Source organism: Vulpes vulpes, chromosome 13 (genome assembly GCF_048418805.1).
Source record: "Vulpes vulpes isolate BD-2025 chromosome 13, VulVul3, whole genome shotgun sequence".
Classification (NCBI taxonomy): Eukaryota; Metazoa; Chordata; class Mammalia; order Carnivora; family Canidae; genus Vulpes; species Vulpes vulpes.
The window spans coordinates 71,055,933-71,128,021 of record NC_132792.1 but is presented as its reverse complement, the minus strand read 5'-3'; the positions used below and the strand labels follow the sequence as shown (position 1 = coordinate 71,128,021).

The 72,089-nt window shown below is 39.3% G+C and overlaps 1 protein-coding gene across 1 annotated transcript; it reads right to left on the bottom strand.

The window, feature by feature from the left end:
- Positions 1–25,633: 25,633 nt before the first annotated feature.
- Positions 25,634–63,523, bottom strand: BPNT2 (3'(2'), 5'-bisphosphate nucleotidase 2). The gene is made up of 5 exons (XM_072734699.1): positions 62,905–63,523; positions 45,105–45,267; positions 43,684–43,779; positions 33,413–33,574; positions 25,634–31,678 (listed from the first exon to the last, which is right to left on the bottom strand). The coding sequence occupies exons 1-5, from the start codon at positions 63,292–63,294 to the stop codon at positions 31,407–31,409; spliced, it is 1,083 nt and encodes a 360-aa protein (XP_072590800.1). The 5' UTR covers positions 63,295–63,523; the 3' UTR covers positions 25,634–31,406.
- Positions 63,524–72,089: the final 8,566 nt, after the last annotated feature.

Below are 72,089 nucleotides of genomic sequence, written 5' to 3'. Positions count from 1 at the left end.
TTTACCATGCCCTGTGCACAGATATATAACTCTTGAGACCTTTAGCAACTTCCATATCTTCTGATTTTTCCTGATGATAACCTAATATTTCATATGTTTTTTTATCCAGTTTTTCATGGTCTACAACATGAGAATTTTGTTTGCATTTTTATCCCTAGCTTCATACCTTAATTTCAAGAGCTTTTGAAATCTATCAGCCACTGATAGGAGACTATTATTGAGAAGCATCAATGTGCCCAGAACTATATTAAGTGTTTTAAGAATGTCATTCTTAATCTTTACTTCAACCTTACCAAACAGCTATTAGTAAACAGCTATTAGTATTGTTATTAGTATACATATATACTAATATATATATATATATGTTATATAAAAAACAGACTCAGGTTAAATAGCATACTCCAATCAGTGTAGCTATCGAGTAAAAGAACATACCAGAATTAGATCTCAGTGCTACCAAAGTTGTATTTCTTCTTCTAATACCATACTTTCCACCTGGCTGATTGGTTAGATGCTCAGCATTATTTTAGGGCCCTTTCAGATGTCATAATCTTCTTAGCGTGACTATGCAAGTGAACAAAACTAGAATGAACATCCGCTGGTTCTGCAAGGGGATATTTCCATTGTGATTAAAGGTATGGTGACTCTTTAAATACTACACTATTTTGGGAAAACCATGGCTGCCAACAGTGACACCAATGGTGGCCTCAAGGACAGAATGCATAGTTATACCCTTTATCTTTATCATGGCAGACAGAGGGAAAAGATAAAAAAGCAGGAGGCTGCTCACCCATCCTCCTCCATACCCCCAGCAAGAGGGTAGGAGTGAATGATTCACTCCTCTCTTTACTATTTTGATCTGGCCTGGACTATAGTTGCAGGGCTGTTGGCACCAAGAATAGTCTCGGACCACTGCTCAAGCATGCAAGAAAGACATGATTTATTTTGATATAATTCAACCTAATTATTATTTTGACCTCCTAGTCTGCTGGCGTGACAAAAACTGAATTGTAGTTATTTTAAGAATTCTGATCTCACTTCTGATCTTCCCTTCTCTTGGGGTTGTGTCTAAGTTTCTGCAACATACATAGAACTGAGGTTGGGTTTGGACAGTACTGTGCTCTATCTCTTCCTCCTGATCTTTTGACCACATCACCCCTCTGAGGACACGTCTGTCATTCACCTGGTCCCTTGTCATCAGTCTGCACTAGTGATGACACAAATGCATTTTTTCTCACTTTTATTCAACTAGCATTCATTGAGTGCCTCTTATGTACAAGGCAAAACATGAATTCAGTCCTTCACATATGGATGTAAACGAGACAGGTGGGGCAGAGGAAAGCTGCCTTCTCCCCGGTGCATGCCAGGCTCATGGGTGGGGAGGTTAAAAGCCAGTGTTGCTATGAGAATGCAAAGTGAGGAAGAGAGGGGCCCAGGCTGAGTCCAACATGTGTAGAGTCAGAGCGGGTAAACCACGAGAAAGTTTACCACCTTTACCCTAAAGATAATGCAAGCCACTGAATGGTTTTAAGCCTAGGCTAGTTCGATTGCCAAAAACATCTCTCTGGCTGCATGTACAGCCATGGTTCAGGGGAAGATGAAGATGGGTCAGGAAGTCATTACAATTATCTCTGCAGGAAGTAATGGTCTGTTAAAGAGAATGGAGAGAGTCACAGATACTTCAGGATAAAATATGTGGGATGGTATTGAGGGTTATGGAAGAGGTGGAGGAGGGAGGGGGAGGAGTCTTTTTGGGAATCATTCTTTTGTGATGTGCTTTTGTTTTCTGTAAGTCATGCCCAGGGCTGCGTATAACCAAACAAAAAAGCACAGCGAGTTAATGGCTTACAGTCTAGGAAGGAAATATGACAGACATTAAAAACAATAGCCAACATTTATTGACATTTAATAAATTCTAAGAGCTTTGCATATATTAATTCATTTGACTCTTAAATGATCCTAAAATGATGATTCAGGGATAATAATACTCATTTTATAGATGAGGAAGACACAAAAGGAAGCGAGGTAATCTAGGCAGGTCTCACTCCAGAACTTAGACACTTTAACCATCATGATGGAAGTATGGTCAGATTAGGGTGGCATAAAAAAGGAAAGCATTGATTCCAGTCTGAACAAGGGGCTGAGGAGCAGTGAGAAAGGCTTGCACAGGATGAGAAACCTCAGAGTCTGCTCTTGAAAGATGAGTTGAGTGCACATTCCACAGGCAAAAACAATGACATCTGAGCTAAGTAAAGTACCCTGTTCGTTCACAAAACTATTGGTCTAAGCAACATCTTTGACCAATACAACTGGAACAAATGAAGGGCAAAGTGGCAGGAGACAGAGACTCACAATTCAATTTACCTTGGATTGCTTTGTGTGTTTGGGTGAGTCACAAAGTTCTCGGTAAGTGAAAAGTTCTTGAGGATTAATGAGGCTGACTACAGTAACAATGAACCAGGAGCTAGATGTCTAAACAATCTTCTTCATTATATTTAAATAATATCAGAGGAAAGATGAGAAGAGGGAAATATTAGATAAATGTCACTTTTTGAGATAATAAGTGTCACATTAGGTTATTTTTTTTTTAATTATGTTATATTAATTTACCATTCTAAGGACTGGAAAAGTCCAGAAGAGTAGAGAATGGTTTTAAAATTCACTTCATTTCAAATTTGAATTCAAGCTCAGATTCACATTAGACCGTATTTGTCTACTATTTCCTGAACATTAACAGGTATTAGCTTTTGCTCTTTGCATTAGAGCGCTTTTGTTCATCGCATTAGAGTGCAATGAACATTGTAGTACCATTTGGACAGGATTCAATTATTTATTAAGTTCCAAAATTTCTCCCCTGACAATGTAAACAGCATGTAGTGATGTGGAATCAAGGTGCATACAAGAAGTTAATTGGAAGGAATGAAAGACTGAGTAAATCTGCTTCCCTCTCCCACTAATGATCCCACCCTCCTCTCCCAACACTGTGGTTTTAAGGAAGACTTTTCTAGCCTTTCCTCCCCTTCCCTCCAAATCCACTGCAGTTTAGTTCTGAACACATTCCTGTTATCTGTTATTGAAGGATACCAGGGCCTTGCAAACTGCCAGGTAGGAGGACCTCTCTCAGTCAGGGTTCAATAGGTTTGACTTGACCTCCACACATCATTCCCTCCTTCCAACCTCCTCAAACTCTACTCAGCTCCTCAGTGGATCATCCTTGACCTTCCCTCGAAACTAGCAGCCCCTGGGCTCTGTCTTCAAAGCTTCATATCATGGCTTTCAGGGGCCCTGGGCACTTTGGCCTTTGGGGCCCCTTCGTCCATAAAACCATATTTAAAAGTTATATTTTACAACTGCGTTGGTATAAAGTAAATATCACCTTTTACCTTAAAGTTTATGTTTTTCTTCTGACTTTAAATAAATTAAAGGGGATCCCTGGGTGGCTCAGCGGTTTAGCACCTGCCTTTGGCCTAGGGTGTGATCCTGGAGTCCCGGGATCAAGTCCCATGTTGGGCTCCCTGCATGGAGCCTGCTTCTGTCTCTGCCTCCCTCTCTCTCCCTCTCTCTTTCTCTGTCTCTCATTAATAAATAAATAAAATCTTTAAAAATTAATTAATTAATTAATTAAAGCACTAGGTGGTCAGTGCCATGATGTCAGGGAATCTGTTACCACAGTCACTGTTCTATTCTCCACACTTAGAAGAATGTCTAACATATTTAGTCTTTTTTTTTTTAAGTTTTTAGGACTTTTTATAAATTGTAGTGTTTTTTTTTTCCAAAGATTTTATTTATTCATGAGAGACACAGAGAGAGTGAGAGAGACACAGGCAGAGAGAAGCAGGCTCCCTGTGGAGAGCCTGATGTGGGACTCGATTCCAGGACCTGGGGAACATGACCTGAGTCAAAGGCAGATGCTCAACCACCGAGCAACCCAGGGTGTCACTAAATTGTAGTTTTAATAAGTGCTTATTGGATGAATCGATGAATGGATGACTTTCTCTATGTTTTTGAGTTTCTTCTGTTGGCTTCTGGCACTACTCTTACTCAGCCTTGTCTTTTTCTTCCTGTTTGTGTCCTCTTCCTCCAATGTTCCTTTGAATATAGTCTTGACTCTCTCCAGAGTTCCAGGCTCACACTTTTGCTGGCTATTTTATATGGTTCTCTCCACAGTATCATCCTATAGGAAACAAACTCACCAGCTCCTCTGGCTCTCATTAATGTTATCATTAATATCATCATCATCATTATCATTATTCCTATTAGTGGCATCTCCATAATGGTAAGGCCTTCACTGTCTTTTGAGTTTCTCATGCCTGGTAGATAGAAGTCATCTTCCGATTCCCCTTCTACTTTATACCAGGTCCAATTTGTGCCCAGATTTTTGCTAATCCTATCCTTACCATGTCAAGTACATCCATTTCACCTTCACATTGACACTGTCTTTGCTCTAGACCTTTGGTAAACCTTACTAGTACAAGCACAGTAGCCTCCCAATCAGTCTCTGGGTCTCCTGCCTTTCCCTTCCCTTTTCTAGTGTAGTCTCACTTCTTTCTAGAAAATTCTCTTGGTTAAAATATTTGGTTGAGTGCTCGCTTCGGCAGCACATATACTAAAATATTTGGTTGATATCCATTGCACACAAAGTGAATTCTAAACCCCTTAATTCAATATTCAATTCAATTCTAAGCCCCTTAATTTGAAATAAATTCAATTCAATATTCTTGGCCCCAATTTATACACGTAGCTTTAATTCTACCACCCAAACAGATCCTATGGTCCTGCCACACCATGCTGCTTGATAGTTCCTAAAAATGGATACTATAATTTTCTGAATTCTTTTTTCAAACGATTCCTTCTGCTCCAAAGGCTACTCCTCTCCCTCAACATACATGCACTATCTGAATATTCCCTGATAGCACAGAACACTAGCAAGTAGCAATTAGATCTTAATTCTGTGCCCCTCCCTGGTACTAACACAGGGCTTTATAGAGAGGAGGAAATTCGTAGATGTTTATTCAGTTAAACTTAAAATGAATGAATGGAAAGTAAACATAAATAGCATTAGTTTCTACCATGGTATCATACTTTATGCCAAAAGATGACAATTTTAACTTTTTAAGAAAGAATAAAGCAATAACCAAATAGCAATAGTCCACGCAGGTAAATCTACTTACATCAGTATCATTCTGTATCAGTATAATCTAAGCTGTATAACCATTTAGCATGACAAACTCAGGCAAAGCTAATTTCAACATGGATGAATATTTCCATTTCAGAGTTTAATCTAATCAACCTGAGTAAATTAATCAGAAACATCTGCCTTGTCTCAAGAAATGCCTCAATCACTAAAACAGCTTCAATGAGACAAGCAACTAATTATATTATACTTCTAATACAAGACAAGGAAAGGTTAGGGTACAGGAGGAATAATGGGCTTTTATGTAAGAAACACAGATGATGTGAAATGATAATTCAACTATCTAAGGATTTGGAAATGAACTTTGTAATAAGATATAAGACAATTCCATCCTTGGTAAACCGGAAATTTTCTTATTTTATTTAAAAAAAAACAAACAAAAATAAGTGAGTTTTTTGTGAAAGTTTTGGATAGCACAGACAGGTAAAACTAAGAAAATGAGAAGAATAATAATCCCACTACCCAGAGAAAAATCACTGTTTATATTTTGTCGTAGAAATTTCTAGTCATTGTTTTGCTTTGCCCTTTGTATGTATGTGTGCACGTGTGTGTGTGAAGTATATGTGTGCTGTGCGTGTTGTGTATTTTTAACAGCTGAATAATAATCCATTTCATTACTGTGCTATTTTCAAAATGTTTTCAATCTTTTATGTAAACAGTGTTTTGAAAAGAATCTTATACTTTATTATATATATATACTATCTTTTTAAATCACTTTAAGATAAATTCCTATGCAGGACCAGAGATACAAAATATTGTCTTTTATAAGTAGAGTCAAACTCTTCACAGGTCTCTTATATCAAATCACATCAACATTAGCATTCTCACAATCTTTTTTTTAAGATTTTATTTATTTATTTATTTATTTGTTTATTTACTTGAGAAAGAGAGAGAGCACAAGCAGTGGGGAGGGGCAGAGAGAGACAGAGGGAGAAGCAGACTCCCCATTGAACAAGGAGCCTGATGCAGGGCTCAATCCCAGGACTCTGGGATCATGACCTGAGCCAAAGTCAGGCACTTAATCAACTGAGCCACCTAGGTGCCCCCATTCTCACAATCCTTTAAATAACGGTAGTAAACTGTTATACAGATAAGACTGAGTTATTTAATATGCTTATTCATCATTTGTATTTCTTCTTCTGTGAGCTTCTTTGCATATCACTTGAACATTTGTCAACTGGAAACATTTTTCTTTTTCTTTTTCATTTTGAAGGGCTCTTCATATTCTTTTTATTATGAAATATTTCAAATAAAGTATAAGGACTAATATAAAATGCATCAAACATACCTCTAGCTTTATTAGTCTCAAGAATTTTCCATACTTACTCCAGTCTTTTTTTTTAAGCTAAAATAAATTATGTATCAAGTACAAGCCCTTGTTAATCTCCACTCTGAGACAATCACCTTCTTCCCACCTGAAGGGAGTCCCATTACTTTCTTTGCTCCCTTTGATATTATCGCGGTTGTAGGTATTTATATACTTATAAATTACAAAGTTTAGGTTGATAATATATATAATCACTGATGGATTTGACCCACTGGTGTGGAGTTTAAGATTTTGCATTCATATTTAAAAATGAAATTGGTTTATACCAACTTTTTCTTATGCTTTCATTTTTTGGTTTTAGTATTAAGCTTATATTAACCTCATAGTCAAGTTGGCTATGTTTCTTACCCTTTTTGATATAAAATATTTTAAGACATTGATTTTTTGTTCTTTGAAGTTTAGACAAAAATTTACCTACAATATTAAGTCTCTGTTTCATCTATAGTTATATTTGTCAATCACTGGAAATATTATTTATTTATCCATTTTCTCTCTTTTCCTTGCTAATATTTGCTATAAGTCCTTTAAGTTTATTTGGGATATTACTTTTTTATCTGTCCTGTATGCTGCAAATATTTTTTTCTAATTGGTATCTCAAGGATCAATTTTGGTTTTGGTGCATATTCGTGTAAGAGAAATTATAAATTTGTACCTTTGTTTATATTTTTTCATGTAAAAATACTTACATATATCTTTGTACTATTTATTTTTAAAATTTAAACACTTAACATACTTAGAGATTTTTGAATTTTTAATTTATATTAGAAACTGGAGCTCTCAAAATAACTGCCAGTCTTCTAACATTATTGTATTTTTACTTCACTAAGCTGAAAAGCCAGTTTATAATTTCCTAAATTCTATTTATGTTTGGCTCTATATCTATTTGAATTCATAGATCTGCCCCATTGTTCTATTATTTAATATTTTATTAAATGTTCTTAAATGAAAGGAAAAAGGTTTCCTCCTCCATTTTCTCCTTTCTTTAAAATTACATGGTCTTTTCTTTCAGACTCACTTAAATTATTTTTATATTTTAACCAAATTTTGTTTTAGAATATAATCCAATTTGCATTAAATATATTGACTAAGATGGATTCCAGTCACATTTTTATGGTATTAAGTTTTAACATCCAGGAAAGCAGTACGTCTTTTTTTTTCATTCAAATTTCTGCCTTCACGTTTGTTGGTAAAGTTTTGTTGTTTTTCATAAATATCATTTAAGTTTTTTCTAAAGTTCATCCATATACTTGATATTTTCCCAACTATTGGGAATGGAATTGTTTCATTCAGTTTTTCATTTGTTTGTTTTCACCAATTTTCATACATATTCTAGGTGTTTGTTTTCTTTCCAGAAAATTTTAAACCAATTGCAAATAATTATTGACATACATTCTCCAGCCTGAAAACACTATTTGAAATCTACCTTTTAGCACATGTGGCTGAAATTCAGCCATGGGAACTTTTCCATTTTCAGGTGGCTTGTGATGTTATTAAAGATCCCACCCAACTGGGTCTTGGGGCACCTCGTGAGCTTGTCCCTTGCTTTGGGGAGGTTCCTAGCCTTTCCCAGCCACTCATTTCAAACAGCTCTATATTCAATTTTACTCTGTTCCTAGGACTGTGCTAAATGACTCCACTTGCCTTACCTCATCTTCTCCCAACAATAGTCTTGTGAGGCTAGAAACATTTTTATCACTCTGAGAACAGTCTATGGTTCAGGAGACATGTCAGGGTCAGGCCACTCTTCTTGTCATGTAAGATGTTTTGGCAATTTCATCCATTGCTTCCAAGAGTTGAGAGAAAATAAAAATAATATTTTGAGTTCTTTCACGGAGTTTAGACTAGCTTTATGCAGCTAATTTACTACCACAAGAAACTTGGGAATTAGAGAATCTAACCCTAGTGTGCATGCTCATAGAAACTATGCAGCCTAAATATTGCCACTAAACATGGCATGTTGCTCCAGCCCATATGAGGAGGTCTCTTAGTCCATTCTGAACAATTGGTATTCTGTTCCCAATTATACTATTTGCTTATTGAATAAACAAGTATTAAGGTCTGTTGATCTTCAATAAGAACTATTCTTATATTCCTAAGTGGCAAATTATATTCGTATATTCTCTTTTTTTTCTCATAATTGCTGACTGAATGTGATCCATTTTTTTTAAAGATCTCTGTTTTATGCGTATTGTATTTTAATGAGAATCACCAGGGCCTGACCTTTAAAGGCTTGAAGAACTAATCATTAGTTTAGAAATAGAAAAGCTTAAAATGACATAAATCCATGAGTATATAGCAGAAGAAATTGAGTTAGGGTGGGCTTGGTTTTTTTTTATTTTTTTATTTTTAGCAGTATTCTCATCTAAAGATATTATTAATGAAAATTTGAAACTCTTAAAAAACTGGACCACAGAGAAGAATGGGGTCAGCCTATATGATTTATTTTCAGCAAGACAGATAGCTTTTCAATTTTAAAAAGAAAATGTTGCTACTCAACTGTTAATACCTATCGTTTCGGTCACTATGATGAAGTAAATTAACATAACTGAACACCTCTGTGTACCAGATGCTTCCACCATAAATTGTCCCACCAAAACTTTAGGATCTAAGCCTCACATATTCTGCTCTTGGGAGCGGAGAAGGAGAGAGGAAAGGATTCCTCTCTGGCCTTGACAACAAATCAATCTCAAATGGAAGATTGGACAGTACATGGGGAGAAATTATACTTTCTGTCCCAGAGTCAGGCCCCTTTCCCGACCCTTTTGGAACAGTGTAAGATCTTTGTTCGAACCCCAGAAACACTGGAAGTGACACAGAGAATCCAAGTCCTGAAAGATAAATTCTGAAATTTAAGCAAGGGACAGGCTTAGATCTCCCCTGGAGCTTAAAAGCCTGCCCCACACAAAGTTCAAAGCATGAGGACTCACATGCTTACCTGAGGTGAGAGATTCCCAAGGCCTCCCAGCCCTGCCCGCCAGCAGGTCTTTCTCTAAGAGACCTTTTGAAGGGAACTAAGGTGAAAGGGGAAGAGTGGGGCAGGGAGTTTGAGCCTGAGAGAACTATCATACCTCCCTGGGTTTCCCTGGGCCCCCCTGGGATGAGGGGATGTTCTAAGTGGTACCCACAAGCCTAGGTCAGCAGAGAAGATGGTTAAGAAGTGACAGCTAGAGAACTAACCAAAAGGATATTTAAGTATAAGCCAAAGAGCCCCGAAGCAGAAGCTACAGAGTTGGGAGTCCCAGTCAGGGTCCAGAGAGATGACAAGGCTGAGCCTTACAAAATCAGCATGCACGACATTCTGAGATGGGGCCAAGTCCTGAGAGAGACCAGCAAGCTCCCTGGAGAGCTCCCCACTATTGCCTGTGTGGAGAGAATTGGCAAGGGTTTACTTTTGTTGCATGCACTAGATTAACCCAGAAGCCAGAGATTCCTCCCTCAACCCTGGGGCCACACTCAAAGCGGAGAGAGACAATCATCATATGGTTCCACTCATATGGGAAATATAAGAAATAGCGAAAGGCAGGAGTCTTTTGCAAATAGACCTTGCTTTTTTCTGCAAACAGCCTTTTTTAAGGAACCCTTAGCTAATTACAAGTTATGCTGAGAAATTATGCAGGGTTTTGTGTGTGTGTTTTATTTGTTTTTGTATGTTTCTGTTTGTTTGTTCGTTTTCCTAGTGTTCAGCTTTAAGAGGTTTCAACCTACTTCTTAGCCTTTGCGTGGTTTTGAGACTCTAATATTTTGGCTTCTTATTTTCTATGGAGTAGGGAAGAGATCCCCCAAATTAGGAACACAGTAGATAGAAAGGTCTAGTTTCTAAAAGAGAGACCAATTGGAAAATTGTCAAAAATGCGAGTGGAAAGTTGTCCCGTTCTCATACCTCAGAAACAAACATTTACTTACTATGGTTTGTGAGCTACAAGGTGCTTGAAGCCTCTTAGAATGTTTGGAGTTTTTTCTTCCCATCTCTTTCCTTGAGAAATACGTAATTTTAGCTAAAAGGAAGGCAGACTAGAACAGATGAAGGTTAAATAGAAAAATAAATTTTCTCAATGCACCCAAAGGAGGGAGGAAGTGGTTGAGAGAGACAAAGGAGTTGTCTTCTCTGGTGTGGTACAAATCCAAATCAAGTGCAACTTGCTTTCTCTTAAGTCCGGCCGAAAACTTCATTTGTTTCTCTAATTTAGAGTTTGAAAATAACTGGCTAACAAGCTTAAAGTGTACCTTTGTACTTTCTCTGGGAAAACAGCTTACAAAGCAATCTAAAACTGTAAGCAAAGGAAATGCTAAAAGCTCAAAAGTATTTTAGGGCAATTTAGAAAGCCACTTTATATGTAAATTTTGTTCCCAAACACTGAATATACTCATAAATTATCCATTTTTTGAAGTATCCACTTACTTAGGAGTTTTTTTGTTACTACCCATCAGCATTCGCAGTGTACTTAATGTATTTCAAAAAAAATTAAATAAGATTTCTTAATGTTTTAAAGTCAAAATTTTTACCTTATCATATCAATGATTATCAAATTTTGCCCTGCAATGGATTTGCAGACAAGGCAGTAGAATGATAAGTGAAATCCCGTGAGTAAGTGAGAGAGGATACAGCTCATTGAAGGACTCTCCTGCATGTGTGGGTCACAGACAAACCAACCACAGTAAGACATGTGGCAGTCTTGAGGAAAAACTGCAACCCATACATAAGCTATTCTTGTTGAAAATAAATTCTCCTTTAGTCTGTCAATTATTTTGAGCTCATGCTAAATGACAGCAGGGTTTCCCATGTTATCAGTCTAGGGCCGAATCACATTTGATCTGAGTGTCTACCAGTTGATTGGTCATGAATTGAATGGTGCCCCCCAAAGGGATGTGCCCTCGCCCTCAGAAATTGTGAATATGGTTTTTAAAAAGGTGAATATTACCTTATATGGCCAAAAGATGTGATTAAGTCAAGGATTTTGGGAGGGATCTAACCTGGATTTTCACCATGGTCCCTAAATCCAGTGACAAGGGTCCTCATTAGAGTGAGGCAGAGCGGCATTACACAGAAAAAGAGGAGCCAATGGGACCGCATGGCAGGGATTGGAGTGAGGCAGACACAAGCCAGGGAATGCTGGCAGCTGCCAGAGCTGGAAGAAGCAAGAAGAGATTCTCCTCTAGAACTTCCAGAAGGTGGAGGCCTCAGCAGCACCGTCATCCTGGACTTCTGACCTTCAGAACTGGGAGAAAGTAAATCTATGTTGCTTTCAGCCGTGCAGCGTGTCGTAATTTGTTAGAGAAACCCAAGGAAATGAATGCAGGGTCTCACTTTACAGGTGAGGAAACCAAGACCCAGGGAGGTCTCTGCCTCCAGTCACACAACTACTTGTGACAGAGGCAGAGCTGCAAAGCAGACCACCTTTTCCCATAGAGCTCAGGTCAGCACCGGAAGCCGTCCAGCCCTACCTGACCTGTCTACTACCACGTTGAACCCAACTGATTTTTAGCTCCCGTGAGTCCAAGCTTTACAGATTGCCTCCTTTTTCTGACCTTGTTTTGTCTCTCTTTGTTTCTTTTCACTTCTGTCTCTGGTTGTTTCCACATCCACCTTGTATGGCTCACCCCAAAGATTGTGCCCTCTACCACCGCGCCCCCAGGTGCCCCCACTCCATGCCAAAGTGGCAGGGCCCTCCTATAATGCTGTCCTGTGGTGACAGTCTTGACTTCCCTGAGCTCTTAACCCATGTTTGCAACTGGTTACCCCATGGCTGGCTCTAGTTGGAGGGCCCCTGGCATCTCGATTGCAATATCGGAACCGGAACCCGTTCTCACCCCATACACTGCTCCTTCCTCCCCCCTTCCTTGCTCAGTTACCTGTACCAACCTGGCAATCCTGCAACCATTCACGTGCCTCTGTCTCCCTGGGCATCTGCAGACAGCATTTTCATCTCTTCCCGCCATTTGCATTTCTTCCCTAAGCTAAGCACTTCTCTAACAAATCTCACTAACTGATTCAACCAAAGACTAAAAAGTAGCTAGAAAATAACCAGCTTCCCCTTCAAGTCTGCCTTCGTATGTCTCCCACATCACCCCTTGCATGAATTAGCAGATTGCTGCTGTAACAAATTACCACAAACTCAGTAGCTTAAATGACCCATATTTGTTATCTCACAGTTGCAGAGTGCAAAATTCTGACAAATCTCACTGAGTTAAAATCTGAATGACATTAGGGCTGTGCTCCCTTCTGAAGTTTCCAGGGGAGCACCTACTTCCTTGGCTAGTCCAATTTCTACAAGGCGCATGTGCTCCTGGCTTTCTGGTCTCCATTCCTCTATCTCCAAAGCCAGCAGGGACATTAGGCTGAGTCCTTCTCCTGCTGCCACCTCTCTCATTCTCTCTTCTGTCCCCCCACCTTACTGTTTTTAAGGATGCCTGGGATTGCATTGGGTCCTCCCTCCAATAACCCAAGAGAAACTCCCCATCTCAAAGTCAGTAGGCGAGAAACCTTAATTCCATCAGCAAACTTAATTCCCTTTTGGCATGTGGGGTAACTGGAAGGTTCTGGGATGCCAGACACGGACATCTTTGGCCTGCCCACCCTTCCCCAGTTCCTCCCACAGGCCCTGCTCCTACAGTCCCTCAGACCACACAGGCCTAATTGCAGTTGCTCAGGCCTGTGGTTGACAGAACTTTCTCTCATGTTGTGCCCCCTCCTGGCTCACCCAGCCCTCCATCCCTCCCAGTTCACAAACCCTTTCATCCCCAAACTCACCTCTTTGCGGGATTTCCCAAAGCCTCCCCCAAACCCAGCACAACTAATTGCTTCTCTCTATAACACTTACTCCACTCCGTAGTACTGTGGCTGCTGGGTTGTGTGTTTTTCTCTCTAAGCTTGACAGTGAGCACGACGTTCACCCACTCATCCATCCAGTCTACACGTTTGTGGAGCACTCGCCGTTTGCTAGAAGTAGGAACCATATGAATGGATACAGTGGGATCCTGGCCTTCAAGGAGAATATAGTCTCTTGGAGGAGGTAGACCAATGATGAGACAAAATTCATGGTTCCTGTCTTAAAATATGAAAACGTGTTGTTGGTAGCACAGAATACAGAGCAAGTAATCCTGTGAGGGGACTTAAGGAAGGCGTCATAAATGGTGCTATTTAATCTGGTTCCTAGGTTAAGAAAAAAAGAAAAAGAAATACTAGACATAATTGCAGTAAAAGGATATGTCTCTCCCCTTTAGAGTCCCAATGACTAGGAGGTATTTGCTAAAGTGAATGTTGAACGGACAGAGTTTGGAGACTCGAATGGCATGCCCGGGGTGGCTAGTAAGTGGAAAATAAGCCTGGAATGGAAAAGCAGGTGCAGAAGGGGGCTTTTCAAAAGGCAGGACTCAATACCACTCAAAATGCAGCCTGCGGCCTGCAGACCACCCCAGGGGCGTGCACGGTGGGCTCGGCCGGCTGCTCACCTGCAGATCAGAATCCTTGCAGGTGGGGCACATGAACAGGGCTGTGCAAACTTCAGCACGTGTCGGCTCCATAGCCACCGAACCAAGCCAAGAAGACAAGGCCAAGAATGTAGAGTGAAATGAAAAGGAGGCTTAATTAGGCTTAACGGAAAGACACGTGAGGTGCTGTTTGTAAGATTCCTTCAGCAAATATTTGCCGAGCAGGGATTCTGTCTTGGGCACTATCCCAGGGGAATAAAGAGCAAAAAGGCTCTGATTTCAAGAAGCGGACCTTCCAACGGGGCATTGCGTACAACAGGCACACATAGTAAGATCACCTTGTTTGGCGGGGGGTTCCGGGAAGGACCGTGGTGATGACAAAGCCAGCGTGTGAAGGCTGGGGGAGAAGTGCCACCCAAGAAAGAGCAGGGACACTACCTGAGGTCAAGAGGAGCTCAGCCTACTGCAGGGGCCGTGTGGAGGGCAGCGTGGCCCGAACCTGGAGAGGACGTAGCCAAGTGAAGTGGGATGCGCCTGGAGAAGTAGGCAGAGAAGGAGTCATCAGAGGTTTAGATGACTGGCCAGCTGGCCTGATCTGTGGGGGTCAGGAGTATCCTGGGACAAAGGACTTCACTAAAACCCAGAAAGTCCCGGGAAACCAGGACAGGACTTAGGGACTTCCGAGAGAGGCCATTGGAAGACATCTGCATGACATAGCAATGGGCTTAACCTAAGGGCTTTCAGTAGGTCCAGAATATGCTATGATTTATGTTTCCCAGGACCACGCAGAACTTCGGGTGGAAGATGGGCTGGGAAGGGGGCAGCCAGAGAGGACGGTCTTCCTGGATTTGCACTCGATCGTTCTGGGGTGTAGTCGTGGTAAAGGAGATGGAGTGAGGTAGACAGGCCTGACGTGCGTTTTGAAAGTAGAAAGAAAAGTTGTCAGTCACACACAGGGGAGAACGAGGAACAGGGGAAGAATCCAGAATTAGGCAGCCCTCAGGAAGCCACGCGGTTAACTGGGAAGCGACAGCTTCAGGGGGTGTCTCAGGTAGGCAGCTGCATTTATGGGTTTATGGGTCATCTGCAGCTCAGAAGCTAAGTCCCACCTGGTCTGATGAAATGTCACGGAACTGACGAATTTCCTGGATTTACCAGCTGGCAACCCCCACACTGGAGCACCCTCCGGCTGCAGGTCACCTCGGAACCCTGTGTCTGTGATAGGTCTGGGGAACTGTAGCCACATTTTCTGCCAGGTGACAGGGCTGTGGTTGACGGAGAGCCGGGCCCAGCCCCACATCCCGACTCCACCCTGAGTTACCCCAGGAACCCCCGAGGGAGGCTGCTATCACAGCCACTGGGCGGCCGGCACTGCTTAAAGACCCTCCTTGTCTTCAACCTTCCAGCCTTGAAAGTCAGGAAGGGGATGCCCTGAGAATTTACACCTCCCTTAAAAAAAAAAAAAAAAAAAAGATTTTATTTATTTATTCATGAGAGACACAGAGAGAGGCAGAGACACAGGCAGAGGGAGAGGCAGGCTCCATGCAAAGGAACCTGATGCGGGACTCGATCCCAGGACCCCGGGTCACACCCTGGGCCGAAGGCAGATGCCCAACTGCTGAGCCCCCTGGACGCCCCGAGTTCCTGCCTTCCTGCAGAATGTAGCTTTCCCTGCATGACGCCAGGCCGCAGCCGAGTGACAACGCAGAATGAACCTGCATGCATGTGTTTTCTGGAACCTCAACCATCCCTCTTCTGCCTGATTCTCTACCTGAGAACACAGATGAGTAAGACGGTGTCAGTTTGCATAGAGACAAAATACAAGTACGTCCAGAGCTGACTGCCGCTGAAGGCCAGCCTCATAGCATCAAATAAAAAAATACAAATAGACGCCATCCCCTTCTGGAACAGCCGGCACTCTAGATAGCGCTGCAAATGATCCAAACGTTTCCAAACTGATTCTAACAGGCAAAATTGTTTTTCTGTTTAAAATGATTCTTTAAGATCGCCTTTTGCTTTTGCTCCTTAGACCCAGTAGTCATCCAAATCCGTTTTCTTTCCTCAAAGGCTTCATGTCTCTTTTTCTTCTCCTGAATTGAGATATCCTCTTGTATTTTGCTAGAAACCTCTGTGGGGGCATCCTGATGTCCTGGGCTGGAACTAAATTCATCGGTTCCCCACTCTTTCTGCACCACCTCCACCATCCTACGGGCCCCGTCAAGACAGGTAGGCCCAGACATAGTCACAAAGAGACACCAGCTGCTCCCCCTAAAAACAGAGTTTACTTTAAACATGAGTCTTCAAGTAAACTTATAAGTTAGAAAGTTATACCTGGGAATTTCAACCAGCCGAAGAAGGTTATGACCAGCAAGATCGTTTCTGTTATTTTCAATACTGACTTCAAGATTTTGAAATTCAGATCCAAACTCAAAACACGGCTTTTTTGTTTTTTTCCCTAGTCGGTGTAGAAAGAGTGATGCTCTGCTTCCCCTTTGTGGCAGAGCTTGATACTTCACTCTCTAGAAGCCAGATTTCTAGCCAAGACAAAAGGAGGAAGCGGGCGCTGTCAGGAGGTTTATTTATTTTTATTTTAAATTACCCATATCATTATTTCCTTTTTTGAACAAAAGAAGGCAATAGCTATTTCATAATATCCTTAGAGGAATTTCCTTTTTATTTTTCTTCTAAATTTTGAAAGTCAGCGAGTAGCCCTCTACAACTATAAAGGTGGAGGGTGTTATTCAAGGTTTCTTTTTAGCTCATGGGACACTCAGGGGAAAGCCAAGGTGAGGTCATATATCTCTCCAGATTCTCTACTTTGTAAAGTAACAACAACAATATCTATATCAATGAAATAAAGTTCCTATTGAAAAAATGGCATATATGGCAAGCGGAAAATGGAAGTTTAGAAGTTCTGGGAGCTGGGACAGTATCACTTGCTTCAGGAACTTTTCTCTGGAACCCCTGAAGCTGAGGGCAGGCAGCAGGCTCTCTTGGGTGGTGTAGCCTAAGATTCGGGCCCTGTGGCAAGAGTGACACCTATTGTGTGGGATCCAGGGAGAACCACCCAGAGATACCCCATTTTCTTGAGCCTCCTGTCTCTGAGTGTGCTTCCTATACAGGCAGCACAGCAGTCCCCTGGGAGCATTTGGGAATGAGGCCTCTCCATCCACCCCAGCAATCCAGAGTCTGAACTCTAGCGAGATTCCCAGGTGATTCCCAGCGACTTTAATGTATGGGAACCACTGGCTAGAACAATTGGAAGAACCAAGACCCACCAGCTGGGAATGTGGTGGGAGAAAACTTCCATGGTTAGAATGTGAGCCCCAGACTAAAAGGAGCATTTGGGTAAGGCATCCAAACCAGCAGGGATGATTTGCAATCGAGGCTAGTGTGGAAACTTCCAGGGAGACTAGAGGCAGGAATTTATTTAGTGGTGATGATTAATTCTCCTGAGCTCTCCCACCCAGGTCAACGCCATAGAAGTCCTGATAAGAACAGGTGTGGTTGGGACGCCTGGGTGGTTCAGTGATTGAGCATCTGCCTTTGGCTCAGGGCGTGATCCCAGGGCCCTGGGATCCAGTCCTGCATCAGGCTCCCTGCAGGTAACCTGCTTCTCCCTCTACCTATGTCTCTGCCTCTCGCTCATGAATAAATAAATAAAATCTTTAACAACAACAACAACAAAAAAAAAACAACAATAGGCATGGTAGTGATAAGGATGATGGTGGAATTAACAGTGATAATAAATACATAGTGAGCACTCAGCAGCACTGAGCTCTGTGCTAAAGGCTTAAAGTGCATTGTTTAGCAGGACACTTGGAACAATCTTTGAGGTAGTGGACCTGGGGTACACTGGTATTGTGCCCAGATCAGGAACTATGAAGTAGATGAAGCAGGGTTCAAACTCAGATTCTTAGTTTAACATGGATTAAGCCAAATATGTGCCAGAACATATATTAAGCTAAAGAAAGAAGCAACTCTCAAACTTTAGTGCATATATGAAAAATCCTTGGAAGTGTGTTCAGATGCAGACTCCTGGGCCCCAAGAAAAAAACCACAGAATCAGGGAGTCTACCTAGGCCCACGAATCAACCACTTCAGGGATCTCCAGGTAATGCTGAGGGTAAGTATACAAGGACAAGACTCAACAAAACACTGCTCTGGTGACCATGGAGAATGTGGGCTGCAGTCTCCTTTATAGACTAAGTTTACATATTACTTTCGCACAAAAATTCTGCAGTTAAAAGGTGTTGGAAAAACGATCTCAGCTAAGCATTCAAAGCCCTCACAACCCACCTCTCAGATCCAGCTCCTGCCCACCCAACCTAGGATATGGCATCCCAGAGCATGACTCTTGTCTTTACTGAGAGGATGGGAAATGGACAGAGACATTTGTTTCAGGATACTCCATACCAGATTCTTTGCTGCAGCCTCCTACTAGCAGATTCATGAATATCTTTGGGACTCTCTCTCCTGGAGAGGAACACTCTATACTATTTTTCTAATATTCACTTTCACATTTTGAGTAAATTATATTCATCTAAATATGCTCATACAACTTATATGAAAAATACACCAAGTATTTGAATTTAATAAATTGAGTAGCTCAAAGCACTGAAACATTAATTGAAGCTTAAACTTTTCAAAAGCCAAAGATGTCAGATGCTTTGAAATAGTTTTAATTCCTTAAAAAGCAAACAAAAAACTCATAAAGTATTAAGATCATGGAAAACTGGCACTAAATGCTACTGCCATGGATTTAGAGTACTTCTACATAATCTCCATTTCATTTTTATCCTTATCCTATTTCTTCCTAGGTGTATTATTAGGAGGTACCTTGTTTCCCCATCAAAATTCTTCATATCTTATAATGTTGACCTTATTTGGAAACAAGGTCTTTGCAGATGTAATTAGTTATGATGAGGTGATACTGAAGCAGGGGGAGCCTCTAATCCAATATGGCCGGTGTCCTTCTAAAGAGGAGGAATTTGGGCACACACAGGAGAACACCATGTGAAGATGAAGGTGGAGATCAGAGTGATGTTCTACAAGCCTAGGAATGCCAAAGATTGAGACCAGATAATAGAGGAGCTGAGGAACAAACTTCCCTTCACATCTCTCAGGAGGCACCAAACTTGCTGACTCATTGATTTTGGACTTCTGGCCTCCAAAACTATAAGACAATATACTTTCTGTGATTGAAGACACCCAGTCTGCGGAACTTTGTCATGGCAACCCAAAGCAAACTAATGCAGGTGTAATTTTATTCCCCATAACCAGAAGAGTCGGGGCAAGGACTCCAGTTAATAAGGACTGTGGGTTCAGGTTGGCATAAAATAACTGAATTCGTGGACCTGAACAAAATATTTATTTCTAAGGATAAGGAGTACCTCCCTGGGATGTTTACAATCTTAGAAATTGCTAACAGAAGTCAAGAATATTAAATAAATAAATTTATAACCAAGTTTTTTAAAATGCCTTTTTATTTGCCCATTGTAATAAAGAATTCTTAGGATGTAGGCCATTAAAAAAAATCACTTCAAAGTGTTAGTGTTTTGAAAGCACAGAACTTTTAAATGTCTTAACCCTTAAAGGACTGTTTTCTGGTGCCCTCTCAATTCTTGTGGTTGGCTCTTATCAGAAATATCATCTCTGTTCCCACAGTGCTTCACTGTGCACTCAAGTCCTCCCAAAGGAGGGCTGATGTCGACTCTAGGGCATTCCTGCCCTAGCTGTTATCCATTTCACAGGGCTCTCTCATGCTTCCTCTTTGCCTGTTAGATTAAGAATTATTAGATCTGACAAATCTGGAGTATTTCATTTTTTTAAAACCTCTATCTTTCCTAATACTTCATCTGAGTTCATCTGCCATAACGAAAGCCCACAAGAGGACTTGGGACCTCGCATTCTCCTCTTGCCAGGATGAGACCAACCCTTTATGCCAACACGAGAGAAAAGCAAGAAAGACGGACTCTGGCCTCTGGCCACCCAGTACTCAGCACACTCAAACCTTCAGTGCTCACTGTTTTCCACTTGCCTTCTTCCCTGTCCACCGACTTCCACACAGTCTCCACATGCCAGCAGGGAGCACAACCACCTGCTACTCAGACCAACATAGTACTAATAACTTTTGCTTTGATTCCTAGAAATCGTTAGAAGAAGGATGAGGGATCTTGAGAGGAATACAAATTCTGAGCATTAATACAAGGGTGTAGGCCAACCTCGGCATCTTCTGCCTCTCTCCAGCCCAATACCTCACAGAACAGCAAGGTACCAAAAAGTGGCCTGTCGGGCTTTAGGCAATGGAGGCCATAGCCTGCTGCTGCAGAGCTGTGGTGTTGTTGAGACCTGGGCCTCCAATCAGAAAAGCACAAGTGAGAAACCTGATGGGACGACAGTTGCCAGCTGCTCTTCACAGGCAGGCACTGGCTAAGGATGACTGGAGTTCCTTCACCTCATCCTCACAAATAAATCCTTGACTTGATTTTAGTAGCCACTGTTTCCTCTGTCAGACTTTCTTCCTTTTCTTAACAGATCCTGGCTTGTCCCTTGGACAGAGAGCTTGGGATGGGCAAGGGTATGCGTCCCAACCAAACCAATCACTGTCCTTTCCAGGACTTCCCTGTAAAGTTAGTATAGAAGACTGTTGTGTGCATGTGGGGACTGCTGGAATAATGTAGATCTGGACTCAGTGACAGCCATGGTCCCTGTTTTGTGGAGCAAGACAGTCTATAGGAGCAGATGAGCATGACACACCAGCAGATAGAGCCAAGGGAGAGACAGAGAGAGAAATGACCACATCATCTAAACGGTGCATCTTCTCACCCCTGACTTCATCTTTCTCAGACACTTGAGCCAATAAATCATTTTCTGCTTAGGTTAATTTGAGCTAATTTTTGTTTTGAGAGAGCAAGAGAGCCTGCCAAATAAATACAGCATGGAACAGAAGCCTTCAGAGCAATTATTAAAAATAGCTCAGGGGGCCCAGCGGGGGGGAGTGTGCATCCTTCAGGGCTTGCATAACTGTCCTAAGGTTGTTCCCTTATTTTACCTCTTTTCATCTCACAGCACCCCTGTGCGTGGTACTGCTGTTATGCCCCTTCACATCTGAGTGCCTCTGTCAAGATGGTTACAGCTAGTAAGAGACAGAAGGGGGTTCAGATGCAGGCACTGCTGCACCGGATTCCCAGTGGTGAACGTCCCTACGCAACACTGTCTCTGGACGTTCCCAACTCCTGTCTCTCATCCTGCTCAAGAAACATGGGCCACAAGTTTAGGAGATCTCCCCTGTCCCTTTCCAGGGGTCAGAGCTGAGGGTGACCTATCTCTACTGGAAATTCAGCTCTTACTGTTAGTACAGTATTATTTTGTCGTCTGACATACTTTACGATTTTAAATATTTCCTTTTGTTGAGATTTTTAATCCACTGAGGTTTCCAGGACGTATTTGGCTTGCAGTCCAAAACAACCGTTTGACACGCTGAAGAATGTTTTATCACTTCCCCAGAGAATAAAAACTGTATTCGAGAAAGATCATTTTCCTCCTGCCCCATGACACAACACTGCTTACCTACCAACAGCTGCTTTAGGCAAAATTACATCCACTTTTAAAAATATTTTCCATGACAATGTTCTCTTTGAAAAATTAGGTCTGGTCTTCTGCCAATTGGAGATTTGATGTAACCAAAGATCTTAATCCAGCTAGAGGACTAAATTCACTGAAAACAGAAAGAAAACTTTCACAAATGTGCTGTTTGCATTCCTACCGTGAAATAAGATCTGACCTAGTACTTATCTGGGAAGAACTCCCACCAGAGCTGTGGAAATCTTGTTTCATGATCGGAAATCTTGTTTGAGAAAGAAACCACTCTGCTCTCTGTCCAACAACACGGACTCCTTCGTTTCCTGATGTTCTCATGTTAATCCCCAAAGCACGATTGGCTGGTAAACAGCACTGGCTGGGAGGAAGGGATAGAAGTTCTAGAGAGTAAATGGAGACCATGTGAGGTGCTGGACTCCACCAGTGATTTATTTCACCGTGAATCATGTGTTTTTTTGTTTTTGTTTTTTTCTTCATGGTCTGAGCTCCAAAATGAGCAAGACAAGTTAAAATTTCTCAGAAATTGTAAAGAATAAAAAAACGGTTATAATCTCTGAAATATCAGGTGGCATTTGGCATTCACAAGGTCACCCTTTTCTGGGAAAACTTGAATCCATGTTGAAGTGCTTTGGAAACTCTGAAATGATATTCCTAAGAGCCACCCAAAGGGATGTCTGGGTGGCTCAGTCGGTTAAGCATCTGCCTTCAGCTCAGATCATGATCTCAGGGTCCCAGGATCAAGCTCCATGTTAGGATCACTGCTTAGTGGGAATTCTGCTTCTCCCTTTCCCCCTGCTTGTGCACTCTTTCTCTCTCAAATCAATAAATAAAATCTTTAAAAAAAAAAAAAAAGAGCCACCCAAAAGAGTTAAAGGGGAGAAAGGAAATAATCCTTGAAGTTATTAAAGAGCTGAGACATTTAAAAATGTTTCTTTGCTAGTCTCATATTTCAAGATATACTACGAAGCTATAATAATCAAAACAATATGGTACTGGCACAAAAACAGACATGTAGATCAATGGAACAGAATAGAGTCCAGAAAGAAACCCATACTATACACCAATTAATCTATGACAAAGAAGGCAAGAATATACAATGTATATTGTATACACAATACACAATTAGGTCTGGTTTTCTTCCAATTGAAGATTTGATGTAACCAAAGACCTTAGTGCAGCTAGAGAACTAAATTCATGCTGTCCCTTCAGCAAAAGGTGCTGCATAAACTAGATAGCCACATGCAAAAGAATGAATCTGGACTGCTTTCTTATACCATACACAAAAATAAACTCAGAATGGACAAAAGACCTAAATGTGAGACCTGAAACCATATAACTCCTAGAAGGAAACACAGGCAATCATCTTTCAGACACTGGCTTTAACAACATTTTTCTACATATGTCTTCTCTGGCAAGGGAAGCAAAGCAAAAATAAACTATTGGAACTACACCAAACTAAAAAGCTGTTGTGCAAAGAAAGAAACCAACAAAACAAAAAGACAACCCATGGAATGGAAGATGATGTTTCCAAATGGCATATCCAATAAGGGGTTAATATCCAAAATATATGAAGAAATTATATAACTCAACTCCAAGAAAAGAAATAATCCTATTTAAAAAAAAATGGGCAGAAGACATGAACAGACATTTCTCCAAAGAATACATTCGGTCAGCCAACAAACACATGAAAAGATGCTCAACATCACTTATTAGGCAAATGCAAATCAAAACTACACTGAGTTATCACCTCACACCTGTCAGAATGGCAAAAATCAAAAACCCAAGAAACAAGTGTTGATGAGGATGTGGAGAAGGAACCCTCTTGCACTATTGGTGGGAATGCAAACTGGAATAGCCACTGGGGAAAACAGGATGGAGCTTCCTCAAGAAGTTAAAAATAGAACTATCCTAACATCCAGTAATTGCACTGCTGGGTATTTACCCCAAAATACAAACATTAATTTGAAGGGATACATGCATCCCTATGCTTATAGCAGCATTATTTACAATACCCAAATTATGGAAGCAGTCCAAGTGTCTATCAATAGATGAATGAAGAAAAAAGTGGTATATATACACAATGGAATATTATTCAGTCATAAAAAAGAATGAAATCTTACCATCTGCAATGACACAGAGCTGGAGAGTATTATGCTAAGCAAAATATGTCAATCAGAGAAAGACAAATACCACGTGACTTCACTCCTATGTGGAATTTAAGACAAATGAACAAAGAAAAGACACAAACCAAAAAACAGATTCTTAACTCTAGAGAACAAACAGATGGTTACCAGAAGGAAGGTGGGTGGAGGGATGGGTGAAATAGGCGATGGGGATTAAGGAGGGCACCGGGTGTTATATGGAAGTGTTGAGTCACTATACTGTACACCTGAAACTAATATAACATTTTATGTTAATTATACTGGAATTTTAAATTGAAAAAGGATCCTTCCAGCTCTAGTGTTCAGTGTTTCTTAGAAAAAAAAAATGGGCAGAGGAACTTAAAAAAGCATTATTACGAAGAAGACATACAGATGGCCACCAGACACATGAAAAACTGCTCAACATCACTACTGATCAGGGAAAATGCAAATCAAAACCTTGGGATATCACTTTATACCTGTCAGAATGGCTAATATCAAAAGGACGAGAAGTAACAGCTATTTGTGAGGATATGGAGAAAAAGGAACCCTCGTGCACTGTTGGTAGGAATGTAAATTGGTGCAACAAGGTTGGAAAAAGGTATGAAGATTCCTCAGATTTAAAAACAGAAATACCATGTAAGACAATAACTCCACTACTGGGTATTCACCAAAAGAAAAAAAACAACACATAATTTAAAGAGATAGATGAACCCCTTTGTTTATTGCAGCAGAGCCAAGATATGGAAGCAATCCAAGTGTCCACTGACAGATGAAGGGATAAAGATGTGGTATGTGTATACCATGGAGTATTACTCAGTCATAAAAAAGACAGATCTTGTCATTTGTGACAACATGAATGGACTTATATTATACTGAAGTAAGTCAGACCGTGAAAGACAAATACCATAGGATTTTACTTATATGTGGAATCTAAAAAACAAATGAACAAACAAAAAGCAGAAACAGACTCATAAATATAGAAATTGGTAATTGCCAGAGGGAAGTGAGTAGGAGAAAGGGCAAAAAATAGTTGAGAGTAGGAGGTACAGGCTTCCAGTTGTATTTGCAAATGACATATCCAATAAGGGGCTAATATCCAAAATATATGAAGAAATTACACAACTCAACTCCAAGAAAAGAAATAATCCTATAAAAAAAAAAATGGGCAGAATCCCCAGGGCTGTAGAATCACTGTGTTGTACACCTGAAACTAATGTAATACTGTGTCAACTACACTTCAAACAAAAGTTTCTGGGCTTTCAAAATACTCATAGTTTTAGAAACAATTCTTAAAATAATGGTCTATATCCTAATTGTTCCATTAGGATGTAGCATAGAATTCTCTATTTGTATAAACAAATAATATACATCTGCTGATGCATGATATAGAATAACCAAATTCATAATACGGGGCTGATATCTTTTTATCATCATCGACTTGAAAACAATACCCTCCGATATCTTTCTTATCATACTGTTTCTATTACTACTTTTCTATATCCTTGTCCCTGCTTCTTTTTTCTATCCTCCCTCCATCTTAGAACAAATCAAAGAATACAAGATACAATTTTGTTATGGCTGTTTGCCTTGTAAGCCCCTTCTCAAACAGATGCCTTTTCTGTACATGGTGAGAGAAGACAGAGACTCTCAGAAAACTAAGACTTCAAAAGCAGATGCATTCATAGAGGAAGCAGAATAGTTCCAGGGTGGAGGTGAAAGGGTTATGAATAAGGAGGGACTCAACGGGTAGGGTTTGTGTTTGGGATGAACAGGTTCTTTAAAAGCACAGTGGTGATGGTTGTACAACATTGTGAATGTATTTAACTCCACGGAATTGTGCACTTACAAATGGTTAGGATGGTAAATTTATAGGTTACCCTAGTTTAAAAAAAAGAAAGAAAAAAAGAGGGGAAAAAAGCAGATGCAGCACACAATCTCTTGCAGACATGACCAATTTATTCCGAAAATTCAAATTTCAGTTTGGCAAAGTATATCCAGGGACAGAGCGTTTGGGATAGTCATTTCATTGGAAGCAATCACATTTTCTAGAGCTAAATGTCCATGGGGTAGTATCTAAAAGAAAGAAAGCCAAACTTTAAAAAATAATTTAGTGTGTGTGGGATGATAATCATAAATATTTGCAAAGTCAACAAAACAATCAGCTTATACAACCAAGGCATGAGAAATGCTTATGCTAGTAGTACTCTTTTATTCAATTTAGTTCAACATAAAGTAAGCACCTAATTTATTCAAGACACTGGGCTAGCTGCTGGGGTTGAGGTGGAGATACAAAAATCACCAAGACACAATCCCTGTCCTTAGGAAGTTTACAACAACACATATAAAAATGAGTACTATAGGTGAGGTATAAAATAACTGCTCTAAAAACATGGAGGGGAGTTTACTTCTCAATAGAGATTAAAGTCAGGACTCCCTTAAATTTGGTGCTGTGGGTGACACAGGATACAGCATGCCAAGTGAAGAAAGTCTGGCGATTTCCGCATGGCTTGGCAACAGGAAATGGACTAGCTCCCCTAGAGCAGCTTTAACTGTGTGAATAGGGCAGGTATTTATTTTTATTTTAATCCCTCTTGTCAATGTTAGCCCATTACAAGAGATGGACCGGAAGTGAGATCCATTAAAAAAACAGAGTTCGAGGAGGCAGAGACATGAACAGGAAACACCATTTCATAGTTCAGAGTAAATTCAACCCCGTGTGTATGTACATCTAGTAGCTTAAGGAACATCATCAAATGGGGGGTAAATCCATCTGGAGCACCGCAGTTCATCATGGCAGAACATGGTGTCTCTTGTTGGACTGTAAAACTAGCTTTGGCTCTTGCCAGTGGAGGATGTAATGCTACATGGAAATCGGGAGTCCATATTTTTACGCATGAATTATAAGTCTTTAAACATTACTACGTCCTCAACCCCGCAAAAATGAAGAGAGCTTAGGAGAGAGAATTTGGGGAGAGAGAAAGTCGTTCTAGGCTAACGGATCTAATGATGACTTGGCATGCTGTATTTCCTATTTAAAAAATACAGGATGAACAAGTCTTTCCTGAATAACTTACTATGTGTCGAACATACCTCAAGAGGAATTTTAACGGAACATACTACTAATCAAACATCACAGTTTCTGCTTTTGTAATTTACACAAATTACCTTAATTATAATACTTTAGGGAACATTTACAAACACAGTATGTAACGTTGTTTTAAGATTATTCATCAGCCTTAACTTCTAAAAGTTTGGCTTATATTATCCCACCCCCCCAAAAAGAAAAACCCCTACTTAAAAATCTCGTTTTCCCACAGAATTAATTCACCATCCAACTTTAAAAATAACTTTAAAAATAAAAAAAAGAGACCAATAGTAAATTGGAATGCTAATACCTGCCAGGCTTTGATAAAATAAAAATCAACAACTTACATAAACAGCACCTCATGAAACCAAAGCTTTCTTTTGAAATACAAAGTTCAATTCTTCTTGCCCTCTTAGAAACTGCTAGTCAGAATCCCCCATTCGCCCCCCACTTCAATCCAGGAGCCATTCTGGTTAAGTCACGTAACGCACAATATTTTTAAATTAGCATTAATAAATTATTGACATGGTACCATGAGTAGCTATTTTTAAAAACCAAAGCAAGTCAGACGACTAGTAGAACAGATATAATAGCACACTGAAATGATTGAAAAGAAAAAAAAAAGTTAAATGTACCTTATCCTGGTCTTGTATTATTTCAAATTAAAAATCAAAGGATGAAGTATCATTTCAGACCTATATACATCAAGATGCCAGTTCTTATAAAAATGTACTTTAGTTGTAAATGCTAGGTTATGCAAAAATAAGTTTATATCAATTGTATTTAACTTCAATGAATTTCCCCCAACTCTAATATTAAAAATGTTAAAAGAACTTAAATTTTAATGGCAAAAAGTTCCTATTTTCCCCATCTATTAAAAAAAGATTTTGTTTTCCCTTATTAACATACAATGCCCTATTGTTAAGGCACAACTTTTTTAGGATAAAAACGAAACCATAGTTTAGGTTTATTTTATACAACAGTTACGAGACAGACTTTTTGTAGGCATATACTGAAAATAACACATCTCAAATTCAACCAAGATCAAAAATGAAAAATCAGTTTCTATCCAGGACCAGTCAACACATAGCCTAGATAAACAGTTACAGCTAGAAAAACCCAAGTAGTTTCTATTTTCAACCTGCCAAGGATTGTCTCCATAAGGCCATTTTCAAGGTGTTATCAAGAAGACGCAAGCTGGAGATATATATATATATATTTTTTTTTTTTTTTTTGAGGAATAGGGTGTGGTGGCACCCCAGCTTTACTTATGTTTCTCACCTTCAAAACCTAAGTGAGATCCAATCTTTGAACATCCGAGACAGCGGCAGAGTTCCTGATTCCAAGGCTCAAGGCAGATGTTTGCTCTGCATCCTCCCTCTGCTACTCTTCCCTGGAGCTGTCTTTCCTCTTTCCCACCCTCTTCTTAGCCACTGCCCCTCCCTTACTTCCTCTGACCTAATTTTCACAATATTCAAAGGGAGCGCCCAGCAAACAGAATTTGTTACTTAAAACACATGAATCAAAACACTTGTTAGCTTCATCATACAGCCATAAACAGTTCATTTGAATGTTGATTTAAAATCAAGAAAACACACTAAAATCAGAGGAAAGAGGACAATTGAATACCAGACAAGTATGATCCACCTTGTAGGCCCTTTGTAATCTCAACTGAAATAAGGACAGAAATATGAAAACAGAAAAAGTAAGTTTTCTTAAGCAGGCTTATATACCTAATTCTCATACTTTCTGCATTTTTCATTCTGTGAAGAATGGATCTGAAGAAATGCTTTGTAAAGACAGAAGCACTAGATTAGACTTGACAGTGTAAATACTATGGTTTTGAAGGTCATTTTCCTTTACCTTTTGAGAATAGTCTTTGAGAAGTAATGATGAACCAGAACTCTGGCCTGGCTCCATCTCCCTGACCAGGAACTTAACCAGAATCTCAGTTCTACCATAAGACTTCAGCAGTCTACCTTGAGAGAAGTAGGTCCAGGAGAGAATTCAGGGGTTTAGTGTTGGGAAAGAATACTAGTGAAGAAAGAGGGGCAGATTTGGAAGAATATCAATGGGCTGGGGAGACAGGGAACGAGGTAGAGATGAAGGGCAGAGCAAGGAGATAGCTAATGAACACTGAAATCACTGACGCTACTGCTTTTACTAAATGTGATGTGTAAAACTCAAAGTTTAAGGGAACATTGTGCTCTAAATGAGGGCAAAGATAAAGGAAACGGAAGGAAAGACTAGGAATTGGGGAGGTGAGGCTAAAAGTTCAACTAGTTATTTTTCTACATTTTAAAAGTAATTTTATTTATGTAATTCTGGAAGATACTACATGCCTCACTTATTCATGGTGTTTTACTTTTACTGGTATGTTCTGGCACAATAATGTCTCACATAAATAAATATAAATACTGTTCTTTGTACTTATATTAGTTCTGTGACGTATATCAACTTTTAGAAACAAAAAAAAAAATTAAAGATGAATTTTCCAAAAAAGCACTTAAAAACCATTAGTAACTAGACTATCCCCAATAAATTATAAAAATAACACATTTAACTGTCAGCCAATATCTTAATTTTTGCACATGACACAAGCCCTTTGCAAAGTTATTATCTACATGCAGATTAATGGAATAAAAATAAAATCAAAGCAATCATGCTTGCTATTATGATCTAGTTTCATTTCCATTAAATTAGAAAGTCTCCATATATTGAAAAAAAAAACTCCAATTAAATGCCATTTCCTAATATGCCAGCCTTCTTGCCCCATGTTTGACACATTACAATTAAAATAAATGTTTATATCATGACTCTGGAAACAGTATATGCCTTTGCCATCTCTCCTGAGAAAAAATGCTCTCATTTCATTGCAAAGTAAAAAGATGAGGTCTCTAGTATTCTGTTCTGAATCCCTAAGTCCTGTTTAAATATCAAGTGATCGAACTACCAAAACTTTGTATTTTCGCTGAACAAAATCATACCTATCGAGGCCCACTACACTATCAGATTTGTGACCAGATGCTAGAGACTGAGTGGAAACTTGTGCACCATGCTTGATTCAGTTCCCAAAGAGCAATTCAAGGGCTCTGAAAACCGTGTAAAATGCAGACCTAAAGTTGTATGCACATTCCACCAGATGAGGATGTCCATTCTTTGGTCAATTTTACCTCCAAGATAGGAAAAGAAACCATTGTTTTAAAGAAAGAAAAGAAGACAATGAGCAAACCCCTCTCCCCCTGCTATCAGTAGGTTATAAAATATAAGGACATCTAAGTCACATGAAATAACAGTATTGTTTACACGAAATTTCAATACCACACAGAGAAACCCAACATCCCAATGAACTTTCACAAAGCAAGGTTCTGATTACAGTGACATAGTGAACATGCCACCACTTTTCTTCCAACCAGATTCTGCCTACTGAAATAAAACAAAAATTAATCAAAAAGTAACATTAACCTTCATTATTTTAACCTGAACAGAAACTTTAAAGTATCTTAAAATTTACTACTTTGACACTATGTTAGATCCATTTATTAATGGTAAAAGCAACCATGTATCATTCTTAATGAGAGAATCTCTACATATAAACCTGGCAAATTTTTTAAAAAGTACTAAAACAGAGCTTTTGAAAATAACGAAAGCTAGCTCAATTTATGTAATATTAAATGACTCAATTAACAGAATAATTTATACTTTTATAGTGCATAATTTATCCCTAAGAAGAAAGCGTACCAAAATCCTAGTGTTAACCCTGAAACCTTAATCCAAACCTTACAAGTTAAAGACTAAATGTTGGTCAGGAGGGAAAGGATGGAACCATGCATTGTCCACAGAGCAAACAAAAGCAACAGTAAGATGGCAGAAATGTTGACCCCATGGGTACAAATACACTTTTCTGTACCAAAACAATACACACGCACACGGAAATTACAATTACAACGCAATCATCATATAGCTATACTCTCGACTAGCTGGTGAACCTGTTATTAAAATTTCAAAGAAAAAAAAACAAGTTAGGCGTTTTCTGTTTTAATCCATAAGAAATATTCAGTAACAACAGATAAATAGAGCACTTGTTGCATATTAATAAACATGTGGCTTCTTGTGCTTTCCATCTGAATTAGGGGTAAAAACCCCCAATTACTTTAGTTTCAATGAGATACAATTGTAAAGCAGTATTAAATCTACACAAAATCAATCCTTTCTTCAGCCCAATTATGTAGGAAAGTACTAACAAATAGTGAAGATTCATGATGTTGTGTGAAAATGGTGACTCATAACAATGTAGACTCAGCTATAGATTTTAATTCACATATATGTATGTGTGTGTATATATATACATATACACACACATATATATATTTACCTTGTGTATGACAACCGTACGAAAATAGTCTCAAAAATAAAGACAATACTTGAGACACGAAGCAACCCACTTTCCCTGATCTTGCATCCTATTACAGGGAAAGTAAGTCTCTGATGCTTCATAAATACTTTAAAAAGTTCAGGATGGCCTTAACCATGCATAGTCTCCACCGACGCTTTGAATTCGAAGCCCCCAGCGTTTCAGGCTGATTGTTCAACTCAGGAAGAGCTGTGACCTGTGATGGACTTTGCTTATTTATGTCCTGTCTTGTCTAGATCTGGGAGTTTTCTGACCAGAGCTTGGTGGTTCATTCTGATGCTAGCAAGGAGCCCTCCTTCAATGCCATCAGAACCAGTGTAACTGATTTCTTCACCACTCAGGGTAGTCATATGTCCCCCAAGGGCTTTTAAGATGGCATTCCCAGCACATATATCCCATTTTTTGATGTATGTCACATGGATATATAGATCAGCTTTTTCTTGACTCTTATCAGGTACATCCAAGAGTGCTAAAACTTTATAACCTAAAAGATAAACAAAGAATTTAGGTTATATTCAAAAGATTTCAAAAAGTAGCTTATTTAAGAGTACACTGTGAAAAATAACAGCACAGGACATGCCAGAGTTCTCGATACTATCTCTGCAACTGCGAAATCTAAAATTACATAAAAATAGTTTTGTTCTCCTGGTCAGTTGGTTAAGCATCTGCCTTCTGCTCAGGTCTGATCCCGGATCCTGGGATCCAGCCCTGCATCAGGGCTCCCTGCTCAGTAGGAAGCCTCCTTCTACCTCTGCCTCTCCCCCTTCCCTGCTCATGAGCGTGCTCTCTCGCTCTCTGCCTGTGCTTTCTCACTCTAATAAATAGGATTCTAAAAAAAAACCCATTTTGTTCTTTTTTTTAAAAAAGTTAACAGCATAGACATTATATTAAACTCAAATGAGTAAAAGATACATTGTAAAGTAACTTATGAAGCTATTTTCAAGTAAAACATAATATACATCTATTAATCTTTTAAATTTAAATCTACCTTGTGGTTGTTTTCTACAGGCCTATCGACGTATCACTATGTACCACTTCCTGTGGAATACTACACTGAAGCTCAATACCCACAGGTTTCATTTGGATAGCTAGAACACTGGATTTGAAAGAAGACAAAATAACACAATCTTAAGCCCTTTTTGTAATGAGGCAGAATTTTTTTTAAATTTAAAAATAAACACAGAAGAAAACAGGTCTAGAGTCTGGTTTATCCTTCCTATTGGGTATTCTGAACATTACCTTTCCTAACTAACATTAACAGAGAGCTTATAAGAAAATAATGAAGTCCTACTAAGTAAGGTACATTTATGTAATCACTAAAATCAAATTATAAGGCTTAAAAGTTTTAATAAGTATTACTTTTCCCCTTATTACTGTGGTGAAAAGATTTTCAAACACACATTTCTGGCCATACTTTGTTATGTATTTGAATTAAAACACTTCTGTCATATTAAACAGCACTCAAAACAAGGGAGGGCAAATGGCCTGTGAGCCAAATCCAGGCCACACACTGTTTTTGTACAACCCTCAAGCTATGAATGTTTTCTTTGTATTTTTAAAGGGTGGTAAATAAAACAAAAAATCCAAGAATAGTATGCAAGGGAGTCCACACGTGGCTCATAAAGCCTAAAATATTTACTATCTGGCCTTTCAGAAAAAATAAGCAGACCCCTGATCAATAACACAGGTAATAAAATACTGCAGAATACTGTAAGCTGGGTGGCCACCAGACTCTGGCTCATCCCATACATGCAAGCTGGAGTTCAAAGGTGTTAAAAGTGCCCAGGGATTAGCCATTCTAATAACACTTCTGGTGACTCCTGGCATCTTTCTACCACATGAAACATCGTAATATGCTTGATCTCCCTTCTTTCCCTGACATTCCTACAGTTAAGCTAACAGCACAATTATTTTGAAATTAGGTCATATATAAAACCACTATCAATGGCACATCACTGACATGAGGATGCTTTTGTAGTATTTGAGGAACAAGAGTCACTGTTGTGAGACTATTGTCCCTCCTGTGAGGTAGTTTCTAATAAGAAGGCATGTGGGACTTGAAATCCCACCCTAGAAAATGAAGTAGAAGACTATGTCTGTCTGCAAAGCACATGTCTAGCCTTACTTTTTGCCCAAGCACAGGACAACCAACTCCTTCTTCCAACGTAAGCCTTGACCATGCTGGGGACACTGGACACACAGGGGAGTAGGCACGTACCAGCACCACCAGCCGGGATAATTGTAGTCTGGTTTCCAAAAGTCTGAAGAGCAACTTGTTTGACCATTCCTGAATGCGAACGTGACACAATGATCCTTGGGGTCTTCTCATTGTACGAAGTGCGGGCTTTCACATTGGACCCACCATCTACCATCGCCCAAGCTGAAAAACAAACATAGTATGCATGAAAAGCACTGAAGCTTTCTGAAATGGGAACAAAGTATCAAGAGTTAACTGACAGAAGATCCCTTTCCACAGAATTACTTGTATCACCCCCCAAAAACAGAAATGCTTATTTTTTTCCTGAGAACGAGTAATATTTAACGTTTTTTTTTACATTAAAATAGGCAAATATTAAGACAAAGCTAAAAAAAAAAAAAAAAGGCCAGGTGATACTGCCCAACCAGAGATCATGACTACTAAAAACTTGGCTTAAGAACTCCTAGGCCCCAGAGCTCCCTGTGAGGTGCTGAGCTCTCACTGGGATTCACTGCAACTCAACAGCACTCGTACCTAATCTAATCTGGCTTCCCTCCTCTCTTACACAAATTTGATCCCAAGGGCATTCTTTCCTGAACATCCTGCGTGCTAATCTCCATCTCAAAGTCTGGCTCCTGGGGAATTCAACTTGTGACAACCTAGGACAGAAGCACAACTCTGTTACCCTGGATAATTCAAAATTTAAAAATAGGTTTTTCTCCTAACTACCTCTATTTTTTATACATCCATGGTTTTTCACTTACTTGCATATTGGATCAATCTCCTAAAGAGCTTTATAAATATAAAACAGCTAAAGAGGTGAGTGAAGTTTACATATCTGCTATATCAGAGAATATAAAAAGAAAATGCTCTAGACTTCAAAATACAACAGAAATTTGTAAGGTGAGGAGACCCTAGAAATGGCTTGCAATGTTTTTCTAGGCTTGGAAGTTATCTTCATTGACTACCAAGCTACACAAGAAGATCTACTTACTCAGTATTATCCCAACTAGACTGTTGTTCTAGCAGTCACTCATTAGAGGGTAAAACAGTCCACCATGGCTAGCAACGAAAGCCGCTGCATTACCGCCTACTCTTGGTTGCAGGAAAACAATAAAAAAAATGAACAGAGTGTCTGGGTTTCTGGGTGGCCCAAGGATGATGGCAGTCCCCTGGATCCCTCTCACACTTCTGTCTAAAGACCACACATAGCCGTAAGGAGAGCAACACCCTTAATCAAGAGCTAAAGAATGAGGAGATAAAAAACAGTCATAAACACAAATAAGGAGGAAGGGAAGTAAATACTGAAGATCGATGGGTAGAGTAAGTGCCAAAGCTGACCCAAGTGTGGGGAATACGGCAGGAGCTGCACAGAAGTGCCAAGAGGCTGGAGGACTCTCAGCGATGGTAGAACTCCGGGAACAACAGTCAAGATTTCCTCCCAGAAGGAAAGGGTCGCAACTAAAATGAGAAATGCTGAAAGTAGGTCTGAGTAGGTCTAAATGGCAAAAGAGCAGCGACAAGAGGAGACATGGAGAAGACACAGAGCCAAAGTGAAGTCCTGACAACAGACCACATGACATCCAACATCTTTCAGAAAGTCTATGAGAGACAATTGGAAGACAGCAAAGAGAACTAAGAAAAAGAAGAGGTTAAAGATAAGGGCCTTCCTGAAACAAGACAGGATCCAGTAAGACAGAAGAATGATGAAAAAAAAAAAAAAAAGATGCCTAAAAATAAAGATAATGCTTTCCTTGCTCTAACAGAAAAGAAAGTTCTTGAACGAGAACAACCCAAATTCCTTTTCTCCAGCCACCTTCCCACCAACTGCACGGTAGCCAGCCCAAATGGGAATAAGAAATCTGAACAACTGCAATGTCCACTGAAAAGTAGAAGAAGAAAACACAATGAATGATGGTTAAAATATTTCAGGCTACTTGAAAATTCTATAAAGCAGAATAAAACTGTAATACAACATTCAAAGATGATTAAAAATAATAAGCAACAACAAAAGAACATTGTAGAACAAAAAAAAAAAAAAAAAACAATCCAGGAAAGATAAATAAATAGGAAGATATGAAATCAGAACTCAGATAATATAGGAAAGAAACCACAAACAATAACGACAAAAATAATCACTTAAGACTTAGCACTAGATCACAGGATACACAGAAAAGCAACAGATCGGTCCAAAGCATAGCAAGCAATGAGAAAAGCAAAAAAAAGTAAGTGAAACAAACAGATAAAAGGGACCAGAGAAAAAGTAATAGAGACAGAAGTCTGTGAAAGAGTCAATATACATATATTAGGAGTCCCCAAAAAAGAATGAAGTAGAACTAATCTTTAAAACTTTGATTCAAAAGAATGTTCCTGAAATAAAAGGACTTGAATGTCCACACTGAGAGACATACTTTGTAGATATCTGCCCAGAATGCCAACTCTGAATCTGAGATATATCATAGTTCTATTATTAGACTTTCAAGATAAAGCTCTTTGGCATTCCAGGCAAAAATACGAAGCTACTTACAAAGGAAAGAAAATCAGATTATCAGCTTTTCTGCCAGCAAGATTCAACATGCACACACACAGATATTACATCAGTTCAACAGTTTCTACCAGTTAACCAAGAAACAAGAGTGTACAGTGGGTAAAATAGAGCCCTACTAAAATTCCTGTCTACTGGGAACTTTCAGAATATGACCTCATTTGGATATAGGGTCTTTGCAGATGTAATTCAAGCTGAGGTCATACTGGATTCAAGTGGGCCCTAAATTCAATAATTGGTGTTCCTGTAAAAACAAGAAACAAATACCAGGAGAATGTAAAGTAAAGGCACAAACTGGAGTGATAGGTCTATAAACCTAGGCATGTCAACAAACGCCGGGAGCTGCCAGAAGCTAGAAGAAGCAAGAAAAGATTCTTCCCTTGAGCTCTCAAAGGGAGCATGACACTGCCAACAACATAATATCAGACTTCTGGCCCTTAGAACTGTGAAAAAATACATTTCTATTGTTTTAAACCTAGTTTGTGGTAATTTATTAGAGCAGCCCAAGGATAAAGGGCTACACCAAAGAGTTTGTAAGCAATTGAGAGTCTTTCAAGAATCAAGGCTACAGAAAAAGCTTTTAACGTGTAAGAACAGGTAGTATGACCTCGATGAGCCAGCTCATCTATTAGAGGACAAGCTTTTATCCAACTGAAGGATGACTGAAGAACTCTTAGCAAAAGCACTGTTGGTCGCACTGAATAAATTTAATTGTGGATTTAAAAGGAAACCAACAATAGGAATAAAGGTGGAAGAATAAAAGTGTGTACGTGTTATCTTACACTTGATTGGTGAGAGTCAAAGGATATCATTTAAATCTGAAGAGTTGAGGAGGAGAAACACATCAAAAATGTATAACTCATTAAAATGGGATGGTAGTCAGGTAGGCTAAAATGAGCAGATTTCACTGTTGCTCACAGGGGAGAACCAACAGACGAGACCTAACCTAAAGGACTATATAATGGCATTTTAACAAAAAGATATATAAAAAGGTGTTAGTGACAGCAAGCAACGAGAATAGACTGAACTTAAAAAATAATGCCTGTAGTTTGCATTGCACTGGATATACAAAACTCTGTGAGATCTTAAATATATTTTTTTTAAAAGGGAAAAAAGTCTCCTCTTCCCTGAAAAAATAACATCTGTACCCCCTGGAGGTAGTTTTTACTCAAAGGCCTTACTTAGAAATTGGTGAAGAAGTTAAACATGTATTTTGTCTTTCTATTAGGAACTACCTTTCAGGATAAACATGTAACCCCAGTTGATGAAGACATTTCTCAAAAGAAGAATTCTAGCTAATATATGTAGGAAAAACAATAGGATTAGAAAATCCCATTTCAGACTATAAGGGAGAGGAGGGAAACTGAGTGGAGAAAAATTAGAGAGGAAGACAAACTATGAGAGACTCCTAATTCTGGAAAACAAAGGGCTGTGGAAGGGGAACAAGTTGGGGGAAGGGGTGACTGGGTGACAGGCACTAAGGAGGGCACTTGATGGGATGAGCACTGGGTGTTACACTATATGTTAACAAATTGAATTTAAATTTTAAAAAAGGAAAAAAAATAAGAAAATCCCATTTCACATCTTTAATAGATCTTAAAACCATTATGCAAAACGTTTAATGGAATCCTGATTTCAAATGGTTCCAAAATATTTCTCCAGATACCTGCTAGCAGCAAGAGAAGCAAAATAATTTATAACAGAGATCTGGTCGTGACCACTTTAACTATCTTATAGCATCAATAATAATGAGAAAAGATAATTACATGTCATATAAAATGATGCAGGAGGAAGTGCACAAAGGATATCTACAACATATTCCTGACAAAGATCCTTAACTTTAATCCAATCAAGGTTTCAGATCTAATTTTCACTTTATAAGAAATAGATGATGAAAAGTAAACAAGTTAAATGACACTCTGAGGAAATAATCAGAAGAATCCAAAAAGCAGAACATTATGTAATAAGTAACTTGATCTCAACAAGTCAATGTCATGAGGGAGAACAGGACTAGAGGTTATTCTAAAATAAGAAAATTTAACACAGCAACCAAAAAAATGCATGTCATTTGACTGGATCTTGGGTTGAAGTGACCAGTTGTAAAACCCACTCCAGAAACAACTAAGGGTGGGCAGCCCAGGTGGCTCAGCGGCTTCGTGCCACCTTTAGCCCCAGGTGTGATCCTGGAGACCTGGGATCGAGTCCCCCGTCAGGCTCCCTGCATGGAGCCTGCTTCTCCCTCTGCCTGTGTCTCTGCCTCTCTCTCTCTGTATCTCTCATGAATAAATAAATAGTAAAATCTTAAAAAAAAAAAAAAAAGGGAATGTTACTTTTATTATATTCATAATAACATTATAAAATAATAGTATTACATTAACACTATATAAAAAGATGCATAGTGAAGTATATAGGGGTAAAATGCCACAATCCTTGTAATTTTCTTTAAAGTACATGAAAATAAAGAAGGAAGCAAATATACAGAAATGTTCAACTATTAAATCTAAATGAAAGAGCACACGAAAATTCTATACAATTTTGTTTGAAATTATTCAAAATAAAAGTTAAAAAATGAGAAAGAGAAGAAAAAAATTATCTAAATTCTTTTTAGAAATGATCAGAAAAAACACGGTTTTACTAAGCAGTGAATTTACAGTGCTCCATCTCTAGAGGTCAGTATTGTGTAAGAAAATAAAGACAGCATATCTCAGTAGATAGTACCAGAAAAATTTTAGGTAAGAATTGCTAATTTAGTATTTTTAAAACATATTTCATGTTAATAGAATCTCGATAAATCCTGTCCTAACATGTGTATGGAAAAATTATTTCAAGCACTTTAAAAAAAATCAGTAGGTACTTATGAAATAAATAATTGATGATGAGGTAATCATGAAAACATAAAACAGCAGAATGTGTTTATTCTATCTGTAAGATATGCTAAAAAAAAAAAAGTACATGGGAAATAAAAAGTGGTTGGTACTTTGCTACCAACTTCAGACATTATAACTTATTTCTAATAGCTACAAATTTCCACTGCCTGGATATCTCACACTCACATATTTATACATTACTTTGGTAAAATACCTGCTGCTTCTTAGAATTTCAAACTCAATTACTTCTAATTAAGTCTGATAAGGATTTTGATCAGTTTTGCTCTACCTATTACCACCAGCAATACCATCTAGCTCCCATTATAGTAAAGTGTAGCTCAATTCTGGTAAGCATATAATACTTGATAGTTGGTACTCTGCCAACATCAATATACAGTCTGGATCTGTAAATAACAGTCCAAAAAGAGGACACAAGCCAAACAAACCTTTGATCCAGGAATAGAAGGTCCACCCACACCTAATTAAGGACTTATTGATTATTCTAGAATGTTTGCTGACTAGCAAGCACCTTCCCAATTCTAGCATACTGTGCAACTCAGCTCCATCACAGAATAGGGCATTTTATTATAGCCTACAGAAACCATCTGGAACACAACTTGTTCCTAAGTTAGAAACTTTTGGCTTTTTTACTTTAGAGGAGTAAGACTCTAGAGGGAGAGGATACACAGTCTTATGGAATAATTTTTTTTTAAATGGGCATTTTATAATCCTTATTATTCCCATCCTTAAAATGAACAGATGTGGAAATCAGGGCCCAAAGAATGTGAATCCCTTTGCCTATCCAGTAACAACTTCCTTTGCATTTCCTTTATTACGATTCTAATTCTCTGGAGTAGCAGGCTGTTTGTAGCTAAGTGCACCATGTGACACTTGGCCAAAGAGATCAAGCAGAGGACTTCAAGTTACTCTTTCCTAATGCAAAGAATATCTGGGAGAGATCTTTTGTCCCTCTTCTTTCCCCTTTCTTCCAGCCAGGAAGAGAGCCATGGAAACTGGAAGCACCCATCTTTCTAAGCATGCAAACAAAAAGCTAAGAAAAAAAGAAAGGAGTCAGGTGTGTAACAGTATCATAAAAGCCACTGAATCCCCCTGCCCTTTGTCCATCTTACCAGGTGAGAAAAATAAAACCTATACTTGTTTAACTATTGTAATCAGACTTATTTTGTATGCAGCTAAATGCAACCCTAATTGATATAGACAGGGAATGAGGAACACTGCCAAAGAATGAGTCAACTATACTACAATTAAAAAAAGAAAAGAAAAAAAGTGAGAGACTTCAAAGACTTAAACTCAAGACCTGTACTTAACTTTTATCTGCCCATTTTCTCTTTCTTTAATTGAAAGCCACCATAATTACTCTTTTATATATTCTTTCCAGAGTTATCTTGAGGCTGAAATGAATTTATGCCAATACATTTCATAAACTGTGGAAATACTAAACAAATGTGAGATACTAATAAGCAGTGGTTAGTGCTTGCTCTAACATCATAAACTGTGGCTTTCATGAGAACTGCTAAGCCCCTTTTCTCATTTATAAAAAAGGACAATAACAATACTTTTCTTCATCACACAGTTATCACAAGATTTAAATGAGATAACTTCATTTACTGCAAACGATTAACCACTACCCGACCGAATGTTAGGAATTATGGAGTTATTATGGAAGTAGTGTGATATACTGATTTGCATAAAATTCCTGAGGTTCCCTCCTCTACTTTAGCTGGATGACCCTGAGGAATGTATCAAACTTCCGAGTCTCATTTTCTCATCTGTAAGTGGTTGTATTAGTAGTAAGTGTACCCCTTCCTCATGCGTTATACACTAAGTGTACCAATACTTCTAAGTTAAGTGATACTCCAATATCCACCTGCTTTATTTTCTCTAAGTGACAGAACCCCTGAACTGGATGCTTGAATGGCTACTGAAAATAAAGACCACATTTCTTAGCCTCCCCTGCAGCTGGGTTCAATTAAGTTTTGGTCAGTGGGATGTGAGCTGAAGTGATGTGTGTAACTTATAGGTCAAACCCCTAGAATGTCCTCCTTGTCTCCCTTTTGGTCATCTCCATTGGTGAAATGCGTAGAGCCATCTTCAGTCATGCAGAAGAGGGTAACAAAATTTAGTACAATGAAGCAGCAAGAGAGAATAGCCTGAGTGCCTGGACTGCTTCCACATAGGCTGTTAGAGAAGAGAGAAATCAATTATTTTGTCCAACCTCTGGTATTCGGTACAATTTATTACAGCAGCCTAAATTAGCAGCCTAACCTATCTATACCCCCACTTATTCAGTAAAGATTAAAGGAAACATGTGAAAGCAATCCACAAACCACAAAGCAATTATAATTAACTTTAAGGCACACTGTCACAGTAAAGACATAAATCTTTCATGGCTCGTCAAATTGCCAACTGTAAAAACTATCTGAATTATGAAAAGATGATAAAAGGTCAGATAACACAAAGCAGAGTTGGTCCTGAAATGCAGAGCCAATAGTCAAGTACATGGTTCAGCCTATTTCAGAGGAGCTGGAATTTGGGATGCAATCAAAAATTAACCTTGTCTCCATTTCTGTCCACTGGACAGCCAGCCTTTTTTGTGCAGTGTCAGCCACACCAATGAGACACAGTGGAGAAGGGTGGAGTGAATGACAGAACTGGATGGATGCTGGGTGGATTTGTTTCCTAGGGCTGTCATGAAAAATTACCATAAACACAGTGGCTTAGAAGGAGAAAAATTTATTTTCTCACAGTCTGGAGGCTAGATGTCCAAAATCCAGATATTGGTATTGGGAGGGTTTATCCCTTCTGGAAATTCTAAGGAAGAATTCACTGCATGCCTTTTAGCTTCCAGCAATCTTTGGTGCTCCTTGGCTTTTACGTATCACCCTAATCTGTACCTCCTCCACCATCCCATCCTCTTATCCCCTGCATGTCTCCAAGTATTAACCAGGCCCAACACTGCTTAGCTTCTGAGATCAGACGAGATCAGGCACATTCAGGGTGGTATGGCTGTAGATGGAACCTGGATTTTTATAAGGACACTCTCCATGATCTCATCTGGATACCTACCTTAATTACACTGGTAAAGACCTAACTTCCAAATAAAGTCACATTCTGAAGTTCTGATTGTTATTAGATTATGGTCCACCAAAATAAATGTTGAAGTCCTAATCCCCAGAACAGAAGAATTTGTCCTTATTTGGAAATGCAGTTATTGTAGATGTAACTGGCTAAGATAAGGCCATGGGGGCTAGGGTGGAATCTTACTCCAGTTTGACTGGTGTCCATAGGCAGAATGTCATGAGGTGATGAAGGCAGAGACTGGAGTGATGTGTTCACCAGTCAAGGAACACAACAGACTCATGTTAAACTATTAAAAACGAAGAGAAAAATATGGAAGAATTCTCCCTTATATGAGGTTTCAGAGAGCATGTCTCTGCCAACACCTTGATTTTGGACTTCTAGCTGCAAAAACTGTGTTAGACTACATATCTGTTGTTTAAAGACACAGTTTGTGGGTTTTCTTTTTGTTTTTATGATAGCCCTAGGAAAATAATAAAGGGATGAACATGAATTTGAGGGGGAGGGGATTATTCAACCCGTGAGACGCCTTGTCATTAAGGCTGTTTTAATGCCAGCACTGGCAAAAAGGATACATACTGTCACCATCAAGAACCTCATGATCTGGGCAGCCCAGGTGACTCAGTGGTTTAGCACTGCCTTCAGCCCAGGGCATGATCCTGGAGACCCAGGATAGAGTCCTGCGTCAGGCTCTCTGCATGGAGCCTGCTTTTCCCTCTGCCTGTGTCTCTGCCTCTCTGTCTCATGAATAAATAAAATCTTAAAAAAAAAAAAAAAAAAAAACCTCATGATTTTAGAGAATAGTGGAGCCAAAAGGCCATAATCCTTGCCCCATGTTCTCGATGGGAATTGCCAATTAAAAGTATGAGGAGTCCTTCTAGACTGTCAGTGGTACAGCTTACACCACTCACTCTTTCTCTCAACTTCACCATAATAAGTCAGCATCATTCTGGACTTGTACCACAGACCGCACTATCACTTCTATTAAGACTATGGCTAGCCTCTCTGGCAAACTACAGTATAATGGCTGTGGTGATACCAAAATGTCATGCCAGTATCCACTAGCACCGGAAGGCTCTGAGCAAGGTCATCCTGAGCTGCATGGGAAACTCTTTGGCATGATGTTCCACACTGCCAACTCCCAATGTTGACGATCAAAGATCTGACCTGCCATCTGCACAAAGCTAACAAACATGACTACATCAAGAAATGGGATAGGCAAGGGTCAAATGGAACTCTAAAGAATGCCCAGAGATACACTAGGATTAGCCTGATAAATAAGACTTTCACAATTAATACCATCGAATTTTGACACTGAGGCTGCCAACTTGCCATTTCCCTTAACCACCACAGTATCAAGCTTGTTTCCTAACATGACAACAGATTTGGCTAAGGCCACTTGATAGTGGATCTCAGAATCCACATGGAATCCAATGTGTAAGAGCCCTGGGCCTTATCCCCAGCAACAGCACAAGAGAAACAGAGAGAACTCAGCTGCTGGGAAGTCTGTGCCCGACTGTATTCCTCAATTCCTCAACACTAACTATTCTTATTGTCAATCACAGTTTCTATCCTCTAAAGAAAGTTTAGAAAGCTTTGCTTCATCATATATTATCATTACCAACAAGAAAATCCTCACTGTATCCAATGAGAGGATAAGGTAAGGTAGGGGATTGACTTTAATAATTACTGAGCTACAGCTAAGATTCTGACAGGATAGTAAGTACTATAGCAAATGACTTAATAGCATTAACTCTTAAAAGCTCTAGTGCATTTCTTACCTGTATATTCAGAAAATGGTTTATGTATTACTCCTAGCACAGGTTTACCATTCACAGCCACGCACACCATAGTAGTGACATATTTTCGAAGATCCTCTATGAGGAAAAAAGACGACAAAAAACAGTAACAAATTTATTAAAATACAAAATTTAAAATTAATTTTGAATTTAAGAATCAAGTCAAATAATTAGAACAGTCCCTGTCCCTGCACAAGGGATGCACTCACTAAATATTACCACTATTATAGGATGTAGCCAATTTTGGTCTAGGAAAATTTTTTATTGAAAAAAGCCCTCAATATTCCATATTTCTATTACTTACTTCAGCAAAATATTTTCTAATTTTTACTATTAAACACCTAGGTCTTCCTCCTGTTCTCCAAATAGTTACCTACTGAGTGTCTATTATGGGTCAAGTTCAGTGCTTAAGGACGAGAATACAAAGATGAAAAAGCAGAAGGCGGGATCCCTGGGTGGCGCAGCGGTTTGGCGCCTGTCTTTGGCCCAGGGCGCGATCCTGGAGACCCGGGATCGAATCCCACATCAGGCTCCCGGCGCATGGAGCCTGCTTCTCCCTCTGCCTGTGTCTCTGCCTCTCTCTCTTTCTCTCTGTATGACTATCATAAATAAAAAATAAAAAAAAATAATAAATTAAAAAAATATATATTAAAAAAAAAAAAAGAAAGAAAAAGCAGAAGGCCCCAAATTAAGAGGACTTACCATCTAGAAGGAGCACACATAGATAAGCAAGTAACTTTACCATATACACCAAAGGAACAGAGAAAAGGGAGGAATTGGATATCTCTCAGTAAGAAACTAAGCATAAGAGAGGAGCTAAGAAATGAAATCTGAGCTAGGATTTCAGGTAAAAAATAACAAAGAAAATGGGGGTGAAGGCAGTAATTCTGTTTTGCTACTTAATTACCCCTAGTGCCTAGGACTTACTATTTGAATCCCAAAGATAGATGTATATGTAATAAAACCTAAGTTCCCCAAATCACAAGTAAATATTGTATCCTGCCTATATAAATAAATACTGAAACTCACATCTCAAAATATAACTCAATATACAAACAAATACCTCAATACATAGGTGTTCAATAGGAACCATTTTATTGTTGTGACTGCTAAAATATCCCTTCAACTAAAGGGTCAGTGATAGAATGAATCGCTATCAGGAAGAGAAGTATGCCACAATATGGTGGTTTTGAGGTCAGGGGAAAGGTTGAGAATAAATGACCCAGTCCAACAGTTTCATACCACACTGCATTAATCCAGCCAATTGGATTAAATTAAATTCTAATTGGAAAAGCTGTGTAAGACTGGTAAAGTATTTACCACCAAGTACACTACTTGCCTTTGTTCTCATTTGCCAATATATAATGGCAATCAAAAGCTTGATCAATTTTAATGTAAGTCACCTGTATATTCCTGGGTAGCATCAAGTGGATCAATCCAGACAGTAACACTTTCTGCTGGCACTTCTTTAGGGGTGGCTATTTCCTTTAGGATATCCTCAGGAATCTTATGATCCCATAAGATAACCTCCTGATCAGCTGCATCCACATGTTCCTCAGTATTTATCTGTACCAAAAATAGATGACAGTTAAAAAAATTTACAAAGAAAAAAACACCACCTGAGAAAACACAAAAGAGGAAAAACATTTTAGACCAAATCACATAAACTAAATGTAGATAAATCAGTATTTTTATTTTGAAGTATTTCATTGCAAAAAGGAAACCTATTATATAAAAGAGATTCCAGCAACATCTTGTCATCAAGTACTTAACAATCTAATATTCAAGCTTAGCTTGTTGCCTAAGACAGAGAATCCAAATATAGAGAAATAGAAACTAAGAAACTATTTGAAGCTTAGTGATATTTATAAAAAAAATAATATATTTAAAGTGTTAAAATAGAAAATATCACGAAACAACGGAACATAATCAACTATTAAGAGGAGGAGAAAAGTGACAATGGACTTAAAACATATGCCTTAAAAGAGAAAATTCATGAACTCTGAGAGACACAATGTCCTAGAAAAGTAATCATCTAAAATAAACCTTTAGGGCAGCCCCGATGGCGCAGCGGTTTGGCGCTGCCTGCCTGCAGCCCGGGGTGTGATCCTGGAGACCCGGGATCAAGTCCCACATCGGGCTTTCTGCATGGAGCCTGCTTCTCCCTCTGCCTCTCTCTCGCTCTCTGAATGAATAAATAAATCTTAAAAAATAAATAAATAAAAATAAAATGAAATAAACTTTTAATTAATAAAAAACCCTGAAAATAATGAAATAGATAACAAGCTAGTAAATTACAAAATGTAAACAAAGCTGAAATGGGTAATCCAAAGGGACAAAACAAAACAAAACAAAAAACAGTCTTCTCTTCATTATAAACCAAAGGTATGTCACAGGATAAAATGCTAAAATCAGATTTTCTCTTTTTATTTACTAGGAAACAAAATTAAAATATAAAATAATTCTGATTCTCAACAAATATATAGATGGGGTGAGTAGAGAATCACTTCTTTCAACAGTGAGCTTCTCAATGAATACTTAAAATATATTTTGTTTTATAAAACAATGATTTAAGTTAATGTGTTAGAATTGTATTTACTTCTAAAAATAAGGATGTACCAATAAGGTGACTGCGTCAGTTCTTAGAGGTTAATAACAGACTATCAACCATACTCAAATACTACCTTACCAAGAGACGTCGTCTATCAAATCATAACATACATATGCAAGAAAAATGTCCCCAAAATGTGAATTTCCAGTAGGGACTAAGACTTAAGCGGGACAGGCTTTAGGGTACTGTGTTTTCTGACAAATACCCTTTCCACACCAGACCACTGTGTTTATAACTACACGTGATTCCATGCCCAGACCCCATACTACAGTGTCAGAGTGATTTTAACAGTGATAACTATATAAGTAAAAAGTCACACGTGGTGAAAACCCTATAAATACAAGCAATCTCTGGAAAGCGCCTTGATATATCCTAAATCGCCACAAAGTTAAATATAGTAATATTCCAGAAACATCAAGCCACTTCAATAAAAAATATTTTAATATAATATACAGTATTTAATACAGTGTACAGTAACAACCAATCCATCCATTCACTTATTCCTTTATTGATTCCATAAACATTTACTGCCTGCAATGTACCAGACAGTTCCAGGACTTAATGTACAATAGTGATCAATTTCAGACAAAAATCTCTGCCCTTGTGGAGCTTATATTCTAGGGAAAAGAGATGAACAAGATAAGTAAAATGTGAAATGCTAAAGAGTGACAACAAGGAAATACAAAATGTAGAAGGGAAAAACTATGCTATAGGAAAGAAGCATTGCTCTTTAAGAAAGGGTGGCTAGGATTATTCATACTAGCCAAAAATTAGAAACTACCAAATGTTGATCAACTAACAAATGGATAAACAAAATGTGGTACATCCATACCATGGAATGTTTTTCAGCCAAAAAAGGAAATGAAGTACTATTCATACCATAGCACTCATGAACCCCCAAAACATGATGCTAAGTGAAATAAGCATGAAACAAGAGATCACATAAAATGTCCATAAGAGGCAAATCTATGGAGTCAGTCGATCAGTAGATGCCTGGGGCTGGGGTAGGACTAGAGATTAGCAGTAAATGGGCACAGAGATATTATTAAGGTGATGAAAATGTTCTAAAACTGATTAATGACAAACGTTACACAACTTGGCAAATCTAAAAACTACTGAAGTGGACATCTGTAATGGGCAAAGTGTATGATATGTAAAATATACTGCAATAAAGTTGCTGTTTGTTTTCAAAGATACGATAGCTAAGGAAAAGGCAAAATGAGAACGGTAACTTATTTATTTATTTTTAAAGATTTTATTTATTTATTCATGACAGATACACTGAGAGAGAGAATGGCAGAGACGACAGGCAGAGGGAGAAGCAGGCTCCATGCAGGGAGAAGCAGGCTCCATGCAGGGAGCCCGACGTAGGACTGGATCCTGGGTCTCCAGGATCACACCCTGGACTGCAGGCAGCGCTAAACCGCTGCGCCCCCGGGGCTGCCCGAGAACGGTAATCTAAAGGAAATTAAGCCTCCCAAGTATGTAAAGGAAGCAACTTGTAGCCGATGGAGTAACAAATGTAAAAGCCCTGAGGTGGGAGCGTGCCTTGATTATTCAGAGCAAACAAGAAGGCAAGTATGGCTGGAGAGTAAGCAAAGAAGAAAGGAAGCTGGATGGAGATGAGGTCTCACAATAACAAACTCCATGGTGAAGGACTCTGCAGGCACGACACAGTCAAGCTGCCTTCCACTGTAACCTCTGTTAACAATGCACAGAACGTCTAACCATTGCAGAAAGCTAAAGGAGGGTGGCGTGTGGGGGGAGGTACAGAGATAGAAAGGAAGAGTGTAATCATAACATGCAACTGATGACTTACTTACTACTGAGAAAATCCAGAACGTGTAGATAAATTAGAGAATTAAAAGAATATAGCAGTTTCTAGATATAAAATCAATATTTAACAATCAATTGCATTTTTTATATACCAGCAACAAATATTAAAAGTATTTAACATAAAAATGGTACCCATTTAAATTAACAAAAGAAGTAAATTATCTGGACATAAATCTATCCAAGATGAGCAAAAACACTAGGGAGAAAATAAAACTGTATGAGAACAAATTAATGACTTAAAAATGTTAAAGATGTCAATTCTCACACCAGTAAACCATAGATTTAAGAAACTGGTCCAATCAAAATCCCTATAGGTTGTTTTCTTCAAAAACCCTTTTTGGAGAAAGAACAGCAAAGAACAAGCCATTTTGGTGAGAGAGAGGGAAAAAAAAGAATTATTATGGTGGGATGACCTTCCTTACCAGATATCAAGATTTACTGTTTAATGCTCGAATAAAGACTATGACATTGGTAACATATCTGACTTTTCCCCCAAGATTCACTAAGAAAGCCATACATACATACATACACACACATAAGTGTACAGGGTAATAATTTGCTACGTGTATATACTGTAAAATGATTACCAAAATCAAGTTAATTAATGATGCATCTATCACCTATTTACTTTTTTCTTTTTGTGGTGAGATGTTTACGATCTATTCTTGAAGCAAATTTCAAGTATATGGTACAATATTATTAACTATAATCATCTTCCTATAAATTTGATGCTCAGAATTTGTTCATCTTAGTTGTAACTAAAAGTTTAAACTGTTAGACTGACATCTCCCCTATTCACTCATTCCCTAGTGTGGCAATCACCATTCTAGTGATTGGACCTAGTCACGGTTTCTATGAGCTCAACTTTTTTTTTTTTTTTTTTTTAGATTCCACATATTAGTGATACCATGCAATACTTTCTCTGTGTGACATTCGTAATAATGTCCTCCAGATTCATCCATGCTGTCCCACGTGGCAGGATTTCCTTCTTCTTAATGGCAGAATAACGTTCCTGTGTGTGTGTATACATACATATACACACACACACACACACCCTTTTTCTTTATTCATTCATTTACTAACAGATACTTAACCATCATTTCCATATTTGGATATTGTGACTATTCCCATAATGAACATGATGTGAGTTGCAAGTATCTCTAGATACTAATTTCATTTAAATATATATCCAGAAGTGTGGCTGCGGGATCATATGGTAGTTCTATTTTGAATTTTTTGAGGAACCTCCATACTGCTTTTCATAACGGCTATACCAATTTACATTCCCACCAAAAGTTCTCTTCTCTCCATGTGCTAATAATATTTATCTCTTGTCTGTTTAATAATAACTGTAACAGGTTGAGATAATACCTCAATCGTAGTTTTGATTTGTATTTCCCTGACTAGCGATGTTGAACACCCCTTCATATAACTGATAGTCATCTGTAGGTCTTCTTTGGAAAAATGTATATTCAGGTTCTTTGCCCATTTTTAATTGGATTACTTATTATTTTGTTATTGAATTGAATGAATTCCCTATACAATTTACCCCTCATCAGATACACAGCTTACAAATATTTTGTCATTCCATAGGCTGCCTTTTCCTTTAGCGGTTTCCTTTGCTATGCAGGAGCTTTTTAATTTGATTTGTTGTTGTTTTTTGTTTTTTTTTTTTTTTTTACTTATTTTTGCTTCTTTTTAGAGGGTGGGGCAACAGGCAGAGAAAATTTTAAGCAGGTTCCACATTAGGCGGGGCTCAATCTCACAACCCTGAGATCATGACATGAGCCAAAATCAAGAGTCAGATGCTTTGACCAACTAAACCACCCAGGTGCACTTATTTTTACTTTTCTTTTCTGTACTTTTAGGGTCTTTTCCAAAAAACCATTGCTAAGACCAGTATTGAGCTTTATGGTTTCATGGGTTACATTTAAATCTTTTGTGCATTTTGAATTAGTTTCTGCTGAGTGGTATAAGATAGGGATCGAGTTTTATCCTTATGCATATAGATAACCAGTTTTCCCAGCACCTTTACTGAAGAACTCTTTTCCTTGTGGTATGTTCTTGATGTCTTGTTAAAGATTAAATATGTACATGTGGATTTACTTCTATATTCTATTCCTTTGGTCTACGTGTATGTTTTATGCCACCATCCTGGTTTTGATTACTATAGCTTTTTAATATTCTTAATCAGGAAATATGATGCCTCTAGTTTGTCCCCCTTGCTTAAAATTCCTTCAGCTACTTGGGTCATTTTATCTTTTAAGATTTTATTTATTTACGTATCTATTTATTTGAGAGAGCACGAGGGGGAGGGGTAAAGGGAGAGGAAGACGACGACTCCCCACTGAGCAGGGAGCCAGATGCAGCACTCTATCCCAGGACCTGACCAAGATCATGACCTGAGCCAAAGACAGACACTTAACTGACTGGGCCACCCAGGCACCCAAGCTATTTGAGTCTTTTGTAGTTCCATGTTAATTTTGGATTATTTATTGTTTCTTTGAAAAATGCCATTGGAATTTTGACAGAGATTACACTAAATGTGTAGATTACTTTGGGCAACATAGGCAATTTAACAATACTAATTCTTCTAATCTAAGACATGTAGCACCCTTCCATTTATTTGTGTCTTCTTCAATTATTTACATCACTGACTTAAGTTTTCAGTACACAGATTTTACACCTCCTTGGTTAAATTTATTCCTAAATATTTTATTGTTTTTGGACCTATTTTAAATGGAATTGTTTTCTTAATTCCCCTTTCAAATAGTTCATATTTATTAATACATAGAAATAACAATTATTTTTGTTGACTTTGTATCCTACAACTTTAGTTATTATTATTCTAATAGTATTTTGTTAAAAATTTTAGAGTTTTCTATGTATAAAATCATCTGCACACAATTTTATTTCTTCCTTTCTGATTTGGATGCATTTTATTTCTTTTACTTACCTAACTGCTCTGTCTAGGACTTCCAGACTGGGTTGAGTGGAAATGCTAAGAGTGGGTATCCTTGTTTTCCTGATGTTAGAAGGAAAGCTTTTAGATTTTCATGAATGGGTAGCTGTGGGCTTGTCATATATGGCCTTTATTATGTTGAGGTATATTCCTTCTATACCTATTATGTTCAGAGTTTTTATCATGAAAAATTATTGAATTTTGTCATATGCTTTTTGTGTTTACATTTTTATACTGAAGTAATCAAATGATATTTATCATTCTGTTGGTATATCACATTGATCAAATTGCATATATGGAAACCATCCTTCATCCCAGGGATAAATCCCACTTGATCATGGTGTTTGATCCTTTAAATGTCTAATGAATTTAGTTTGGTAATATTTTGTGAGGATTTTTGCATGTATGTTCATGAGGAATGGCCCAGAATTTTCTTTTCTTATAGTGTCCCTGCATTGCTTTTGTATCAGGGTAATGCTGGCTTCATAAAGTGAGTTTGGAAGTCTTCCATCTTCTTCCGTTTGGGGTAAGAATTTGAAAACAATTGGTATTTTTTTCTTAAAGATTTTATTTATTTGTTCATGAGAGAGAGAGAGAGAGAGAGAGAGAGAGGCAGAGACACAGGCAGAGAGAGAAGCAGACTCCATGCAGGGAGCCTGATGTGGGACTCAATCCAGGGACTCCAGGATCATGCCCTGGGGCTGAAGGTAGATGCTCAACCACTGAGCCACCCAGGCATCCGGAAAAGGATTGGTATTAATTTTCCTTAAATGTTTGATAGAATTGACAAGTGAAGATATCTAGCTCTGGGATTTTCTTTACTGGGAAGTCTGATTAATGATTCAATCTTTTTACAGGTCTGTTCAGGTATTTGATTTCTTCATGATTCAGTCTTGGTAGGTTATATGTTTCTAAGAATTAATCCCTTCTAGGTTATCCAATTTATTGGCCTATAGTTGTTCATAAGTAGTCTCTAGTGATCATTTGTATTTTGCAGTATCAGGTGTAATATTTATGATTTCATTCCTGAATTTATATATTCGAATCCTTTCACCTTTGACTAGCTAAAGGTTTGTCAATCTTATCTTTTCAAAAAAGAACAGCTCTTAGTTGGTATTTTCAATTGCTTTTCTAGTGACTATTTCTGCTCTGACCTTTGTTATTACATTCCTTCTGCTAACTTTGGGCTTAGTTTGCTCTTTTTCTAGTTCCTTAAGGTATAAATTAGGTTATCTGAGATCTTTCTTTTTTCTCAATGTAAGCATTTATCATTATAAATTTCATAGAACCTTTGCTACATCCCGTAAGTTTTGGCATGCTGTACTTTTTTGTAAATTAGTTAATTATTTTTAAAGACAGAGAGAGGGGGAGGTGGCCAAGGGAGAGGGGAGAATCTTAAGCATGCTCCACACTGAACACAGGACTCAAATCCCTGGACCCTCAGATCATGACCTGAGCCAAAATAAAGAATTGGATGCTTAACCAACTAAGCTACCCAGGCACCCCTATTTTTGTTAATTTCAACATTTTTTTTTCATTTCCCTTTCAGTTTCTTCTAAGATGCATTGGTTGTTCAAGGGTATATTGTTTAATTTCCACATATTTGTGCATCTTCCAGCTTTTGTCCTAGTGTTGCTTCTAGTTTTATACCACTCTGGTCAAAAAAAGACCTGTGATATGATTTTTAATCTTCAATTTGTTAAGACTTGTTTTCTGGCCTTACATGGGATCTACTCTAAGAGTATTCCATAGGAGCTTGAGAAGAATGTGTATTCTCTTATTGTTGGATGAAATGATTTGTATATATCTGACACTTGTATCAGTTTGAAGTATTTCCTTATTGGTGATCTGTTAAATTGATCTATCCATTGGTGAAAGTGAGGTATTGAAGTCTTTACTATTATTGCATTGCTATCTGTTTCTGTCCTCAGATTAATTAATAAACTTAGTGCTCTGACTTTGGGTGCATATGTGTTTACAACTGTTATATCATTTAGATGAATTGACCCTTTTATCATTACATAGTACCTTCTTTGTCCCTTCTTTTTTACTTGAAGTCTACTTTGTCTGATAGTAGTATAGCCACCCTGTTCTCTTTCAGGTTTCCCTTTGCATGGAATATTTTTTCCATCCCTTCACTCTGATCCTATGTGTGTCTGCAAAAATTACGTATTTTTCTTACAGGTAGCATAGTCTTTTTTTTTTTTTTTTTAATCCATTCACCTATTCTGTTTTTTGGGTTTTTTAAAAGAATTTATGTATTTATTCATGAGAGAGACAAGATAAAGCAGGCTCCTCAAAAGGGAGCCCAACGCGGAACTTGATCCCAGGACCCTGAGATCACGCCTTGATCCATAGGCAGATACTCAACCACTGAGCCACCTAGGCATCCCACCTACTCTGTTTTTTGATTGGAAAATTTAGTTCACCTACATTTCAATTATTAGTTAAGTATGGACTTATTAATTCCACCTTGTTACTGTTTCCTGGCTTTTTGTAGCTTCTTTGTTCCTTTCTTACTCTCTTGCTTTCCTTCCTCTGTGATTCGATGATTTTCCATGGTGGTATCCTTTGTCTATGTCTATCAGAGGTTTTTGCTTTGTAATTATCATGAGACTTACATAAAATATCTTATAGTTATAATGGCCTATTTTAAGTTGATAACAACTTTGATAGCATATAAACTCTTCTTTACTCCCTCCACAACATTTCATGATTTTGATGTTACATCTTTTTATATTCTGTATCCATAAACAAATTTTTGTAGCTATAGTGTTAAAAATACTTTTTTAAAAAGTGTTTTGTCCTTTAGTTTTTATATTCATTAAATGATTTACACACTATTGGAATATTCTGAATTTCCCTATACACTTACCAGTGAATTTTATACTCTATTTTCATATTACTATTTAGCATCCTTTCATTTCAGCTTAAAGGATTTCCTTTAACATATCTTGTAAGGCAGCTTTAGTAGTGATGCATTTATTTGTCTGGCAAAGTCTTTATTCTACATTTCTGAAGGATAATGCTGCAAGTTAACGTATTCTTGGTTGGAAGGGTTGGGTTTGTTGTTGTTGTTTTTCCTCAGAACTCTGAACATGTCATCCTATTCTCTCCTGGCCTGTAGGGTTTCTGATGAAATATTTGCTGATAGCTTTACAGGGGTTCCCTTATATCAGAGGAGTTTCTTTTCTCTTGCTGCTTTCAAAATTCGGTCTTTGATTTTCGACAGTTTTTAAAAAATATATCTCAATTAAATCCTCTTGGAGTTGAATTTATGGGCCTATGGGCTTCACCTTCCTGGATGTCCCTATATCTCCCCCTGATGTGGTAAGTTTTCAACCACTATTCCTTTAAATGAACTTTCTGCCCTTTTCTCTTTAGCTGGAACTCCCAAAATGTAAATAGTTACATTTGATGGTGCCCCATAATGCATACACTCATTTTATTTATTTTTTCTCCGTTGACTGGATGATTTCAAATCATCTGTTTCTGAGTTCACAGACTCTTTCTTCTGCTTGATCAAGTAGATTTGTTCTATTGCATTTTCATTTTGTATTCTTCAGCTCTAAAATTTCTAAAATTTCTTTTTTTAAACTTCTTTGTTGTATCTCTCCCTTTGTTCATGTATTGTTTTCTTGATTTCTCTGAGTTGTTTGTGTTCTCTTAAGCTCACTGAGCTTCCTTAAAACAATTATTTTGAATTCTTCGATAGACAATTTGAAGATCTCCATTTTGCAGGGGGGAAGATCAGTTATTAGGAAATTAGGTTCCTTTGGCAATGCTTATTTCCTTAATTTTGTTGTGGTTTATCTCAATCCCATTAATGCCATGCCAGATGCCTCCCATTTGTTTTCTCTAGGGTGGAACCCTGAAATGCATAAGTTTATGAGCCTTTTCCCAATTCCTCAGTTATGGTGGTTTTCTGCACTTATTTGCTAGCCATTTGCAAAGGCTCAGTCTCACCATCTACAGAAGCATGCACTAACATGGGTCAGTAGGGTGTGTTTGGGCAAGACACATAGAATGTTGGGGGTGACTGAGCCAGTTGAGACGATCTGAGGGTGAGGCATCCAGTGGCTCTTGGGCAGCCTTCCTGATGAGTGTCTATGAGGTAAGTAGCATCCTTTTGGAGTTTTGAGCCCTGGTTTATGTGCTCCCACAGCCTCTGTGCTCCCAACCCCTCAGCCTTACGGATCACTTCAGTAATGTAGGTGACAAGAGACAGAAGTGGGTTTCTTGAGCAATGTCCTGCTTGGCTGGGAAAGCCACATACTCACTTGCACACTCCTGTGGGTGAAACTGCAGGATCCAGGGGTCTCTTCAGGCACTGATCTTGATGGAGGGATGATGCAAGCAAAGTGAAAATGTTCCTCAACTCTCTTCAATGCATCTCTTCCCAAAAAAAAATTTTTTTTTTCTCTAACTTCTCTGCGAGACTCCCAGACTCCTATAAAGGAGCTTTTGTCTGTGAATGACTAGCAAAATCAATGTCCTGTGAGGGAATGACAATAGAGAACTCCTATTCTATCATCTTGCAGACATCACTTTAAAGTATTTTGGCTTTAGAGCCCATGCACTTAATAGTAATACAATGCTAGGTTATGTCAGATGAATGAATGAAAGAGTAAACACCATGGAAATACCAGAGAATAAATTTAAAAAACAACAGATGTGATTCCCAGAAGCTACAAAGTAGTTTACAAATTACAAACCCATATAGTTTACAAAAATGGCAGTGCCAAATCTGGGTAGCAACTACTACTGTGCTTTTATAATTAAGATTTTTCCCTAAAATTTAACAACTCAGCTTCTCCATAACCTTTCAATGTAGTACGACCTAACAAATTACAGTACTGTATCCGAAAACATCTTCACTGAGAGTCAGGTGAGGAAGAAACAAATGGAGCAAGAGAATAAGAACATCAGCACAATGTCCTCATCTACTTTTGCAATAAGTGCTATTTGTAATTTGCCACTACCATTACACATCTACAAACTGAATGAATCCACTATCCACACCATTGGAAACAGCCTTATAAACAGCTGGCAAGATCAAATCAGTAAGTCTATCTCAATTCTTCTCCACATTTCACCAGTCCTAAGTCCTAGAAATTCTATCTCCCAATTCTAAATGCATAAAACTAGGTATACCAAGCAAATCTTGATTTAAATAAACATCTATCTCTCACTTGAATTTCTAAAATAGCCTTTAATTTTGCCTCCTATAATTCATTCACTGATCCTTTCACTCATTCAACAACTATTAATGACCACATTCTAAACTGTTCGGGGCACTGGGATAAAATAATGAACAAAATGGACATAATTATTGCCTTTATGAAGCTTCCCTTTGCAACCCAGCAACCTGCCATCTTTTTAAATCATACTATTGTCACTGCCTGCTTAAAACCTGCCAATGGCTTCTCATTACACAGAGATAAAATCCAGCTTCTTTGTCATCACCTACTAAGTAAGGCCTGGATGATCTGGTCCCAGGAACCTTTCTCTATCTGCACCCTTATTTACTACACTCCAGACCTGTCTTTTCTGGCCCATTGACCTCAGGGCCTTTTTACTATACTCTTCTGCTCAAATACACTTTTCCCAGATCTCCGCATGATGGTTGGCTTCTTATCATTCAGATCTCAGTTCAAATGACAGTGCTACACAAAGGTCTGCCCTATCATAGCCAAAGCAGAAGCCTCCACTCACTCTTCTGACATGGTCTCATTTTTTCTTCTTCAAAAACCTTATCAGTATCTAAAATCAGTTTATTTGTTCACATGTTGTACCATCTATCCTGACACAACAAAATATAAGTTTTAGAAATTTAAAGACACAATTTCCTTCAGACTATAGCCACATCCCACTGCCTATACCAGTGCCTGGCACAGTAGGTGTTGAATAAATACTTCTACATTGACAACATTATTCTTTGCCAATGTACTTTCATCTCTTTCCCCAACCATTTCAGTTCAATCCACTCTCCCACCCTCATTGCTACTGCCTATCTGTCTCAGTCCTCAACAGGAATTGAGGAACAGGAAATCAAGACTCCAAACACAATTAATACTATCCATATGAAGTTCGGTTACTTTGGGGTTGAAGAAGCTTTTGGTTAATTCCTTAAGAAGGTACCAAGTACTGCATTTCTCCATAGATCATACTATCATAAAAAGTTTTCAGATATACTTGCCTTGCACTGCGCCTATCACACAGTTAGGCATTCAGTAACAATTTTCTAAATGGATAAACATGGCTCTACGTGTCTTCTTCACCTTTACAGAAGTGTTTTACTATGTACCTATAAATATCTTTCACATATGTACCTATAATTAAACATGCTGTAGTGTCTTCCATCTTAAAAACAAGACCAAAAAAATCAAAATTCCACAGAAACTTCTCTTCTCCCATGTTAGACCACAGCCATGCTCCCTAGAAGTCCCGATTTCTTGAAAGCCTTGTCTTTACTATCTCCATTTCCCCCTCCTATCTTTTTCAATGTTGCTCCCTTTCCATTAAGCCACCAGGCAAGCTCTCAAAGTTCACCAATCACCATTTACCATACAGAACCATTATTAAGAGTACGTTCTATCATTGCTAGCTTCTCAATTTATTGGGAATGTGACTTATCTAAGCTAATCTCTCTGAGATGCTAAAAGTAGATGATAAATATATCTTCTTACTGAGTTTTCTGGATGAATTAATGAAATAAAATAGGTAAAACAAACAAGCCTAGCATAGTGCTAACACAGAGTCAGCACTTAATAAAGGGCAGCTGCTATTATTATTAAACGATTATTTTCAATCTGTTATCCTTGGCCTTAGACACTTTATCTTCCCCTTTCACACTATACTCTTTCTATAAGAAATACTGTCCACAATAGGTTTCAAATAATATTGCAACGATGAGTCATAAATTCCTATTTCCAATTCAGAGGTCTCTTCAGAGCTTCAGACCCATATATTCAAATACCCCTATAACATGTCCCCTTGGCCATATCAAAGGCAACTCTAACTTCCTTAAGTCTAAGATAGCATTCATAATCTGCACCCCTGGACATGCATCCCTCACTCTTCTTCACCTCCAGCAAAACACCAATTGTGAATGTCAGATATAGAGGGGTAATCTCTGTAACAGCCTTAGAAATTCTCTCATCTCTTTCCAATTCTCCTTTCTCTAAAAAACACTCCCCCAATTTAAAATGTATCCTCTCTCTCTTGAAAAAACCTCCTAGAAGGACAAACATTGTATGTTCTCATTCATTTGGGGAATATAAATAATAGTGAAAGGGAATATAAGGGAAGAGAGAAGAAGTGCGTGGGAAATATCAGAAAGGGAGACAGAACATGAAAGACTCCTAACTCTGGGAAACAAACTAGGGGTGGTGGAAGGGGAGGAGGGCGGGGGGTGGGGGTGAATGGGTGACAGGCACTGAGGGGGGCACTTGACGGGATGAGCACTGGGTGTTATTCTGTAAGTTGGCAAATTGAATACCAATAAAAAATAAATTTATTATAAAAAAAAACCTCCTAACTGGTTAACTTCCTCCAAACTATTCTCCAAGCATCAATCCTAAGGCCTTCCAATCATTCAAAATACTGTACGCTAGTTAAAAGTACACCATGGTTACACCTCCTATACTGCTTTATACGCAGAATTAAACAGACCTATGAGGATTCTCAGACCATTAAGTAATTATCTCTCTGCAAGCCTAAAATTATTTTTTTTAAGATTTTATTTATTTATTCATGAGAGACACGGAGAGAGTGAGAGGCAGATACATAGGCAGAGACAGAAGCAGGCTCCATGCAGGGAGCCCGATACGGGACTCGATCCTAGGACTCCAGGATCATGCCCTGGGCCGAAGGCAGATGCTTAACCACTGAGCCACCCAGGCATCACCCTAAAATTATTTTCTAGCTGTCTAAAGTTTGGTAAATTATTTAGCCTCTCCAGGCTTCAATTTCTTTATCTACAGAATGGAGGCAATAGCACTTATGCTGTTGTCAAGTGTACAATGATAATATTAATAAAAAGCTTAAAAGCTTAATTCAGGGCTTGCTACTTACTCAGAGCTAAATAAATGTTAGCTAATAAACCAAGCTGAGTATAACTTTCCCACTGCCTGAGTTCTGGTCCTCATCTCTTGCACAGCCTATTTTAGCATACTCCTAACTGGTGTCATCCACCTCCAAATGCCCAGAGCCCAAAGTATGGCATATTGCAGGCTTCAAGAAAAGTCAGATAAATCTAGTCTTCTTTAGTACTTTAGGATTAAGCTAGAGATCAGGTCCAAAACTCTTTGAGCTTGTCATATGATCCAGCAGCCCCTGCTTACGTTCCTCATTTCTTCCACAGTAATTTCCCCCACTGTGCATCAGATTCAGATTCACCAGGACACTTGAACTTACTATACTACCACTTCTAATGGGCCAACTCCTTTCAACCTCGTTTTCTATCTCCGATGCTTATGTCTGCACTAATAATCAAATTACTAGTTATCTAGATTTTACAGAAAAGGAAACTATAGCTCAAAGAAGTAAAATGACCAGTCAGGATCACATAGGTGGGTTGCTGGACAAGATATCCAGATAAGTGTTCCTAGCACTATATTAGGACTTCTCAAACTTTTCCAATGGACACTCCTGTTGAGAGAAGAGCTTTAACTCCCATCCCAGGGGTCAAGGGAGGCATAGACTCAAGACTCCTACCAGCCTGGAGTACCATGATTTAACTTCAAATATAATGAATCATTTTCAAAGTAAAAAATTTTGAACAAGTGAAGTCGAGGACAAGAGCCTCTCACGATTTAGAGTTCCCTGTATGTTACACTAAAAGTATAAATTCGAGTTTGTCTGTTCTGCGGCTCGAAATCCACTCCAAAAAACCTATTTCAGCCTTCATCACTATTCAGAGGATATAATTAAAGACAGTATTACACAAATGATTACAGTTACTATCACTCTCCTATAACAAAATCAAGCATAGGCAGAGTGTTTAGGAAGAGGAGGAAGACTGCCCTGAGCACTCTCCACAGATCCCTAACGTAAGAAAGGCTGAAGACAAAAGGAAATCCAGGGATTTTAGCCAAATCTGAGTTTTCTTAGGATAACACTCACTTTTGCAGAGTAGGGCTTCTCAACCAGGGCACCAAATGAAAACAGGATCCTTCTCTGTTATGGGAAGCTGTCCTGTGCATTGTGGGCCATTTGTAATCTACCTACTAGATGCCAATAGCATTCCACCCCCAGTTGTGACAAGCAAAAATCTCCAGACTTTGCCTAATGTCCCTTGAGGGCAAAACCACTCCCACTTGAGTACTCCAGAATGTATAGAGATATACACCTGGTATATCCCTGTACTGAGAAGTAAACATCAGGAGAGCTCAAGACTCTGATTCTAGACACGAAAATTGTGGGACAAAATAGAAGACCTTTTCCTTTACTTGCACTGGGCACCAGAATAAAAGAAGTATCTGTGGCTTCTCAATGCTAACTTTCCATAAAGAAGTAAACGGAGTGGGATTTGACTTAAACTCCTTACCAAAAAAATCCAGGTGACACTTCAAAAACCACCAGACAGTTAAAACTGTATTCTGGGTGCTGGGGGACAAGACAGGAAGAATCCAGGGCTGAGTTTCTACTTAAATGACAATATCTGGCCTCTAGTATAACAACAAATTGATAAAAGGAGGTGGCTCAACATGACACCACCCTACTCTGACACTGTATAAATGAACATAACCTCCTCTATTCCAGCCAAAGTCCAACAATAAAGATCTACATGTGAACATTTAAACAGTCACAAGAAAAAAAAAAGTTATTTTATTTATTTTACATAAAGGCAGAGCCTTCAACATCTGCAATTCTAAAAGCCTAGCTTTTACGTTTAATAAAATACAGCTCACCACCCTCGGCAGCTATTCAGCTATTAGCGTTCGCTAGTAAGTGAGAAAACAAATGCAGAATCCTGTGGAAGTTACCCAGAACAAAAGGTTTGGTAGGGGTGGGGTGGAGTTCACATGTGAACACACATTCACACACTTCCATGTTTTTGGTACTTAAGAGTATTTTTATCTTTATCTTTAAAACAAGAAATTCGACTCTGTTTGATATATTTTACTATAACTGCTTTTAACCTTCCACAATTTTATGTTTTCCCCAGGAAATTATAAACTTTAAGTAGCCTCCTAAAGAGCTGGTTAAAATGAAGAATTAGATCATTCATATAAACTCTGGAGTGTGTCACAAGCCTTAAGTTTCCCATCTGTAAACTGGCATAAATAAAATTTACTTCTTAAAGTTGCCATGGTGATCAAATGAAGTCCTGTGTGTCCAATATCTGGGTGCCTAAAATACACTCAAGAAACGGTTACCATTTCTACTGTTGTGACTATACTACATCAACTTCTCTGAAACTGTTTCTTCCACAACTCTTAAGAACGGGTGCTCTGGAGAAAGAAAATGCTTTAGAAGCACATCTCACGTTTACGTAAACACGAAAGAAGTATTATTTGTGATGATAAAGCAGAGTAGGGCAAAAGAAAAGTGTTCAGTGTTTTGAGAATTCTCGTGTCAACTACATCTGGTTGCCAGCAGCTCATGATATGAATCCGATGTTCCTTCCTCCTGCAAAAAAAAATTTTTTTTAAAGGAAAGAGAAAAAGAAGTAAGCAAAAATGGCAGAAAGAGGAAAAAAAAGAGAATCAAAGCAGTAATATGATAGACCGGAGGGAGGGTTACACAAGATAAGTAAATTCTACAATAATATTCTCCCAAGTCTTCCAAGAACAACAGTAAAAGGTCAGATACCTTTCAAAGCAGCTGGGGTTCAGATTTCACTGTTTACCTAAGTAATAGAATTCCACTGGAAACAATTCTTTTTTTCCCCCAGTAGCTAAGATCTACTGTGAGGTGAGTTAACACGTACACTTGCAAAAAGCACTGCCGGGCCGTGTTAAGCTCTTCCTCTGGAATCACAATACGTTTTTAAAGTTTTATTCCTCTGACAGTAACTCCACTAACATAGATTCAAACATTTTATCTGACAGTGACTCCACTAACATAGATTCAAAGAGTATCAACCACGAGTTCAATAATTCTGGACTTTTCTAAGAAAATGTCAATTCCTTCTCCCAGAAACGTACCCAAATAAAAGGCAAATGTTCCGGTCTTATTCTCTGCAGAAAATACAGGATAGATGGCTCAAATGAAGTGGCTGGGAAATACACTTCCACACACTTTTTTGAAGGGCCCCCCCAAATGCAAGCCATCAAGAGGTCACCCCACAGCTGGAGCAAAGCATGAGCCTGCCCCCTCCCCCCACAGGCCCGGCATAAGGGGAGCAGCGCGACAAGCCTTCCGCAGTTCTGGGCCTCCATGGGCTCCTGGAGGGTCCGGCAGACAACGTGCCTGGTACAGTCCCAGCCCTTCCGGCAGTTACCCCCGGAGGACTAGGAGCGCCCCCGTTTCAGACAAGGGCCTGCCGAAGGGCACGGAGCGGACTTCCACAGCCTCGACTCCAAGGCCCACCCAGAACGCAGAGCCCAGCTCCCGGGTGCGCAGCGCGGACACACGGCCGGGACGGGCCGGGAGGGGCCGGGTGGGGCCGGGAGGGGCCGAAGGGCCAGGGCTCGGGTCACAGCGCCCGCCGCCCGCCGCCCGCCGCCCGCAGCCCCGGCCCCGCCGACCCCGCGCGCCCACGCGGCCGCGTCGCAATCCCCGCCTCTGCCACGCCGGGGCCGGCGGGGGGCCAGGCGGCCCGGCCCGCGGCGCCCGCGGCACCCACCTGCACGCTGGGGAAGGCGGTCTTGAGCAGGTAGAACATCTTGCGGTTGGACAGCACGTCCCCGCTCGTCATCTTGTCCTCGGCTCCCTCGCGCGTCTTCCCCTTGGACTTCTCGTGGAGGACGTTGCTCTCGCGGACGCGCCGCACCTCGTCGCCGCCGCGGACGGCCGCCAGCACCGACACGGCCAGCATCTCGCGGAGGTCCACGGTGCCCCCGTCGGCCGCGGCCGCCGGCCCCGCCGCCCCGCCGCCGCCCGGCTCGCCGCCCAGGCCGAAGAGGCTGAAGCGGCCGGCCAGGAAGCCCGAGTACAGGTGGTAGAGCACGCCGAGCCCCAGCAGGCAGAACACGGCCACCCCTAGTGGGGACAGGCGGATGCCCATCGGGGCCATGGCGCGGGAGGCCGGCGCTCCGGGCGGCGGCCCTCACAGGCCTCCCCGCGCTCCCGGGCCGCGCGCCGCGCGTCCTACACCGGCGTCCGCTCGCCGGCGCCCGCGCGCCCCATCGCTCCCTCCCGGGCAAGGCCGAGCCGCGCCGCCGAGCCCACCTGCCCCGGGCAGCGCGCTCGGCGCTCCTCGGCCGGTCAGCGGCTCCCGCTTCCACGTTAGCCCACGGCGGCGAGGTGAAAGGGGAGCGTGGGTGTGTATCCGGGTTACGTGAGGGGGCGTGGCCGCCCTAGGGGGCGGGGCCACTCTGGAGGCGAGGCCACTCTGGGGGCGGGGCCACTCTGGGGGCGGGGCCACTCTGGGGGCGGGGCCACCCTGGAGGCGAGGCCACTCTGGAGGCGGGGCCACTCTGGAGGCGAGGCCATTCTGGAGGCGGGGCCACCCTGGAGGCGGGGCCACTCTGGGGGCGGGGCCACTCTGGAGGCGAGGCCACTCTGGGGGCGGGGCCACCCTGGGGGCGGGGCCACTCTGGGGGCGGGGCCACCCTGGAGGCGGGGGCTCCGGGCTGCGGAGCCCCGGGACTGCCCCGCCTGCTCTCGGTGCCGGGCCTCGGGGTGGCCTCCGAGGGCGAGGGAGCTGCTCTCCGTGCCGGGGAGGTGCCGACTTGCCCTGTGCCGATTTAAATCAAATCTCCCTTTGAACAAAGATGTGCGCTGACATAAAGTTTAGCCTTTATTTTGCAGTCTAGACTTTTCCATCACTCCCAGATTATTGAGGAACGGAGGAAATTGCAAGCCGTTTTCAAAGAAAGGTGCATGTGTTTTCCTCCGGCGTTCGTGTAGACAGACAGAGCCTGTAGCTTTACATCGCTTCTCAGCCCTGGGGAGAGGTGGGCAGTGGCCGGTACTGGAGGATTTTACTTGGCTCTCTGTTACGTTGATCTCTCTATGGTTAAATAAACGTGTGTGCCTTTATATCTGCACGTTTGTAGAGATTTTCCCCTATATCTTCAGCCAGAGTAAATTATCCTTCATGCAGGTGAGAAACATGGCTTGATTCTGGGCTTTCCTAAGGAAGGGAAACGCTCAGGGCTTCTCTCACTTCCAAGGATACTTTCTTTACACGTACATTCCTCCCAGAGGTTGAGATGGAAGAGGAAAGGCCTGAGAAATCCCACTTGATCTAAAGATGATCACAGAATGGCCAGTGAACCTAGAATTCGTAATCTTTGAGTCAATATAGGTCCTTCAAATGAACTTGCAGAAGCTCCTACCAGACCAGATATAACTGCCTTCACCCATGCCGCTTACCTTAGCAGTCATAGTTAATACTTACTAAATTTTAAGAAGTATTTTAATAAGCAGCAGTAAATTTATTATGCTTAATGAATATTAAGATGTGCAGTGTCATTCTCAACTGTCAGAATATTTATATAAAACTCAACTTAAAATGCAGCCTATTCTACAGTTCATAGCCAGAAGTCATTGGTTTTAAATGGGCTTTAGTAAACATTGATGACCTTAAAAACTGCAAGTATACAGAATAGATTCTGAACATCCTTTGCTAAGCAAGTCCTTAGAGACAGGCTGACCTTCACTACCCCCTTAGAGTTCAGAACATCTGTAGAATTTGCATATGGTTATATAGATACAATAAACAAAGACTATTGATTGCTTGGTTTCCCTGGCAGCCATCTGTAACTGGCTTAAAAATAATCACAGAACAAAATCAAGTACAAATACAAATCAATGAAAGAACAGTCTCTGGAGTGTTGACAGCACCAGATCTTAAAGAAGTGGCTTTGTTCTCACAGCTTTTGGGAACAATTTCACAATTAAGCAAAGCCGCTTTCAAAAGAAATCTGAAAATGAAGGTCACAGGGTAATTATGGCAACCAAATCCAGAAATAAATATAAAGATCACAGCAGAAGTAGAAAGGCTCAAGTTCAGCAGAGCCACTTCAAACTGTACTATGAGATCAGTAAAAGTTATGGGTTGGGAGTAGTTGTGAAAATATTAAAAGCGTCATTAGAAAGTATGGATGAGGTTTATAAAATAAACTGAATAATATTTTCCAAGGATATTAGAAAGGATTCCAGCCCCATTCACTGTGGCATTATACAGAGCACTAGCGAGACACCTAGAGAGATACTGAAAGCTCTGGCCATTTATACTACAGGGAAGGGATTAAAGTATTGAAGGAAAAGATACCCTGAAACAAATGGGTGAGTTTAAAGATCATAGTTCCAAAAGGGGCCCTAGTACAGGTGACCATAGAGAATAGGTAATAAATACTGATAAAATATAACATGTAATTATTAGAATAAACGGTGTGTTGAAGAGAAAATGTAATTAATTACATGCGGGGCACAGATGTTGATTTAGAACCTTCACAGAAATTTGATTGCAAGAAACTTGCTTTTCCAGTAACAAATTGTTTACAGGTTCTACAGAATGCGTACATACTGAGGGGCCTGGGTGGTGCAGTTAAACATCTGACTCTTGGTTTTGACTTGGATCAGGATCTCAGGGTCAGGAAATCAAGCCATATGTCAGGCTCCCTGCTCAGTGCAATCTGCTAGAGGTTCTCTCTCCCTTTGCCTCTCCTGCTGGCTCTCACTCTCTCTCAAAAAGAAAAAAAGGAAAAAAATACATACAGGCCAATGAAAAATTATATGAAAGTAAATGTAAAATTACAGGTTTGTGAAATGAGGCAAACTGGACTTTCAAATATAACTTTTTTTTCTTTTTTTTTGGTATTGAAGAAGATGAGAACTGCTCATATTCTGTATAAACACTAATAGTAACAAGAATTGACACATGGTAGGGACACTTGGGTGGCTCAGTGGTTGAGCGTCTGCCTTCGGCTCAGGGCATGATCCCTAAGTCCCGGGATCAAGTCCCACATTGGGCTCCACTCATGGAGCCTGCTTCTCCCTCTGCCTCTGTCTCTGCCTCTCTGTCACTCATGAATAAATTTTTAAAAATCTTAAAAAAAAAAAAAAGAATTGACACATGGTAGAAAGTTTTTAATTACTTTCTGCTTACCTGGCTTGGCAGACTCTACTTGCTACTATCTGCTTGTTTACACCTAGTAAATGCCACCTTTTGAAGCACTGCCCCCTCTCACTCCCACTACTAGAACTTTAAATACTTCTTAAGAGTCAGGTTTTTTTATTCCAACCTCCTTTTGCCATTGTGGTTATTATTTTAAAAAATAAGTTAAATATTATGTAAAACATTCAAATATGAATATAAATATAAAGCTGAAAGCTTTGAATGATTTGATATGGGTTAGCTGTTAAAAACAAAAATTACGGGGCAACTGGGTGCTCGGTTAAGTGTCTGCCTTTGGCTCAGGTCATGATCTCTAGGTACTGTGTTCCCCACCTCTCCCTCTGCCCCTTCCCCCACTCATTCTCTCTCTCTCTCTCTCTCTCTCTCTCATAAATAAAATATTTTTTAAAAATTACCAACAACTTAAATGTTGGAGCAAAAACTGTACCCCATTGTGAGGAAAAAGAATCATAGAAGCTCAAATGTTTAAATCAGATTGCTTGACTTTAAGGAAACCATCCGGTTATTTTAGATAATGCATTACTCATGTGGCTAAAGTGTAGCTAATAAATATACTCAAAGACAACCCTTTGCCTTACATTAAAAGATAGACAAATGATTATATATTTATATATTTACATCTATAATCCACTCCTATATTGGTTATATCAGACAAAGGAGCTCTCCTTAAAGTCCATATGCTGGTACAATACCATACCACCTTTCTTTATGTTTCCCATTAGGTGTGAATAATACCTATTTATAGAACATTATTAATATCTTAAATGATAAGGATATTTTTATTTGTCTGAATGAGTCCTGACCCCAAAGTTTGTCTTGTAGATTCTGTGTGCATGCACACGTGTGTGTGTGTGTGTGTGTGTGTGTGTGAAATTTCTACCAGTTAGTTTTCTTGTATGTTTTTTCTTTTAAAAGAGCATTTAAGGGGGACAACGAAATTAATTAAGCGATCAGGATAGCTGGACCCTAGGGAAAAGTGGCTTTACTACTTTTCCGAGAAAGCAAGAGAAAACAATCAATGGCAGTTCTTCATATTTAAAATATTCCAAGAAGAGTATTGTTTGTATGTTCTTCCTATAAATGATAGACCCAGTGATATGGTGCTTGGTTCTACCATTAAAATTCTCTCTAGCAGATCATACAATTCTTGGGCAATGGCTTTCGTATGTTAGGATTTCATACGTCTGTTTCTAAAACATGATCTCTATCCAGTCTTAAAATTGATTTTCCCAAAGATTTAGAAATACTCAATTTAAATGGGTAACTTTTTCAATTAATATAAAATTATGTGTTAGCACTGTAATCTTCTACTATGACTCTGATCTTAGCAATAATAACAGCACATACTTTAAATAAAAGCAATGTGGTAGGTATATAAAATAGAAAACACATAATTTCTACCCTTTGAAATTGTAATCACTCTAATCCATGCAATCCACATGAAGTGAGGTATTTTACATATCTTTCTTTCTTCTGACCTTTTGCATATACGAACTCAGTAGATATTTATGAAAGTGGACTTTTAAAACCTAGTTTTAAGGAAATTTTATCTATAGTATAAAGTGTTTTTAAAACTCTTGAATTTAATAAATACACTAAGGAACCCAACAACCATTTTGTCTATCCAGAACCTTCATTTTATAGGCATACAAGTCAGATGAAATAAATATTTGCTTTGGAGCTGTTAAGATGTCAAATATTTAATTTTTGTGTGTGCTCCTTATTAAAGCCAACGCTTGGCAAAGCATCAATTCAGTTAATAATGTACATATTCCCACCCTCTATTTTATTCTCTAAGTAGTCAAAGTTCATACTATACATTTTGCCTGCTATCTACCTGAAACCTGAGGTAAAATTTACCATCTTAAAACTTCATTTCGTTAAAAAAAAAAAAAAAAAACTCCACAATAGAGTATCTAAAATTTCCTAGTCTCCAAAAATAGCATTTGAGTATGTTTACTGATCATGATTAGAATATGTAGTCTATGGCATAGAATATGAAGTTTAGGGACACCTGAGTGGCTCAGTGGTTGAGCATCTGCCTTTGCCTCAGGGCATGATCCCAGACTCCCGGGATCACGTCCCACATCGGGCTTCCTGCATGGATCCTGTTTCTCCCTGTGCCTATGTCTCTATCTCTCTCTTTCTGTGTCTCTCACAAATAAATAAATAAAATATATTTAAAAAGAATATGAAGTTTATGATATATTGTAGAAGAACCCCAACATAATACGTTGCTATTGCACAGTTTGGGGTTTAATGCAAGCCAAGTCATGTCACCCAGAATGTAAGAACTCAGTGTATTTAATAATATCCTAGCCATGTGTCTCAAACTTACTGCCAATGAAAAAAAGGTGGAAAAAATATTTTTAAAGGAAAGTTTACTCCCTAAACAATGCTTACCCTACTACATGAAATATTCTTCTATGTGTTTAAACCCTGTAACTTGATTTCATGATTCTATTAATGAGTCACTGTTTGGAGACAGTTGTCTGTGAGTCTCTGTTTCTGTTTGTCTTTCAGAAGAAGCACTGACTCCCTTTTCAAAAATGCTGTCCTTTCAAGGGTGTGTGCACAGCAAGCAGCCTTGAAAGACAGAGACAGTGTCTTCCTCCAGAGAAAAAGACAAGTTTGCTTCCTGCACATTAAAATTAAGATAATGGCAAGCAGGCTTGCCGCCAGTATAAAAAGTTTCAAGGTCCATAAGCTCAAAGTTCTGCTCCTCTGGACCCCCTTAGTGTCACTCTTTTGGAAGTGAGGCCTGAGAAACGGGTGAATGCTGACTCTGAATGCCACAAATGCCCTGTCTCTGAGCCAAGAGTCTCGTGTCTTTTGCCAGCATCCATGAAACTGGTAGGCTAACTGGTTAGCTGCAAGGAGAGTGAAATCTCAGACAACATTCCCACATTGTCAATTTAACTATAAAGCCAATTTTGCCAATTCATTTCATCACCTTAGTCCCAAAGCAAATAGAAAATATATTTTTCTGCAGCATTAACTTACTAATACTGTATTATGCTACAAAGAGTTTTCCAGGAGCACATATTCTTTTAGCAGAATGAAATCTCTTACTCATCTGTATTCACCCAGGAGCCTCACTTAGAGCTTCCTGCCTAGCCTTGGGACGTTCATAGTTAGCAGAGATGAGACACACCCCGATTGCTCTAGATGGAAAGCATTTATGTAAGAATATTTGCAGTAACGGAGGACATACTCAGCAACTTAGATCCATCCTGTGTCTCAGTTCTTCTACAGCGATAATATTCAGCAGATCCTGAAGCGCTTCAAGATTGACTCATAGTCACGTAGAATACAGACACAGCTCCAGTGACCCACGTTTCTTCCATGCATTTTGTTTATACCAGAAAGAAAAGCTCCAATTAGGTCACTCATACTGGCCTTGTTTCATGCCAAGTTACTTGTCATGGTATACTTCTCACATACAATCTTTCTGGGTGCCTTTGGCTCTGGCCCCGTCATTCCAGACAGGATATGCAGGGTTACATTCATTGGACATCCATACACATAGCAAAAGCTGTAGCCACTTGAAGAATAGCATAATGTTGCTTTCCTTTGCAGAGGGCCATGGGCAGATACGGTCATCATTACCCAACTATTAGTGCTTCAAGTAACATCTTAACATCCTTATGCCTCAGCAGAAAGTTACAAGCATCTGCCAGGTAAACATCAAATCAGAAAATTCTAGAGGTTAAAACACTAGAAAGATCATTTTGCTCCATCTCTTGATTATGTAGGTGAGTGGGCCAAGGTCCCCTGTAGCTAAAGCCAAATCACCACACTGGTCTTCCACTTCCTATTCAGTGTGATTTCCACACAATGCCCACATATAGGCAACATATCCCTTCTTGGGAAGGCAGCAAGAGTATTAGCCTTTCAAATGCAGAGCTTGCATTTTCAGGCCCTGCTACAGTGCCTGCTCCATGGCATGGCATGGTATGGTCTCTCTTTCTGTGTCTTTCTTTTTCTTTCTCTCTTTTTCTCTCCCCCCTCCCTCTCTTTCTCTCTTTTCACATTCAATTGAATCACCCTTAGATTTGCATATAATCTGATTCAGATTGCATTTTTAATTTTTCTCACTTCTTGGCACGCTTCTGTATGATACCCCTTAATTTTAAATAGTCCCCAATTCCTACTTGATGAATTGCTTATTACCGTCAACTACCCTGAGAAACAAATTTGCCGGTTTTATACTCTTCATGATTTTCAAGCCTGGATATCAGTCTCCAGGAGGCTTCCCTAATGGATGAGTGGACCCCACACTCTTTGATTGTGCTCCAGTAACCAACAGCATTGCCTGTCATTGCCTGATTCCATCATCTCATCATTGCCTGATTAGCCGGCTGCCTCCCCTACTGACCTGTGAACTCCTAGTGGACAAGACCTACAGCTTATCCTGGGTTGATATCCCAGCACTCAGAATACTTGATACATGCCCAACAAGTGGTTTATAATGTACATTGTTCACACACAACCCTCCCGATCACATCACCAGTACACCTTCAAGTATTCCTCCCTTAGCTTTGTTCATTACTTCTTATCTCTTCCTATTCCCATAGGGTAATACAATAAGGGTAACAATCTAACTAAAATCTAACCAAAAGATAATAGGAAGAAGAGTAGCAGGTAGAGTGTACTATGTTTAATTTCAACTGTGTGCCGCTTTGTCTTTAAGCTCAGATGGCTCTCTTTTAGCTCCAGAAAGATGTCAATAATAGGGCTGTCTCTTTGGAAACATGAACCAAATTTATCTATCATATATGTGGAACAAGTCAACAAAGACAAGGAGCCCAGCTCCTAATAAGTGACACAAGATGGATAAATTTTAATGATTCCTGACTCTTCAGGATGCCAATTAGGAAATGACCAGCAAAATGCAATTTCTGTAGATTAAGAACAAGAAGCCTCAGGGAATATTTATGTGACCATGCTCTTTTCCAGCTGCTCGCATTCCTCTTCATATTTAAGAAAGGGACCAAGTGTGCCAGGGACAGGGCTGGGAGGAGGAGGTCGACTGCAGGAAGCCCCGAGGGAACATCTGAGGTGACAGAAACATTCTATATTATTACTGTAGGAGTGGTTCCGTGACCACACCACTGTCAAAATTCAGCAAATCAGAGAATACTTAAAATCAGCAAATGTTCTTATACATAAATTATACCTCAAAAACCTGATTTTTTAGAAGGAAGGCAGGACAAACAACTCAAGAAACAGATTCCATATGTGATATTAACATAACCCCTTGGAGACAAAATAGGGCAGGGGGTGGAGCTAACAACTGCATTTCGGCCCCGATCCTACTACAACTGCACGTTCCAACAAAACTGTCTTGATATAATGTCTTAAGAGAAAAAGTAATCTCTTCTATTCCTCTCTAGTGTGGTCTGCGAAGCTCATTCTCCCCCATTGACTTGTGCAGGTAGAAGTAAACCCAAAATAATCAAGAGAGAAAAGCCAGCCCTTTGGCCAAACTAGAATGCAGATGACTGGGGAGGGGGCAAACTGATATTTCTCTCGGAGAGGCAGGCAGCAGATCAATGTAAATCATGGGGTGAATAAAGTTCCCCATCTGGCTGGATTTGTGACCTAACATCCTTCAAAGATTGACCTGGATAAGAAAAACTAGGGCAACATTTGAAAGTAAAGTCACGTGTCTACATCAATCACAGCAAGGCTCCAGCCAAATAGAAGGAGGAGACAAATGC

Excerpts from the sequence above, each read along its gene's own strand:
- BPNT2 (XM_072734699.1), bottom strand. The coding sequence starts at position 63,294 with ATGGCCCCGATGGGCATCCGCCTGTCCCCACTAGGGGTGGCCGTGTTC. Across the intron at positions 43,780-45,104 it reads TGCTACCCAGGAATATACAG|AGGATCTTCGAAAATATGTC; the intron begins GTGACTTACATT and ends TTTTCCTCATAG. Across the intron at positions 31,679-33,412 it reads TATCCCGGCTGGTGGTGCTG|GTTATAAAGTTTTAGCACTC; the intron begins GTACGTGCCTAC and ends TTTATCTTTTAG.